Here is a 71,850-nt window from a genome sequence, read left to right as displayed (position 1 = left end):
GGGTTTGTTGTGTGGCAACCCAGTGCACCATTCAAACGGTTTAGGGGTTAATCATGCAGGTTAGAATAATCGTGGTTGAAGGTGAGGTAGCGCCTTTGCAGCTTTATGGTAGGAAACCATTTTTGTGACTTTACCATTGATAAGGACTTCCGTTGTATAGTTAACTCTGAGCGACATTTACGTTTTATTTTGTTGTTGACAATTTAATTCGTAAGCATTGTATTATATGACTCTGTGGAGCGATTCAATGTTGACATAGTGGGTTCAGGACATCAGTATGTACTTGGTTTAAAAAGGGAAAAAGTTTCCAGGTATTTTGTATTGATGACTGAACGATCGCGCATGTATAATTATGGGATTATATATCGATTTTTATTTTTGTTAAAAATCAGGGACATGACAAAATTGGCCCCAGACTCCCCTTCGCACCACCAATAGTGGCGGTGCGTGGGCCTTATGCATCACCAAATCCAACCCCCAAATTGGGTCACACCACCTATGCCTTTCGAATCATCACAACATGCTCAGCCATTTCTTAAACTACACTAAGCCTAGCAACAAAAAGATTTGCAGAAATTTACCTCGAAAGCTGGAGAAACCCTAGAAATCCCAAATTTCTTTCTAATCATCGATTCTTCCTTCTTAAAGCAAATTCAGGTTGGTAGCTACATGGGTTCAAATGACGAATAAGAAAGCTTCAAGATGTGGGTAGGGGCGTGGCTTGAGTTGGCTGGATTCCGGAGAACTAACTGGAAGAAGAAAACGGGTCGGCTGCAAATGTTTCAAGCTTTGATTCCTCTTCCTCCTGTTGAATTGAGATGCAAGGTGGGTACCAAGCAAACAAGCATCAAGAGAGCTCTAAGCCCTAGTTGATTTCACGTCCGAAAGTTGCGAGAAAATGGCTATTGAATTGGGTCGAGCATACTCATATCGAACACCTATTATTGCTTTGATTATATCTACTCCGGCCAAATTTTCACAAACCACCTCTAAGGATCTGAAGATGATGAGGAAGCAGTCATTTTTAGACCGGTGCGGTATCCTGGGGTGGCTAGAAGGCGGAGAACCTGTCGGGTTTCTGGTTTTGGGTCGGGTTCGAAATTCAGGTTTGGGAGAGAGAATCTTGGTAGAAATTTTTGGGTAAGTATCTGAAAAATGGAACTCACGAAGGTGAATTGCAATTTATAATAAAATTTATGAAACAGTAACTTTAGTTTTCTGACCATAACTTTCGCATACAAACTCTGATTTATACGTGCCACATGTCCATTAACTCGGTTTGATGTTCGTTACAACTTTCGTGAAGGAAATTTTCTCAAATATCAAACAAAACAGAAAGTCAACTTTTGGTCAACAAAAAATGTCGAAATGAACTCAAAAGTGAAAGTGATTGTCATTTACCGTCTGAATGACCAGTAAATGGGTAAACTAATGTATGGGACGTAACATAAATAGATTGAAAGAAAATCAAGTCATGTGAGTAAAGATGGCAAGGAAAGCAGTGACGACAACGTTGAGAACCTCCATCGAAGCTTGTTGCTACTGCACAGGCGAAGGGGCAAGAAAGATAAAGAGAAGAAAAGAAAGCCACAGTAGTAGCCAAAAAACTAAACAAAAAGCAGGTGGCAGTAAAAAGGGAAAAAAGTAAGGGAAAACAAATCTCAAATGAGGATACTAAGAGTGTGAAGAAGAAGATACGACTCACAATGAATCAGATTGTTCCAAAGATGAACATGAAGACATGACATTAAGAGATAGGGTAAGTACAAAGGAAAATTACATTTATAGGTGCTATGAGTACATTTGAACTAAAATCATCTTTATTTTGTTTTGTAGATGGATATGAATAGTATGAATTTTGCTAAAATGAATTACGAGAATAGAGGAGTGGAAAGGATGCAAATAGAGGGCACAAGTGAAGGAGTAAATATCGATGATATGGATTTGGGTGCAACTGAGGAAGAAGAGATAAATAAATTTATGTTTCTAGGGTTTCTATAGATTTCTTTTGGTTTGCTTCCCTTTTGGATCTTTACCTTGTTTTGATATAGTTTGATTGGTTTAGAATGTGATACTGCATTATTTTTTCATTTTTTAATAAAAAAATCTACTTTTTGAATTATAATTTTGGGTTTATTGTTGAATTGTAGATTTTATGATTATTGATTGGAATATTTTATGTCTATAATTTGATCATGTTTTGATGAATGTGCTCTATTGTTGGAGACACTAGAAGAGAGGAGATGGACTAGTGGTCTGGGTTGGTGGCACTAGAAGAAAGGGGATGTACTAATGGCCATTATTGATGATCTGGCACCAGAAGGGAGGGGATGTACTAGTGGCAGTGGACACCAAAGAGAAGGGATGAACTGTTCGTCATAGCCTAAGATGAGGCACCAGAAGAGAGGGGATGGACTGGTGGCTTACATTGTTGAGACAGCAGGAGAGAGGGGATATAATTGTTAAAATTGGCTTCTGATAGCCCTTAGAAAATGGTAACACATCATACTAAGTGTGGTAAATTTCTAGTACACAAAGAACTATGGATTTGAAGACTTGTAAACTTCGCGAATTCCTTCTGCAATTAGTGTCTTTATGTCTTCTAGACTTGTGATTGCAGAACCATATCATTATGTTTTCTTTTCACAATCATTATTTTCATCATTTTTATGATTACTTACGTTCTTTTTACGTTAATTCTTTTCATCATCTTAATGATGGCTTATGTTAGCCTTAGCGGATAATTGAGCAGTAAACGTTGTTATTTGAACATATTTTTCAACTATCATCCTCGTCATTTCTTCAAGCTGCTCCTTTATTGTTGATGGGTTTGTGACCATAACTGGCATGGTCTCAGGCTTTATGTTGTTATTTGTTCCGAACATTGTTCAAGTATTTTGACTATCAACAAGGACCATATATGGTCCTGATTCTGCTATAAAGCCGGCAATGCCCCCTGTGATGCATTTTCTTGAAATGGATTTGTCAACCAAGTGGTTATAAAGGGTACTTCAGTTGATCAAGTGGATCGAAGTAGAGACTATGACGAAGTTGGCTAAATTTTTTTACAAAAAGCATAGAATATTGCAATCCTCTTATCCAACAGTCAGTTTCTCCATTTTTTGTATGTCTCGATGGAATTTCTCTTTTAGAGATTTGATATATAAATATAGGATTATAAGGTATGGTTGACCTAGTGGATTGAAGTCAAAATTATGATGAAATTGGCTTGATTGGTTTTAAAATGGAATTAAGTACTGTTTCATATTTTGATGATTATTGCTAAGCTTATACTTTTTGATAAACTTGTGATCCTGGATCCTCTGTTTATTTACAATAAAAAGTTTGTATTATATTCTAACAAATGATATTGTGATGATGATCTGTTCCTTCTCCAAATTGGTATCTATTAAATTAGCTTCTCTTCCTTGATTGTGAATATCTGAAAGAGAGGACAAGTTGATTCTGATTATCAAATTGGTACAGGTTAATATCTCCTTGGTTGTAGCTAATCCCCGCCTTCGCAATACCATTTAAGGAAACAAATACCAAAATTTTTGCTTGCTTAATTGGAAACAAAGGTTTTGGTTATTCTAAATCTTATAAGCTAGTAATGTAATAGAAAGATGATATTTGAGTATGTACACCTCGAAAATAGTGATTTAGGCTTCATGCTGTTACTTTCTTAAGGCTTCTTTGCTTTTTTCATTTTTTTCTTTTTTGGGTCTCTTCTACTACAGTTGCAGATGTTATTGCTTATGTCAGCCAGTTGAGTTATAATGTTTAATTTAATTTTTCTTTTGTCTTGATTTTTTTTCAGATTGTGTTCATATCCAAACTTCAACCCAAAATTGCTTTAGTATTACTCAAAAAGTGTCCAGGTATATATGCTCTAAAGTTCCACATGGTCTATTATTTCTTCCTTTTTCTTTTCTCTGTTTGATGCATGAATTTAAGACTAGTACTGTCATAATACAGTGGTAATATATATGTATATAATAAGCTGATGGTAATATATCTTTTCCCCTGGTTGTGATATACATAGTGTTTTGACAGCTATGGTCAAACTCATGCACTGCAAGGTCCTTAATCATTAGATAAATAAGTCCTTTGATACATTGTTGGAGAACTTGAATCAGCTTTGTCCTAAACCTAATGACATTCCTGTATAATTCTATGAAGTGAATAGGATGCTAAAAAAATCAAGTTTGGGGTATGAAAAGATCCATGTGTGTAAGAATGACTATGCTCAATTTTACAAGGAGCATGAAAAGAAAGAAAACAGTCTAGTGTGTGGTGAGGACAGATAAAAACTAGTCTTGGTTCTGATGATGGTAAAAAGAAAAAGAAGGTTCATATAAAGTCTTGCGTTATTTTCCATTGAAGCTGAGATTGGAAAGGCTATTTATGTCTAGTCATACTGCTGCTAGAATGAGGTGGCATAAAGAGAGACGTGTTGGTCAGAATGACTCTATTGCCTGGAAAGAATTTGACAAAATGTATCCTGATTATGCAAAAGAGCCCTGAAATGTTAGACTAGGCCTTCCAACCAACAGATTTAATCCGTTTGAAAACATGAGTCTTTCTTATAGTATGTGGCCTGTAATGGTGTTCCCTTATAACTTGCCTCTTTGGATGTGCATGAAGATCACACATTTTTGACTTTATTAATTCCTTGGTCAACTAGACCAGGTAATGACCTTGATGTGTTTTTGCAGCCGTTGATTGATGAGCTTAAAGAGTTGTGGGAAACTGGTGTTTGAACGTATGATAAGTCGACTAATTAAGGTGTGAGTTGAGCGTTCTATCAACTTGTGATTTTGACATATCGATCGTAGAAGTATTCCGGAGACATTCGGTGGTTTCAAATGTGGTTTCGCCTCAATTGGAGTCACTTTGGGGATTTTAGTTCAAAACAGGGGTTTCGGACTTAAATCTTTTGTGAATCGTTACTAAGTTGAAACCGTATGTGATTAGGTACTTGACAAAGTATTCTTGGACGGTTATTTTGTGGTTTGGTTGCTTGTTCTGTATTGAAGACGCAGTGGGAATTTAGAGATGAGTAATCTTACAATGTTCATTTATGAACGGAATTACCTTTATCGTTTTGAGAGTTATTGATTTAACTACAAACTATAGTTGTTATTAGTAGACATTCATGAGCGGATGACTATTTATATATATATATATATATATATATATTTACGTGAAATATATATGTATTTGTGGATTTTGTTGATTTATGAAACAATATGCATGAATGATGCTTTTTATTGTTTTGGGTTGTGGCTTTTCGGAAAACAAATGGTTGTGAAATGATGATTTCTATTGTTTTCAAAAGCATTGAATTGGTGTAACATTTTGGGTCCAGTGCAACTCCTTTAAATGTTTTACTCCGAGGGATCGAGAGGCCCAAGGATTTAATGTCACAAGTTGACTTTTGGCAGTATATCTAGAAATCACGTCTTTGGCCGGATTAGTGGTTACAATTTCAGTTAGAGCTCTAGTCTGTCTGCCAGTGTAATTCATGGGGTAACGGTGCGAGGTTATATCTAACTCATGAATTTGTGTTTTAAGGAACAAGGTGTGAGTTGCTTCCTTATATACGATTTATAGGTTATATCTGACAGTGAGTTATAATATATGTTTTATGTTTAGTTTTTGTCTAATACACTAACTTCTTTATCACTTTAATTATAGACTAATTTCGAGTTTGATTGGACTGACCTAGAGTTTAGGATATTTGTTGAGAAGAAGATGGCCAAGGCATTTGGATTTTGGAGAAGTAAGTTGCATGGGCATTTTAAAAAGTATGCTCATGATCTAAAATATGCTCGAGCACACCCACATGAAGAAAAGCTCTTTGGTGAAAGATCAATAGATGAATGGAAGTGGCTATGTGACGAGTTGTTCATAGATGAAGCCTATGTGGTACATGAATTCATCTTTCTTGATATTTTTCAAAGTTCTATTATTGTATTAACTATACATTTAGTGTCTTATTATTGTACAAACAAAGTCAAATTAATGCTGCGAATCGAAATCAGAAAGAATATAATCACTGTGAAAATAGTTTCACTGTTTCAGTCTTTTTCTTTCTCTAGTCTTTTATAATTTCCTCTTATCTTAAGAAGTCAACTTCCAAAGAGAAGTAACGACTCTTATTTTCCTACTGAAGTTCTATCTCCCGGAAGTTTTGGATCACTTTGTATGTGGATGTTGATTTATTTTTTTGAGAATAATAGAACTAGGATAAGCACATTACATGTAGTAGACGTACCTATAAATATAGCTCCCCAGAAACATACAACCCATTAGCGTGTCAACATTCTATATAATAATTCTGAGATTTCAGAAATATCTAATGGTGTTGGGAATTTATTCAAAGGTAAGGCTACAGGAGGTATTGACATAATCATTTACATATGAATATTAATAAGATGGTAGGTTTCATAAGATAGAATCTTACTTCCGTAAGTAACTGAAATTGCCACAAATAAGTTAGAGCAAAAGCAAAGACGTAAATCATCGAGTAAGGGTACTGCTCTGTTTTGGGAACTTAAAGTTTCTGAAATGAAATGACATTAATTGAAATACAAATGACCTTTAGTTACTGACATGGATTGTATACTATATAAAACTACTCTTTCTAAAATATAGCTACTAAATAAATCAATATTTGCAGCTGCAATTCTTAGACTTGTTGAAGAATGAATGCATGAATGAGCTTCATTCAGGCTCTAGTGCTCAATCATACACATAGGCAACTCTGAATTCTGAATTAATTGATTGCAACTAAAAGAGTAGAATGTGCAATTTTTTCCTTCAATAGATTTTCTCTAGCAGCATATATAATTTCTGAGTAATGTTAAAGGTCCACTCAGTCATGTGTAATTAAAATTGTGAATCTGATTTATGAACTTGAGCTAGAATGAGAATGCTACTGTGTCTTGTGTTTCGCATAAGATAAATGGAACTCCATCTTTATAGACTTAGGCTTCTTCCTACGCTTCTCTTATGCATGTGCTCTTGCTTTTGCAATCTGTTTTGAGTATGTAGTGGTAATCTAGGAGAGCTTCGAAATGTGATATGTTTCAAGCCCAGCCGCTAACGAAATCGAAATTTCTGATCGGGGAGAATCAGTGTAAACCAAACTGACAGGGATGAAGGCAAGGCGATGGCGACCAAGTCTGGGTCGATGGCACGATCGGAAGTCACCTGTAACGTCCAGAACCTAAATTTACCAGTTCACGAGTCTTTCGATGGGTAAACGACATTTACATTTACTTTTTGGCTCCGTTTCGACATTTTGGGGGCCCTAAAAGTTGACTTTTTATTCGGATCAAAATTTGAGAAAATGTTCTTCATGAAAGTTGTAAAGGACGTTAAACCGAGCGCGTGCATATGTGGTACGTAAAAATCAGAGTTTGTATGCGAAAGTTATAAGCGAAAAAGGTAAAGTTACTGTTCATGGTAATTTTCTATAAATAGCCGAGTTACTGTGGTAAGTTTCAATTTTTGGAAACCTACTGGCTTTTCTCTCTCCTTCCCCCCCCTTCCCCCCCCCCCCCCCGACCCTTTCTTCCTCTTCGGTCTGGTATCTTCTTCCTCCGATTTCTCCCTTCTCCAGCCGGCCCATGACGGAATCCGGGCACCGGCAAGCTCGCCTCCTCCTCCTTGTCACGCCTGTGGTAGTGTTTTGCGGTGGCTTGCCGGAGGAGCTCGAAATTGAGCTGCAAAGATTACTGTAGCCGAACAGAGGTTTCGTTGATTTTCGGCGATTCCGGCCACCAAATCGGCGTCGAAGGTACGGTTTTTGCCAAGGATCATGTTGCCCCTAGCCTTGAGCCACGATTTGCAGTGTGGAGGTCGAATCGAAGATTTGAAATTCTGGGTTACTATTCACAATTCGGGTTCAAACTTCTCCTTAATTGTTGAGGTACTTCTAGTCGTTTTCTGGATTTGTTGTAGTTGTGAAAGATGCTTAGAATGTTGAGATGATGTTGTGGATGAAATTTGGTGGTCGTAGATAGCGCGTAGAGCAGGTTTTTAATTCTTGTTTTTAGCTAATTAAATCCTATAAATATTGTAAAGCTTGTTTATGTGATTTTGCTGGACATTGGAGAAGTTTTGTATCGATTGTGAATTTTTCCGAATTTTAGAATTTCGGTTAACGATTAACGAGAATCCGACAGCCGGATTTCTCTTGGTTCTGCCCTAGAACCTTTAAATTAATGAATTGGTGTTAATGGTGAAGTTTGGGTTAAATTGGAGAAGAAATGAAAATGTTGATTTATGAGAATAGGACTTTGGAATCGTATTTAAATTCCCGATTGTTATTCACGAATTATAATTGTATACAGGGCGGTATACCGAGCTATTGCTCGATGAAGGAACTCGTATGCGTGATCGCTTAAATAGTACAGTGAGTGGACATTTATTTTAAAATTAAATGTGCATGCAGTATATTGTTATTTTCCGATTGAGGTTTAATTTATTATTTGAATTATTGAGTATTATGATTTTATGAGCTTGATTTCTTGAGATTGCTCTATGAGTTACGGGATTTTTAGTGGATTTCCTTCCCAAGGGCTTTCAATAGATTTTCAAGCTAATTATTTATGAGTTATTGGGTTGGGAAATGATTTGCGGGAAGTGAGTGATTCAGAAAATATTATGAGAATCATTGATTTCGAATATCAGTTTTTATGATGATATACGAGTACGAAGGATTTAGCAAATATTTGAGCATGATTGAATTATCGAGATTCATTGAGCGTTGAGCTCCGCATTTATCAGCCTTGAGTTAGATTGAGATTTCTTTCCGAAAGCATTTATTGATTTACAGAGTATTTGATTTATGCTTTCAAGGATTTATTGAGATATTGAGATTTGAGTTAGCGAGATAATACTGAGTTATGATTTCGGTGAATTTTTGATGTTTTATTGAAGTAACAGCGAGTTTCTTTCCGAAAGCAAGTAATTGAAAGAGGTTGTTTCCAGTTTATTGAGAAGGCTATTCAGTTTATTAAGGAGGCTATCTTCGGCGCATGCGTATATTACCTAGTTGGCAGTCCCTTCTAGGTAATAGTCTGGTTGGCAGTCCCTTCCGATACGTCACCTAGTTGGCAGTCCCTTCCAGATGACATGAGGTAGTTAGTTGGCAGTCCCTTCTAACTACCTGTGGCTAGTTGGCAGTCCCTTCTACCCACCGCCTCCTATTCCAGTTGGCACTCCCTTCCGATGCGTCACCTGGTTGGCAGTCCCTTCCAGATGACATGAGGTAGTTAGTTGGCAGTCCCTTCTAACTACCTGTGGCTAGTTGGCAGTCCCTTCTACCCACCGCCTCCTATTCCGGTTGGCAGTTCCTTCTGATGCGTCATCTGGGTGGCAGTCACTCTAGATGACATGAGATGACTAGACAGCAGTCCTTCCTAGTCATCAAATGAGCCTCTTGAAAATGATGTTTTTATAAGGATTGAGGATGAGATTTTAAGAGATTGCAAGATGTTCTATTTTTTTACGTGATTAAGATTGCAGCAGAGGTGATGACTAAAAGTATTTCCAATATTGTTACTGCATGCAAGGTTTTAGAGAATAACTTGGGAAAGCTTTAAGTTTTACTTATTAATTCAAAATTATTTATTTTTCGTCCACTCACTCTAACGGATTTTAAATGTTTTTCCCTGGGCCCTTCGGTTTCAAATGCCCAATTTGCAGGCCAGTTTAGCTTGAGGTCGAGCGTACATGGGGTTGAGGCATAGCTGTCATAGCTTCCGCATTACAAAAGTATTGGTCCTTTATCTTATATTCTATTCTTTTTGTACGCTTGTACATTAGATTGCTCAGATAACTCATGAGATTAATAATTTAAGTTCAGAATTGGTTTGTGAAATGGGAGATGTTGTGATTTTATGGAGCGTGGGGGCTCCAAAAGTTAAAGGGTGGATTATTTTAGAAGTGTAAATGTCTTTCTACAGGTTTTTTGGGTAGTCCACTTTTAGAGGGAGTTCCGCCAAATTTTTGGTAGAATTTCTTCTAAGGTGGGCCCCGCAGGGCCACTTTGGATTTCAAGGTGAAATCCGGGGCGGGTCCTGTCATCACCGGACGGAGAAGAAAAATCCGAGTCAGAACGCCAGGTTCGGGTCGGGTCTAACTATTTTGAGGAGAGAGAACGGAGCTTTTCTGAATTTCTATTTTTGGAAGTTTCCAAAAATGTAAATAATGAATTTCCCAAAACAGAAATTTCTATTTATAAAATTTCCCAAAATAGCAGAAACTTCCGCTGATCATAACTTTTTCATATGAACTCCGATTTACACGTGCCACATGTCCATGAACTCGTATCGACTCGCTCTACGACTTTCGTGAAGGAAGTTTTTAGAGAAACCCAACGAATAAAAAGTCAACCTTTTAATCCCTCGAAAATAAAATGTTTCGAGTAATTATTTGTTCAAAATACTTCCACTCCATCCCCGAATCATGAAATTGTACTAGCGATCAAAACATTTTATTCGTTGACTTTTCTGTCAATTTCTTAATAACAAATTTCTGGAGTATTACACCTATTCTAACACCTCGATAATGAAATCAGACTAAGAAATTCTCCAGGAAATAACTCTCCAGCAGAAATTACCATATCAGTCAACATGATCATTTGTTATCAAAATTCTAATGACATCAGAGCTAAAGAGCAAGTAAGCCAATGATCGCAAAAAAGTGTAAATCCATAAGATGCTCAAACAAAGTAGAAACTTAATGAACATAATTTAGACCAATTCAACAAATAATAACCATATAGTACCATACTATTCCGAATAACTTGAAATACAACCATAGTACCGATTTAGGAAAATAGTAACCATAGTACCATAATATCCCTCAAAGCATAAATTGAAACATCAGTATCAACAAGTTATAATCGCCAACACTAGTAAAGCATCCACAAATGAAAATCCATTCATTGTAGGCCATGTGGCAAAAGGTGGATTATGTAATCTTTCTTTTCCTCATCAATCATGGTAAAGAAGACCCTCAACAAGCCATGCTCTTTAGCTAGTTTGTTAGTGATGTGAAATACCTGCAATGGAGATAGGAAATCTTAATCCATTTTCCTCAGCTCACCACCAAGTTTGCCTTGCATATCAGAAAGATGCTTATATGTTAATAGAACATTAATCAAGCCTTCAAATTTTGGAGCCATTCCAGCAATGGCTTCAGTGATCACTCCAAACTTTTTAGCCATATCATCCAAAGCTCTTGCCTTTCTACGAGTATTATTTGGAGCATTTGCTACATCTTGAGCTTACCCCTGCTGTTTGGCACGTTGCTTGGCACTTGGTAGTTAGGGAGGACTTGGTTATATACAAGATACATCTTCATCTTCCGTCTCATCAAGCCCCTCAAATTGTGATCCCCTATACTGAGATCCACCATCACTAGTCATGTTCATTTGTTCAAAAACGTCATCAACTTGTACACCCTCTTGATTTATACTTGCATCCCTTTCCCTAACTTCTTCTTCGTCATCTTTAGCATTTCCAACATTTGTTCCCATTGCACGATCTTTTCCATATATCTCTCCAAGGGCATAATAATGTTCAAATGGTTTACCATACAAACCGTTTGCATCCTTTTTGTTCTACAAAACAGAAAAAACATAAGACAATGTTATTCAATGTTATACAAAACAGAAAAAACACAAGACAAAATATAATAAGGAGAAAGTTTACCTTTGCCCACTCACAAATACACTTCTTTCACAATCCAACATCATTGCTTCTTCATTCTATCCAAAACCACTTTGAGATAATGCTTCGCTTAATGCAGCATATTTCCCTTTTACTGTCTTTATTCTTGATTCAATGTGTGGATTTGCCAATATCCCACAATTTGATAATCTAGCTTCTGTCATATCTTGTAATTTCTGCAAGTAAGCATTTTTAAAGCCAATATTCGCACACCACTTAGTAGCACGGTAGTGTTCCAATAAAGAATCTACCAATACTTCATCTTCCTTGGTTGTCCAGAAATGCTTGTTTTGGCTCATTCCAGGTTTTTTTTTATTAGCTTGAAGTAGCTCTAGAACTCATATTCAATCGACTACATATAAAAACAACACACATTATACAAAACAATAATGTGCAAGATTGCAGCAACTAATAAGGTGAAGTATCATTATAATCTAAAATTGCAGTAATTAATAAGGTGCAAGATTGCAGCAACTAATAAGGTGAAGTATCATTATAATATAAAATTGCAGTAATTAATAAGGTGCAAGATTGCAGCAACTAATGAGAACCTAATGTGCCCAAAATTTCATATCATACCAAACTTTGCAATTTTTTATTACATTCTAATATATGGGACTGTAAATACTTTAAACATAACAGACAAGATGACTAATCTTAAGTTTGGACCAGGAACTGCTCAACACATACAAAACATAAAAGCATCAAGTGATTAATTCACATACAAAACAGAATAATCTGGAATTAGGTAAAGCAACACCCTCCCTGCTATGAAAATCTTAAGGCAAACAAATCTATGTTGAAGAGTATACAACTTTTCTAATTAAACGAACAGTTATAGAACCAAAGCAAAAATGATTGAGAATTTAAGTAGAAAGGGCTGAGGCACGTTACTACGTCAGTGCCATATCTGAAAGTTCTTAATATAAAAAGGACATATCAAAATATAAGGCGAGTCAAATACTCTTCTGCATTGATACTACAGAAAGGGAACTACAAAGAAGCTAATGTCGTACGGTTCTCCAAAATCAGCTATAACTTTAGAAAGATTGAACTTATAACTTAGGAAGAAGAGTAACAAGAAAATACAAAATCAAAGAGTACAGCGAATGAAGTCAACTTATAATCATCAAACTTATATAACATTAAACAAACATTCAAATTTTGGCAGCAAAGCATAATAAAAAAGTAGCAGCTTTAGTACAGACCATTTATAGACAAAGACAATAGAGAGATGTATAGACCTTATGGCAATGGAATAAAACCAACAGAGAAAAGAGAAAAAGGCAAAATCATAATCTAAATTTTCTTGTTTCATTTGAAGGGTCAGAAAGATTGAAACAATTAAAGCAAATCCATTCAAACAAAAATGTACATGAAAACGATCCTAACCCAATATACAATCAGATTCATCATTCATACATAATTATAATAGGCTAGTAGCTGAAGCAAGCTGTTCTTTCTTTCTTCTATCATATATTTATGTCCTATTTCCATGCCATATATCCGACATTTCATTTTTGTCTCCACATCGTCCACTCATTTGAGATCTCAACTATATTAACATAGTCATTATCTTCCAACTTCTCAACTGCAGCTACTGGCTGATTATCGAATGCTTCTTCTATAGGATCTACAACCATCTCTCTTCTAATAAAACTATGGAGCATGCAACACACAAATATTATATGACGTTGTGTTGTAATATCATAAAATGATGGACTCCTAAGAATTGACCAACACATCTTTAGTAAACCAAAACTCCTCTCAATAGCATTCTGGGCACTTGAATGTTTCATGTTGAAAAATTCCTCTGATGTCTCAGGTTGGTATCCATCTCTCCAATCATTGAGATGATAACGTTGTCCTCTAAAAGGTGCAAGAAAGCCATTTCCATTTATGTAGCCAGCGTCTACTAAATAGTAACAACCGGATTTTGAAAAAAAAATTGGATGTTATATCTCTCTAGTAATATCTTAAGTAATAATGAAAAATGTAATAGTTAAAATTTTGGTTTCGAAGTTACCGTTAGGAAATTTTAATCCATTTCTCATACTCACAGCATATCTAAGAACATGAGCCTCATGTGCAGAACCCTCCCATCTTGGTAAAACATATATAAACATCAAGTCTTGAGAGTAAACTCCTAAAACATTGGTTGCTATCTCACATTTCCTTGTTCTTTATTATGGCTTCCTTCGTTCTGGTATTTTCACCATAATATGTGTCTCATCTAATGCTCCTAAGCAATTCTGCATTAACGTATAGATAAAAAAATAAAAATAAAAATAGTCTTTCAAAAACAATACACAGGTATTATTAAATAATTTTGTAAAATCTTATCTTGCGTACCTTAAACCACTTCCATCTATTGTCTGTTGAGTCCTCAAGTACAGATTCAGGAGTTTTCTAGAAGTTTTTTGGCATCGAATCATGACTTTCAAACACTCATGAAAGTATTTACTAACAGTTCGCCCTGACCTAATAAAATACAAGGCTATGCTACGATTCTTCTTGTGGTGTGCAACTATTAAAAAAAACACATTTCTACCATCTCCTCTATAGACACATTTTGGGTTGGTCTTAGTTGGCCTTTACTGATGAGAATTTGGCACAACTTATGAAATGATTGTCTAACCATTCGTAGTTGGTCGATACATATAGCATCACTCCAATAAACTAGTGTATACAAGTACTCTACTTGTTTATAGACTCTTATGGTTGAGGCTCAACTTGGTTGACGGTGTTTCTTTACTGCTAAGTTGACATAGGCATAACTAGTAGTGCATATCGCAAATAGTATTCGAAGGTAGGCAACAATGCATTTATGGTGACAAGTAGTTTACTCTTTGTGGACAAACTTAGACTAGCCATTTATCTACATTACATAAAATTTATTATTCAAGATATCAATGTGCATATGTGTAACATGAGAGCATATTTGAACTGCTCATAAGTATGAAAAAATACTATACATAAATGAGCGAAAATATGGCAAAACTAAAATCCCGCAATTCAATTCAAAAGGTCAAAGAATTAGAAAGAAAGAGGGGATCAAGAGCTAACTACACTATAACCAAACAAAATCACTACACAGCTTTATCTCCACCGCTTCTTAAACCAAAAAAAAGAGAAATAAAGCACACTCTTGATCTTGAAACATAGAAACTTGGAATGTAATTGTCTTAATCATTAACAACTAACCTTGGAACAAAACTAGTTATCAATTTATCATTACAAAACCAATTTTCTTGTGATCCAAGATTCACATTTCTAATCAATGTGGATTCTATTAGCTTCTGATGTAAACAAATCAATGGAATCCTCTATATTTTATTATTGTTATTATTTTTGGAATAGAAACAGAATATATTGAAAAAAAATGATACAAATGAGAAAGTGGATGAGGAATCCAAAAAGGAATAGAGCTACATAACAAAATGCGAAACAAACAACAGCAACAACAAGACTAAAGTAGAAACAAACAATTCCACTGATAACTTTAGACATAAAAGGTTCAAGTAAACTCACAATAATAGGTACAACTTTCACAAAAATAAGAGAAAAAAAAAACATCATATATATATGTAGAATGTTGATGTATGAGAAATGTTAACATATTGTAGAATTTGTAGAATGCATACTATTCCTCTCCCACTTTTGCTCTCCCCTGAGTTGCCCTAAATAAAAAGGGAGCATTACATATAGCAATTCCTTAATAGAGCAATGATACAAGAATTCTGATTCATTAAGTTGGTAAATAGAATTCACACCCTTATTCAACTTTTGAAATTTGAATCAGATAAGGACTCGAAGAAGGAAACCTATAAAAATTCTAGCTTCATTCTTTCTAAAGAAGCCTGCTTCTAAGTACTTCAACAACTATCATGCCGAATTAGTGAAATAAAGGGAAAAAAAAAAATGAGAAGACTAGAGAAGAGAGAACAAAGATCGGTCACTAACCAAAGAAGTCCAGTTGTTTCTTTTTTGTCGTCGTTGTTTTCTCATGCTGACAATAGTATATATATTTCTAGAATTGGGTAATTTGGTCTTATTGAAATTACATGAGGGTATTTTTGGTATAAAAACTTTAGTCTGGATGGTTTGATTCCTAACCCCATCTCCCCCCCCCCCCTTCATTATCAAATTCCTGAGTATTCAGAAATTGATTCCTGATAAGGATGTGGGACCCACATCCATTCTGATTCCCTTATATGTAAGTAAACGACAAAATCCTCTTATCCTGGAATCATTCCATCCATTCTCATTCTGATTCCAAGTTAGTAAACATGTCATTATTGTCCCCTAATAAAAGAGTCACAACTACTAAAATCACCTCACAAACATAAACAAATTACTGAACTTCAATAACAAGGGAAATAAAAAACAAAAGAAGAGATCTGTCAACAACTATTATTGTCTCCAAATAAATATTTATTGCTCCTAATAAAAGGACAAAATAGCTGACGCAGGTCAACCGTAGTGAAAGCCATCAAGTGCGCGGAATCTAATCGTCTCTGATAATTTGTGCGAAAGTGCATTGAGAAGAGAAAGAAAAAAGGAATGGAAAAAAGAAAGAAAAAGAAAAAGAGAGATTTAAAAAATAATAATAATTAATTACATCAACATGATATCATGGTGACGTCATACATTCTTTCTTTCCTCGCGTGCTAGGCACACAACCTTAATTCCTTATCAACATTTTTTTTCTTCTCACGCACGGCCATACAATTAACCCCTCTTTTTTCTCTTCACTCTACACACCACGACCAGCCACACATTAATTCCAAGGCCCATCTTCCTCTTTCATATAAATAGACTGAACAACCCTACTGCCACACTCCACCATTCCCTATCTTCTCATCTTTTTTTCTCCTCACCAAGAATCACACCACCTCACCAAAATTCCATCTTCTCTCTCATTCTCTCTCTTCCCAATTTATCATTCTCCACCATTTTCTAAAGAAAATCAAGGGGTTTTTACTACCCACACCATCAATTGCTCATCGACACAAAGATATTTTACTTTTGATAAAGAGTAGGGGCTTAATTTCAAGTTAGGTTCATATTTGCCTATAGCAAATTGTGAGCCTAACTAGTGTTCCATCTCTCCTATATCATTTCTCTTAATTTCATATGTATTTGATGATGTATTTGATAATGAGTTGTGAGTAGTTTAATTTTGAGAGTTAGGGTTGTGAAGCCCTAACTCATCTTGTATAAATATTTATGCTTTACTTTTAATAAATGCAATTTCCATTGTGTATGCTTTGAATCTGAATTTATTGGTCCTTAGAAGCATGTTTCTAGGCTTTGTGACACCTTTGAAATTATGTTGTGGGCAATTGTGATGAATAAATTGATGAATTGACAACTTATTATTAGCCTTGTGGCATCTAGGATTTAAGTGTGGTGACCATTAGCTAGCTTAATTGTAGCTAACCTTGCTTGGGTCTCTATTATCTTGCTCTCTAGACCTCTAATTTTGGATATTGTGGTCTTAATCGGCGTAATGCCCAAATTAGAGAGTTGATTGTGGCCTTAACCGGCATAATGCATACACCGAAAGGATAATTGGTTTAGTAGCCTTGACCGGTACTAGATACGGGACTTAACACATATAGGAGACTCATGCATTTGTGAAATTGGCATTGATATTTGCAAGATAGTTAGTGTGAATCACCCGATACTCCCATGTTCCCATTAATTTGAAATCCGAAATTTAATTTCTTGCTTGATAATTAGTTGTTTGCTTTTATTTTAGTTTGCATTTAATTTAGTTAATTCCCAATTCAAAACTCCTGAACAAAATTCTACCTTCCATTATGCATAACTCATTTGGGCTACAAGTTTGTGGCTTTGATTAGGCTTAGTGTGAGTTAAAACCAAGCATTGCCGAGGCTTGGTGCCTTGTGAATATTATTTTACTTTATTTTATTTTTATTTTTATTTTTCATTGTATGCTTTTAAGTTATTCTAGCGCCAATTACCTCGGTTAGGTCCAATACCTAATCTCCAAGGTACGATAACTAAGGTCCAAATACTTCCCTTACTTAACACGATTCGTACGCTTGTGAGAGTATATGCATCAAGTCAATGGCGCAATTGCTGGAGATTAGGGTCTTCAGATCTTAATCCCTTGGTAATTAGCATTTAGGGTCACTTATAGCATACTTTTATTTTCTTGTTTCTTTGTTTCTTTGTTTACTTTTTATTTTTATTTTTCACTTCTTGCTTGTTAGTTTACTCATTTTAATAGTATTTTTTATTTGTCATTCTCTTCCTACCCCTCTAGTTTATTGTCAATTTTATAGTAGATATGGCTGACGAGCGTCAAGTACCATAAGATGAGGAGGAGCTTCCATTGAGTCATTATTCATGTCCTAGCATTGTAAATGCTTCATCTTGCATTGTGCTTCCTCCGACAAATGCCAACTTTAAGATCAAGCCTAACATGTTGTCTATTCTACCTACTTTCCATGGAGTGGCTAGTGAGAGGCCCTATGATCATATAATTAATTTTGATGTCATATGTTCTACTATGCACTTGGAAGGATTAACTTTAGATGGTTTAAAGCTTCGATTGTTCCCATTTTCTTTGAAAGATCAAGCACGCACATGGTTTCATAAGCTTAAGCCAAGATCCATTCTCTCTTGGGCCGATATGCAAAGAGTCTTCTTGAATGCTTATTATCCACATCACATAAGTACTTATATGTGGGATAGCTTGACCAAGTTCTTTCAAGAGGATAATAAGACTTTTTATGATGCATGGGAACACTTCACGGATATTGTGTTTGGTTGCCCTCATCATGGACTCACCAAGTGGCTTCTTTGTGAATCTTTCTACAATGGGTTGATTATTGATGATAGAAGGAGATTGGACAATGCATCAGGTGGAAATTTTCTTAAGAAAGGTCCTAATGCTGCTTGGGATATTTGTGAGGAAGTGGCTACCCAATCCGGTCAATGGGATAATCATCAAAGGAGAAGAGGAGGTAGAGATGACAACACCACATCTAGAGGTCGAGATTCACAGGCATATGGTACTAGAGGTCGTGATGATCCTATGGAGTCTAGCGGCCGAGTTGATATAGAGCCTCGTGGTAGAGGTGTATATGATGTTTCCCATGTTTCTGGAGATGATGGAGTTATGAGTTCTAAGCTTGAAAGGCTTGTAGCAAAGATTGACAAGAAATTTGAGATGCTTCTTCAAGCAAAATAGGTAATGGTACTTCTTCTTCACAGGTCAAGAGTGTTAGTTCTTCACATCTTTGCTTGATTTGTGAGTCCCCTCATCATTCTACTCATGATTGTCACTTGGCTTCGCAATTTCTGGAATTTGTTGAGGAGCAAGTTAAAGCGGTCAGTTCTTATCAAAGGCCACTAAGAAATGATCCTTACTCTACTACATATAATTCGGGTTGGCGAAATCACCCAAGTTTCTCATGGAGAGATGGTGGAGGGTCCTCTAATGCACACCAAGGTGGTTCTCACTCATATGGAGGGAATCGATCAATGCCCTAATTCTTCATCTTTTAGTTCCCACGGCCATGGTAACATACAATTTGCTGCACAAAATTATTCTGGGCAGCAAGCATCTACTTACAATTCTCAAGACCAAAGGACATTTTTTGGTGCTACACATGCTTATGGAGGAGCTCCACATGACACTCAAAAGTTTGGTCAAAGTTCCAAATCATTTGGAGGTGTCAATCCTACACAAAATAGGCAAGCACCACAACTGGAACCAAAGAAGTCTCATATGGATGATATATTGGCCACCTTAACTCAAAGTCATACTTCTCTCACACAAGGCCAAGCAAAGACCGATCAAACTCTTAGTATTCTCGCTTAAGGTCAAAGTTCACTTGCACAATGTGTGGGAAAGTTAGAGGTTCAATTGGGTCAAATGAAAAAAGAGCTTGGAGCACGCCCACAAGGAGCCTTACCTTCACAACTGGAGCCAAACCCAAGAGGAAAAGTCTATGAATGCAATGCCGTCACCACTTTACATTCGGGAAAGGTATATGATAATCATGTTTACATGCCCTCATCTTCTAGTTTCCATTCAAATCCTTTATTTGTGCATGATGATTTATATTCATATGAGGCCAAGAGGGAAGAAAATATACCTCTTGGTCATGTTGTTGATAATCAATTGCATACACATCATGATTCTTTTTATTATGAAGATGGGACCGGAAGGGAAGAAAATGTACCTTCCGGTAAATATGGAGTGGGTGATATGACTTTGAATGCAAAAAAAAAAGAAATAAAGGGGTGGATAAGGTAGCCGGAAGGGAAAAAAATGTACCTTCCGGATGAGCTATTCTTAATAGTGGTTATGGTTTCTTGTCTTTTGAAAATGACGCTAGTAAGTATGGTTTGATTGAAAGAGGCAAGGAAAGAGCTTTGTTGAGAAATAACACTTCTAGGGATGAGGATGTTTCGGATCCTAGATTAGATGGTGAGGCCATGAAGGCTAGGGACCCATCTAAAGCCAATGACACCTTTAGAAAGGTTCTTAATGACATTAGACCCACTCCTAATGAGTTTGAGCTATCTACTTCTATCAGAAAAGAGGGGAGGAATAAGGAGGAAGACCTACATGTTCATGGTAGCTCTAGTGATAGGGGTGGTCCGGTCTATTCATCACTAGGCGAGGCTTGAAGGTTAAGAACCCTAGTGGGACCGTGACTACTCTTAGGGGCACCACCGTGAGTCTCACCTTTGATCCACCTCTTGATTTGAGCACACCTGAACCTCAACTTCCTTACCCTAATGTGCCAAGGAAAGAAAATGTGAAGAAGGGTGGGAAGAAGAAGAAAGTTGGTTTGATGTCTGAAGTGCATGATATTTTGAAGAAGATCAATGTCAATATAGCTTTGATTGGGCTCATTCGACAAATGCCGGTTTATGAAAAATATTTAAAGGACTTGTGCACCCACAAAAGGAAGATAAAGAATGATGAGCAATTCGAGATTTGTGAGAAGGTTAGTGCTATCTTTCAAAGACAGATTCCCCCAAAACTCAAGGATCCGGGGAGCTTCAATATCTCTCGCACTATTGGTGAGAAAGTCTTTGATAGAGCTTTGATGGATCTTGGTTCAAGTGTTAACATTATTTCTTTTGAGACTTTTCAAAAACTTGACCTTGGACCTATTAAAGCTACTCCTATATTCTTGCAACTTGCGGATCGGAGCATCATTAGAGCCATGGATGTTGTTGAAGATGTATTGATCAAAGTTGACAAGTTCTACTTACCGGCGGATTTGGTGGTATTGGATATGGAGGATGTACCTCCTAGTGACAAGGATATATCTATCATTCTTGGTAGACCATTTATGGGGGACCGCAAGATAAAAATTAATGTTCAAAAGGGCAATATCAAAATGAAGGTGTTGGGCGAAAAAGTATTACTCAAGAGGCTTGAACCCGTTTACTCTCCAGAGGTGATAAAAAGTGTGCTTTCTATTAACTTGGTCAAGGGCAATGAAGCAAAGAGAGATAAAAATTCTGGCCCATTGAACCAAGTCCCACACTACAACCAAGAGCCATTGGTTTCTATTGCTTCCTCGCCTTGCCAAGTGTTTGCAATTTCTACTCTTGATGAGATACATGTGAATGAGGATCTCACATTGAGTGAGGAGCAAAAGAATCAAATTAAGACAATAGAGGAGATTTGTGGGTTGAAAAAAAAAAACGGTATCTTGAGTGGAACACTCCGGTGAACATCAAATTTCTTGCACCTAGTGTGAGGTTACAAAAGAATAAGTGTGGGGGTGTGTGTGTTTAGAAAAGAAAGTTTCAAAAAAAAGAAAAAAGAAAAAGGAAAAGAAAAGAGAAAGTGTTGAAAAAAGAAAAGAAAAAAGTATTACATAATTTAGTTAGTAGGTTGTATATTGGGATTAGAGTGAGTGAGTTAGCATTCGAAAGCAAAAATCTTAAATCTCTACAAGAGAGAGTCGCTTCACCGATTTCTATGGACTTTGTATTTCCTTATCCTTCATTTCTATTATCCACTCACCCTTAGCCTCATTACAACCAAATAAAAGATCGCTTGATCTTGAATATTGTAAGCTACCTAGTGGAGATGAGATCGAAGAGCAAGCATATGGTGACGCGTGTTGTGAAAGTGCCCCTAAACACTTGAGTGGTAATATTTAGTGAACCTATGTGAGTTTAGTGGGTTATATCGGGCCTTCTATGTGCCTATTTGATTATGGTGGATTGATTTGATAAATGGATATTACATGCATATACTTGAACATCTATTACATGTGCATTTTAATTGCCTTACAAACTCAAAAATCTTATGTTGTGCTTACATCTACTTCATGGTCATACACATAATTAGTTATCCGACGGTTGTAGTTGGAAAGGCTAATACCACATTTTACTTATCTTTGTGAGTTAGTAGATTTTCAAATTAGATTTCATTTAGTTTACTTGAGGACAAGCAAAGTTCAAGTGTGGGGGTGCGATTACACGCATTCCGAAGCATGTAATTATATCTAAAACACGAGAATTAGGAAAATCTTCAAGTCAATTAATATGTAATTAATCTATTTTTATTTATTTTGTAGTAAATAAGCGGAGTTGTGAATTTCGGAAGAAGTTGTGCAAAAATTGATCAATTTAGAGTTTATGACAAAAAGACAAAATAGCCAACGAATGTCAATCGTAGTCAAAGCCATCAAGTGAGTGGAATCTAATCGCCTTTAATAATTTGTGCGGAAGTGCATTGAGAAGAGAAAGAAAAAAGGAAAGGAAGAAAGAAAGAAAAATAAAAAGAGAGATTTAAAAAAAAAATTATAATTAATTACATCAACATGATATCATGGTGACGTCATTCTTTCTTTCCTCACGAGCTAGGCACACAACCTTAATTCCTTATCATCATTTTTTTCTTCTCACGCACAGCCATACAAATAACCCATCTTCTTTCTCTTCACTCTACACACCACGACCAGCCACACATTAATTCCAAGGCCCATCTTCCTCTTTCATATATATAGACCAAACAACCCTACTGCCACACTCCACCATTCCCTATCTTCTCATCTTTTCTTCTCCTCACCAAGAATCACACCACCTCACCCAAATTCCATCTTCTCATCTTTTCTTCTCCTCACCAAGAATCACACCACCTCACCCAAATTCCATCTTCTCATCTTTTCTTCTCCTCACCAAGAATCACAACACCTCACCAAAAATTTAGGGCTGTCACTCGGTCGGTTCGAATCAGTTATAGGTATTACCAACTTCAAAATCAAAGCTTTTGGTTTCAAAACTGAGTTACCAATTACCAACCAAAATTTTCGGTGGTTAATTATATCTACCAAATTCGGTATTTCGGTTTTCGGTATTACCAACTTTAGAACAACTAATTCTTTATAATATAAATTAGAATGAACAAAACTAGGTTTTTGAACTTTATAGTCATAAACTTTGTATTCATCTACTAATTATAGCTTTCTTTTGTATATATGACATCAAGTTTTAGCAATTTTCAATAAAACTAGGTTATTTAACCATCGTTGACTAGGTTACTACTATTAATGTAGTATATGTAGTAATGTTCATGCTATTATAAAAGTTTTTATGTTTATTTCTTAATATACATGTATGTGTATTGAAAACTGTAGTATATAAATCTAATATTTAGATAATCGGTAGATTCGGTATTAACCAAAACCAAACCAACTTTTTCGGTAATTTTCGATTTCGGTTTTATCGGTCTCGGTTACCAAAAAGTCGGTTTACCAAACCTAAAACATCGGTTGGTATTCGGTCGGTTTGGTAATTACCAAACTAAGTGGCAGCCCTACAAAAATTCCATCTTCTCTCTCATTCTCTCTCTTCCCAATTTATCATTCTCCACCATTTTCCAAAGAAAATCAAGGGGCTTTTACTACCCACACCATCAATTGCTCATCAACACAAAGAGATTTTACTTTTGGTAAAAAGTGGGGGCTTAATTTCAAGTTGGGTTGATGTTTGCCTATAGCAAATTGTGAGCCTAGCTTGTGTTTCATCTCTCCTATATCATTTCTCTTAATTTCTTATGTATTTGATAATGGGTTGTGAGTAGTTTAATTTTGGGAGTTAGGGTTGTGAAGCCCTAACTCATCTTGTATAAATATTTATGCTTTACTTTTAATAAATGCAATTTCCATTGTGTATACTTTAAATCCGAATTTATTGGTCCTTAGAAGCATGTTTCTAGGCTTTGTCAACCTTTGAAATTATGTTGTGAGCAATTGTGATGAATAGATTGATAAATTGACAACTTATTTGTAATACCCCGAAAATTCATTATTAATTTCTCAGAATTTCCTGGAATTAATAAAGTGTTCGTTAGTATGATTTCGTGGTTCGAGATAGAGCGAAATGGTTTCGGACGATTTATTATTCGAAATACATGTTTTTAGGGGGGTTATGAAGTTTGACTTTTTATACGTTATGATTTTGTCAAAACTTCCTTCACGAAAGTTGTAGAGCGCGTCGATACAAGTTCGTGGACATACGGAACACAAAAATCAAAGTTTGTATGAAGAAGTTATGGCCTTCGGAAAAAGTTTCCATTTTGGGATATATAGGAAAAATCTGAAAATAATTTTAGAAAATCCGAATTTCCGAAAATAGAAAGCTGAGCTCTCTTCTCTCTCCTCCGATCGGAAATCGCCGATTTCCTTCCACCGGCCATATCTGCCTCCACAGACCACCAATCCACGCCAGACCACATCCATGCTCCCCTAGACCTTGCGCAGCTGCCAGTGGCAGCTTTGCACTGCGGCCCGGCATGTAGCGGCGGAAGGAAGCAAAATCCGATCTAAGTACGATTTGAGTTCAACACCGATATCTCGAGTTACCAACCACCAAAACTCGAGATTCTTGGCTCATTAGACTTGCCTCAACTTGCTGAACAATCACCAAGAAGGATCGCACCTGAAGTGGAAGTTTTCACTTTCGTCGGAGCTGTCACCGGTTTCTGGAAATTTTCCGACTACCTCGACTGGTTCTAGGTAATTTCGATCTCTTCCCGTCATTTCCAACTTACATGTTAGTTAGGAAAGGTGTTCAACTCGATGAAACGAAGAGGAGCATCCTGGCCCCGACGCCATTGGCAGTGGTCGGCGGCGGCTCTGCCTCTAACTCCGGCCACCTCCAAGGATCTCAAGGGCAGTTTCTGCCCATTTTTATGTTCTACATGTTGATACGATCATGTCAATGTACAATGCATAATTTTTGGAGATCGTTTGATTTAGTTATGAATTTTACGATTTCGATCGTTCGGTTTGTGATCCATGAGGATCGGACCATTCGATCGACTTGTAGTTTTGATATAATGATCGTAGGACTATCCCGATGACTTTGTGTGGTCATGGGTGAAGATCCAACCACTGGATCTTTGTATAAGTGTGTTTTATGAATTATGCGCTCAGTTAAATATCGTATTTGGTTAGGTGATTGATGGTTTGAGTTGGCGGACGATTGTGAATTATATTTTGAGCTGTTAAGAAAATGCAGCGGGAATTTGGAGGTGAGTAAATCTCACGTGGTTCATTTACGAACCGAGTTATTTAATTGTCGGAATTGATTAATAATTGTAAATCGTTTTCGAAAATAAAGATTTGTTTGAAATAATATGAACTCGATCGACTACAGTTCATAGGGCTACGGCTCATAGGTAAAAAAATGAATTTAAGTATAAAATGAATTTCTTGGTTTTAATACGTATGAACTATAGTTGGTACTAGTAGTCATTCCTGCGTGAATGACTACGTGTGTGTGTGTGAGTGTGTGTGTATTTACGTGGAATATATATATTTGGATGATGTGGCATTGTGATATGTAGACTTTTAATGGTTTATATTGTTGAAAGAGTGATTTGGAGTTGTGGTGTGACATTTGTGAGTCATGTGGGATTTGTTGAAAATGTTTTCTGATCTACGGATCTGGTTTCACGGTGGTGACAGTTTCTGATCTACGGATCTGGTGTCACAGTAGTGACAGAGACAAGTATTATCGTAGGTTTGAACCTCGGCCGAGGTGACAGACTACGATTCAGTTAGAGCTCTAGTCTGTCTGTCATTGTATGTCATGGGGGTAAGATGGGGTTACTTATGACTCATGAATACGTATTTTTAAAGAGAGTTCGTGTGGGTTCTTTCTTTTATTGTCCAAGAGGGACTTGATTTTCATGTTATGGGTGAATTGTGTTAATATGATTTTTATCACTTTTGTGATGTATGTTACCTTAAGGGGTAACGATGTCGAGTTTTGAAAATAAGTCATATTGTGAGATGATTTATTTGGAGTTGATGGGTGATCATCGACTCTAGTGTGAGTTGTTTGACTCCTTATTGATTTTCCTCTTCATTCTAATGGTTGATTTTAAGTGTAATCTCCTGAACTAAAATTCTACGCAGGGATTACTGTGGTTTTGAGTTTATACTTTTGGTGATTCCTGAACTAAAATTCTATGCAGGGATTACCGGTTTTCATTTAGAATTATTTAATTTGTCACGGTTGTGACATGTGTGTTCCCTAAAAGGAAAAAGAAAAAGATTTTGTTGTTGGAATTAATCATTGTGTTGATTTATTGTTCTTGAGTTGAAAAGACGTTTTTGTGGTTATTTAAGTTTACTCACACGAGCTTGCAAAAGCTTATCGGGTTTGTCGTTTCAACCCAGTGTACTATTCCACGGTGTAGGGGTTTTTGTGCAGGTTAGAATATCGAATGATCGTCATCAAGCTGAGGGTTGGTTGTTGTTGTAGCTTGGATGTTGAAGTGTACGTTAGTTTTATTCTTCCGCTGTGTAGTGAGTGTGTTTACTTATTGAATTGTCATTTCAGTTTAATTCGTAAACTCTTGTAATTAATATGTGACTCTAAAGAACGAGTCTAGACGTATTGATGTTGGTGAGCTCGGTTTGCTTTAGCGCTTAATTTTAATGAAGAAATTTCTATGTGTTTTCTTGTGCTTGTTAGGTTATCGTGTTTTGGATTCGAATTTCTTTATTCGAAATTCAGGGCGTGACATTATTAGTCTTATGACATCTAGGATTTAAGTGTGGTGACCATTATCTAGCTTAATTGTAGCTAAGCTTGCTTGGGTCTCTATTATCTTGCTCTCTAGGCCTCTAATTTTGGATATTGATGCCTTAACCGGCATAATGCCCAAATTAGAGAGTTGATTGTGGTCTTAACAGGCATAATCCATACACCGAAAGGATAATTGGTTTAGTAGCCTTGACCGGTACTAGATACGGGACTTAACACATATAGGAAATGCATGCATTTGTGAAATTGGCATCAATATTTGCAAGATAGTGTGAATCACCCGACACTCCCATGTTTCTATTAATTTGAAATCCAAATTTAATTTCTTGCTTGATAATTAGTTGTTTGCATTTAATTTTGTTAATTCCCAATTCAAAATTTTATTTTACTTGTGAATATTATCAAAAAAAGGTTAAAAATGAAATGGTTGTGTATATTATTTTTACACAACCATTTCATTTCATTTTATTTTATTTTATTTTTATTTTTATTTTTCATTGTATGATTTTAAGTTATTCTAGCGCCAATTACCTCAGTTAGGTCCAACACCTAATCCCCGAGATACGATAACTAAGGTCTAAATACTTCCCTTACTTAACACGATTCGTACGCTTGTGAGAGTATATGCATCAAGTCACTTCTCCCTTGAAATTTTGAATCTGTCTCAATATGAAAGAGAAATGGGCTGGGCAGTTAAGAAAAGGGCATAAAGGTCAACAAAATTATCAAAAAAAGGTTAAAAATGAAATGGTTGTGCATTAAGAAACAGACATTAACAATGTTTGGATAAGGGGGAAAATAAATAAAAAAACCTAATGGAAAGGGGGATCAAGGACCCTAGAATTAGGATAAAAGGACAAAACCCCTAATGATTTTGTTTAATTGATAGGGAAGCAATTTCCAACTCATTATAAGAATGAGTTGACAAAAGTTGCTTACGTTTTTTTTTTCTCTGTATCCTTATTTGTCTTTCATATGAGTTGACAAATTTAATAGCAAATGAAAAAATATGGAGGTCCAAATATTAAATTTGGAGATCCAACTAAAACCATCATTTTAACCCTTAACACTTTGACAAAAAAGATATCAACCCTAAAATTAAGAATGATGCTCACTCTCACCCAAACCACAATTGTTTTGCAAAAAGACAAAAATGCCCCTCACATGTTAACTAAGTTAATGGGAAAATTTGGATAGAAAGTCTAAAAGTTAAAGTTGGTTATGAATTGGCAACAATTACAAAAGTGAGGGTGTAAATAATCAAAATTAAAATGTGATGAGGTAAATTGGCATCCATAGAAAACTTGGGGGATAATTTAGCTATTTTTCCTTAAAATAACTTCATTTGTTACAAAAATTTAAGAAAACTCCATCCAGCTCGCTAAACACTAATTCCTACTAACAAAAGAGTTTCTAGTACAAGTTCAATTGGTGAGCCGTAGCTTGTTGGTTAGCTAGCCTAACTAACACTGTGAAAATCACAAGTTCAAATCTCACTGACATCAGGAATGGAGTGGGGTGGGGAGTTACATTGTCGTCCATATATTTTTTTTTTTAAAGGTTCATTTTATAACAAATAAATATTTTTTAAATGAACAAATAAATATTTATGTTTAGCATATTATATATTTTTATCTCGATCTCCGTTTCTAGTTGTTCTGCACTTTTAAACTCACACAATCTAGAACCATGCATTTCCTCGTTGATTTACCTTAAATGTAAATCTAACGGTGAAAAACAAAACAATTAAATTTAAAAATAATTCTTTTAAGCTTGAATTTATATCCAATATAATTTTCTTAATTAGTTATTCATCAGGTGAACATTATCGCATTCAGTGTCATATACCAATTTCCACAGTTAATATTCATAATCTTAATGTAAAAAGAAGCAAGGAAAGAGAGAGAAAAAAAAAAAAAAAACTTCCTTGCTCAGTAAGAAATTCTTTCAATTTATCCGACTTCCAGTTTCTGGGCAAATGGATCAAACATTCACTAAGAGCAAGATCTTACCTGAACCCCATCTCCGCCGTCCCCCTCTCATCATCATCCAATCACGTCATCAAGCCTAAGCCTAACAGGAAAATACGCGCGCTGTTAATAGGAAAATATAGAAACGCGGGCGGGCGGGTAGGTGGGTAGGTGAGCCTGAGACTAGAGTGGTAGGTAAAACCGCCAATAGGATATTAGGAAGGAGAAGAGAGAGAGAGACAGAGAGAGAGAGAGAAGGAGAGGGAGATCAGAATTGATTGATGGGGATATACGAGGTGGTGATGGAGGAGATAACGGTGTACACGGGGCTATCACCGGCGGCGTTTTTCACAATCGCTGGGATGATGGTCGTCGTTTACAGATATGTTACCGGAATGTTTGTGGCTCCCGAAGATTACAACAAGCCTCCGGTGGTGAGTAGTGCTAATTCGGAATTGGCGAACAAGTATTTCAATCCCACGACCGCCACGACACCAAGCTCAATCCAAGTCGGGGATATGACGGAGCAAGAGCTTAGAGGATATGATGGGTCTGACCCCAATAAGCCCCTTCTCATGGCCATCAAAGCTCAGATCTACGACGTCTCCTCCTCCAGGTACTACTTGCTTTGATTATCTCTCTATTAGTCTGTTTCTTTCTTTATACCCAGATCGAAATATAATTTGATTGCTTGGTTGGAATTGAAGCAGGAACTTCTATGGTCCAGGTGGACCGTATGCAATGTTTGCTGGAAGGGATGCTAGCAGAGCCTTGGCTCTTCTGTCTTTCAAACCCCAAGACATACACGGAAACATCGATGGCCTCGGTCCCGACGAGCTTCAGATTTTACAGGACTGGGAAGATAAATTCGTTGAAAAATATCTCACGGTTGGACGGCTGCTTAACCGTGATCCTGTGCCACAACCAACACAAGAGACTAAGCAAACTTGAGATCAAAATCTGGACCATGATATGAAATATAACTCACTATTCTTTGGGTGTATGTTTCAATTTTGTGTCTATTCTCCTTGCTGCTGCTTGTCAACATACATACAGCTTGTCTTGAATCACCAGAGTCCGCTCATATTATGTATCAATTGTAGTTGCAGGCTCAAAACTAGTATTCCACTTATTGTCTTCAATCTCCACTGCTGAACCTAACGACTCTATTCCATAGTTTTCCCTCCCGACTCCCAACGTTTCGACCCAAGTTAAAAGCATGCACTCACAACAGCATTTTAACCTGTAAGAGTTGATCGAGGATCTTTAACGCTTTTAAACTTCCGGCCCATTCAGTAATCACAATGCTATTCCAATGGGTCCTGTCATTGGAGTTTCCAGTTCCATTCTGGGTAATGAAAGCAAGAAAATGGAGAATGAGATAGAGAATTTTTAAATTTTTACATTTGTGTTTCCACTTCCATTCTGTGTAATGAAAACAAGAATTTTAGGAATTTCCGAAAGTGGAGAATTTTTAAATTTTTTAACTTAAAACATGACAGTGACGAGGAAATAAATTAAGAGTTGTCCTGCAGTAAGGAATGCCCTGGGGACAATATCTTTGCGGTTCCCGAGCATTCCTGAATTGATCTCGAATGGAGATTGCAATTAAGATGAGGTATCTTAATCGCTTAGAATACTCTTCATCTGTGAATAAGGAGAGTATCTGAATCATATATAGCTCAGACTCGGCAGTAGTCCCCCTTTTTCATTATCATGGAAATCAATGTCGACAGACTAGATAAATGAGAGGAAGAAGAGTACCCTGCAACATATTTATTCCAAACGAACACATCGTCCGAGATATAGTGAAGCACATTCTCAGATCTAGATGCTGCTGATGCCGAGGCAGAGGCATTGGCAGCTCTGGTATATATAATATATCGACCTCCTTTAAAAAATATATATATATATATATATATATATCGACCTCCATGACTATTATACGCATAGAAATACCCATACTGGTAACTTACATAAATTAGTATTGTTCGCGTTGTGGATCGAGTCATCGAGAGCTTTAACATGTTTGATCACCACAATTTGGATAGTTAATGAAGACCTGATAAGCCTAAACTAAAGCTAGAAATATAGTTCTAGCTACTGTAAATATGCATCAGCATATTGTTTTTGGCATCTAAACAAGGCACTGTTTCATTCCAACAAGGATGACCCGTAGTAGAAATGATGGATTATTAAGGTTTCCTCCTATCCAAGATGTGTCAGTTGAGAAAGAGGAGTTGACTGATCCGTGGATTGCAAGTGACTGATAATATTCCACTGAAATCATCCAAGCGCAGAACATGGGAGGGGCATTGTGCAATGAGCTTCTAACTAAACATCAGGCACCCGAGAAGTGAGGTGCATCGTGCTCATGGGCGTGCAAATAAGGGGAGATGTAGAGGGTGATGAAGTCTTAACAATAAGAGCATAGACGTGAGCTTATTCTCCTGGCCAGGATGCCAAGTTGAATCTTTCAGGCTAACTTTTCTTACTACACCTTCAATGCCATATTTTGCTTTCAAATCTACCAAAACCACAGAGATATTGTCCCCAGGGCATTCCTTGCTGCTGTTAACACTGCCTATCAAATCATCTTGCGATAAATAACCATCCTCCCTCTTTTTCTATTTTGGTTGCAGTACATCCCAACTCAGGAAGGCCATCTGCAGTAAAATTGGCTTCATAAAAAATGTGGCATACCTGGAAATGCTACTGAAGGCAAAAAATGAGATTAAAAATGAAATTACCCATGCCACAGAAGTTTTCTCCTTGGAATTTTGTGCTCTTGATTCTTAAAGAAGTAAAAAAAAAAAACAAACAAAAACAAACAAAAACAAAAAAACAAAATTGGGTTCTTTTTACCAAGTGATATAACTTTTCTTCTACCAATTGACATAATTTCTGTTTCTGCACCAACTCCAAACTCAGCCAAAGCCAAATGGATGAATTCACAGCAAATGTTAGCAGCGTGCAAGACAAATCCTGATGCGGAATTCTAGAATTCACCATTAACAAATAAAAAAATAAAAAAATAAAAAAATAAAGAAGATTAAGATAAAAAATAAAATAAAAGGTAAAGCAGATTAAGATAAAAGGCACATTAATTTTCAGATCCCTAGTGTTTCAACCGAAAATATGAGCAGTATGAACTAGCTAAATTGTTATAAATTGGACAATCAGCATATATTGCCATCACAATGTTGTTTAGTATTGGCTCATCTTTAATCAGTAACAATGAGATTCATTAATCACTTGGAACCTTTAAACTGTAATACACAATTATTAGGGGAAACCGGGAAACTGTAATACAATGAGATTCATTAATCACATGGAAATTTTTGTTTGCTAACCAATATGAAGAAAATAAAGATATGGGGAAGGGCATATACCTGAGAGCCCTCATTGCCCATAAAAAGGAGCCAGAGAAAATGGCGGGCTCATTCCAGTAATCCAATAATTATTTCAATTGGAATACTAAACACTGAAAACAGAGGTCACAGCATCTTCCATTTCTGGTCTTCTTTAACAAACTGATAGAAAACCTCGAAGGGGAATACCAGTCTAGCTAAAAGCACTCTGGCTAACTGCTTTTATTCTCCCCATTGATGTATCAAATATATTCCAAAGGCACCACCATAGTGGAATCCACAGACAAATTCTCTAGCTGAGCAGTAAACTCAACAATGGCTCCAATACCAGAAATATCACTTACAAAATACTTACACTACTCACCACTGCAAATTCAGGAGACATGACCGATCAATTCTTTTGAATTTTGTATATGTTTATGACATTTGATCTCCACCCAATTAAATAATTTTTTTCTTTTCCACCCTCCAACACCTTGGTCATTGAAGTTGGGTAAACTTAAATCAGTGATCATCAATCCTATCACAATTTTAATAACATTACACACAATTTGCACCACTACAACATATATGGGTATGAGCTAGACATCAGGAGAATGAAATGGAGATCTGGTAAGCAAAAATGGAACCAACCTCCAATGCTAAAAATTTCAAGACTTTGAAGGTAACTCTAATTTCTTATCTAGAGCTTAACAAATTCTATTCGTTCTGGAAACCAATCAAGCACATATTTTCCAAGATGTTATCCTCACCAATAACTATTAAATACACCCAAAGCATACAAAAATGACTACAATGAACTTTACATATTCAAGAGAAACAAATTCTAATGAACAAAAAACCGAGAGTAATATTTAATAAATACTACATCAGATAATTCACCTTCATGATTCAATGTTGTAAAAACTACAATTAGTTGACTTTTTATTATTATTATTATTATTCATAAAGTTTATTGTTTCAATTTTGTCACCAAGTTTACTGTACTTGCTTTACTTGTGTGGATATGTGGGTAATGTATATATTGATTGATGAAGAAGAATTACTGCCATACATAACTTAATAAGCTGAAAAGTGAAGTCTTTAAGTATTGTAATCTTTCATCATGAACAAGATACATTATTCATTATAAGAAAAGAAACAAAAAATATTTACAAACTGGGAAAAAAAAAAACAATAATGAATCAAATGATAGTAAGGTATACAAGTGATTTATCAGTGACATACTCTATCTTCATAAACTAATAAGAACTCTATGTTTCTATGTGCACATATATGTGTTGATCTGACCTAGAGGCATTCAGATATGATTAGCAGAGGGCAAACACAGTGACCACCTCCTACAGCTTCTCTTTATGTGCTTTGGCCTTTTCAACAGATTCCATCGCTTCTTCAAATGATTTCTGAATGCAAATGAAAAGCTTGTCAGTGACACAATGTTGAATAACATCAATCCGATGAATAGCCCTGGCTTGAATCAAAATATGATCAAAGTAGGACATTCCTCAACGAAGTAAAACACTTTAATAAAGGCAATTGGACATAACAAAAAAGAGAAACTTCTAGAAGGCATCTCCAGTTCTCCAAACTAACTGGAAGAGAAACCAGTCTAAAGAAGTTCATGTATATGCTGGCCAGAATTAAAATCAAATAAACTTATTTGTATATCTGTACTTTAACTTTTGGTTAATCTATTTTAGATTCCAGAATCAACTTTTATGAACAGCATACTACATGACAGTTTTGAAACTTGATGCCATTGGTAGGGAAATAGGAAGAAATCATGTATCACCCATTCTGAATGATACCTTCCTTGTTTTGTGCATTTGCAATTATTCCCAATGATAACAGCAGAAAGGCAAGAATATAATGTAGAGCATGCAAGAAACAGTACGAGCATAAGCATCCACAAAAAATGGCAAAAGTAGCAATGATATACATAACTAGTCTAGTTATTGTCCATTAAGGATTAAGAAGGGTTCTGGGTTCAGCTTTATATGTTCTGTGCATGTCACAGGTCCAGAGGATTGTTAGTTAAAAGTATGCAGTGCAAAAAACAAAAAACCCTGGAGACAAGAAAAGAGCAAGTAAGGTACCCCAGAATTACGTATCTTCCATAAGGCATCCCATCCCATATTAACGACGCCCACGCCACCTAATAGAGCCCTGCATAAAATCCATCTACCAATAAGACATGAAAAGGAAGCATAAACCTAGTCATAATCTTGTTACATTTCTTAGCAAGAAGCTGAATTAAAGTAACAGAATGTTCACATGATAAGGTAACACAGATACAAAACAAGTAGGTAATATCAGTAAGATTGTAAATAGCAATATGAGGTTTATGTATGATCAGATTCATAGAAATTAAGTTGGGAATGGCAGAATAGATAAGAGAGAGAGGAGAGGATAGGCACCCTGCAACGGAGACGTTGAGAAGGAAGGCACGCGTGGTGACATAGCGAAGCAGACTGTCAAAGCTGGAGGGTCTAGAAGCAGAAGCATAATTGCGGTTATTTCTACTATAACCGTAACCGTAACCGGAGGAGGAGGAGGAGGTTCGGGAATAGGATGCGGATGAGGTTCGGAAATTGTAGTCGGCGCGCTTGCGATCGTCGATGAGGACCTGATAGGCTTCGGAGGCCTGCTTGAATCGGAGGGTGGCGGTATCCCTCACCGCCTTAGAAGAATGGGAATGCTTGTCTGGGTGCAGCTTCACCGCCAGCTTCCTGAACGCCTCTTTAATTTCTTCTTTGCTCGCATTCCTTGTCAGACCCAATATCGAGTAGTGATCACCCATCTCTCTCTGTCTCGCTCTTCAATTCCCAATTTCCGATTGATTCAAGACCCACAAATCCATTCTTTCATCGTGCCAACAAATGTTTCTTCAACTTCGTGGCGCTCTCATAGCCGGTTCCTTTCATTTTCATTTGCTCTTCGTTTTTTTTTTTTTCTTTTTTTGAGGAGGAAAATAAATTACAACTTAAATATCCTACTATAACCAGAATTAAACTGATCAAAATTAAAAGCAGACAAAGTTGAGAACGATAACTTTTTGGACCAAGTGATAGGAGTAGATGATCTATGACCCATATTTGTAACAGCATCAGCAACGAAGTTGGCTTCCATGGGAACATAAGAGAAGGAAACAGCTTCGAAATTGCTAGCCAGACTCGGGATGTCTTTTACAAGAGTACGAAGACGCCAAGGAGGAGCACATTTTTTGTTGATAGAGTCTATAATTAACTTGGAGTCACTTTCGACATAAAGCTTTCGACAGTTAAGGAGGAGGGCATGATAAAGACCATCACGAACAGCACTTCCTTTAGCAATGGGGACTGAAGCATGACCAATAGCTTGCGCACTAGCAAAAGGGGAGAACCATCATGATCCCTGATAACAAAACCAGCAGCTGCTTTCTTATTGTTGACAACAGAACCATTGAAATTGAGCTTGGCGAAGCCAGCAGGAGGAGGAAGCCAGCAAATAACTTGAGAGGTAGAAGCAGGACCCTTGAAAAGGCAAGGGTTATTCCTTCTGTAATTCTCACCAATGGATGCCGCAGCATGAACCACCATGTTAGGAAGAGAGGGAGAATGTCTGAAGATGAGGTTATTCCTCGCATCCCAAATTTTCCTGCAAAGAAGGAGAAGATTTTCAATAGTAGACTTTTGGTAATCCTTCCTGAACCAGGAAAGAAACCATTCTTCAAAGTTTTGGAAATCTGTATTGGTAATGCCAGCAGAGCACCAAACATTTGCAGCAAAGGGGCAGAAGAAGAAAAGGTGGTTTAAGTCCTCATCCCTGAGCTACAAAGGGCACACAAAGAATCATAATTAGTAGAATAACGAGCAGGTCTTGCCCTAGTTTTCAATCTTCCCCTATCTAAGAGCCAAGAGAAAATCTTGACCTTAAGAGGAATGTTAAGTCTCCATATTTCATTCAAAATTTTAACCCTCGAATAGGGAGCAACCGAATCACATTGAAGCCAAGTGGCAGATTTAGCAGAAAAAATACCGCTGGAGGTCGGCCCCCAAACAAATTCATCCCTAGAGTCCAAAGCAGGAAGAGGAATACTTAAAATAGAGTTAACTGTATCATGATCAAGGAAAACAGAAAGTTTATTCACATTCCAACAACCATTAACAATATAATCACTAACATTCTCATCAATATCAATAGAAATTCTATTAGTAGTCGAAATAAGATTGATAAAAGGAAAAGAAAAGGCCCAGTTGAAAGTCCAGGATTTGATGTCAGTACCATCACCAACAATCCAGCGCATACCTTGGTGTCTTTTCTCGACCATCTTGTTTTATCCTCCCCTTTCCTTATTTGTGGACTTTCACCCCCGTTCAGGTTGGTGGGCGCCCAAGGTGTTGGAAGTGCACTACTTTGGGAGATGAGACCAAGCGTCTTCAAGGCGAGAATCTTTCTCTCTCTCTATTATCAAGAATACCTTTCCAGGCCATAGAATGGTTGGCCTGCTTATTTTGCATGAAAAAAGCATGTTTTCTTAAGTATTTCCTATGAACAATATCCACCCACCAGTTATCATGATTAGAGATCACTTTCTAGCCTAATTTTTCCAAAGCAGCCTTATTGAAGGAAGCTACTGGCCGAATTCCAAGACCACCTAAGGATTTAGGCAGACAACTTTGGTTCCAAGCAACTGGGGGGGGCCGGATTTAGGCAAACAAATTTGGTTCCAAGCAACTGGGGGACTTCCTTTCCTTTACAGCTCCGAATTTACGTTTTCATTAAATAAAAAGGAAATTGGTCCGTACAATATTTGAACTTTTCCTCCTTATAACTTTTGGTATCTGAACTTCAAAAAATATCAATACATACGGTACATGAAGTTCTTTGCCCGACCGAGGATTGGTACATATGGTCGTTAGCTCCGTTACAGAGGTTGTCAGCTGGCAATTTTAAACTTAAAATGACCATTTTGCCCATTACTCTTTTTTTTTTCTTAGTTCTTTTTTTTCATATAATAATAATTATTATTATTTATATATATATATATATATATATATATATTTTACAGGAATGAAGAAGAATTTTCATCGTCACTTCCCCCTTGCTTATCAATTCTTCTTCATTTCAATTATCCTTGAGTGTCTACAGCAACAACAAGGATTGAACCATCTTCTTCAAGCTTCAGTCAAGATAGAGAGAATCCATACACACCTTATAAAGGCCAACCCAAATCATCAAATTTCAAACCTCTTTCTTATCTTTCTGGGTTTCTTTCCCCCTTCGCTTTTCTGGGTTTTCTTCCCCAATTCGGGAAACACAATTGAGAGACATCATAATGGATAGTTGTAGACATAAGCAAATCAATCAACAAGTATTACCCTGCCAATGAACTAAGTCACCAATGAACAAACAATTATAGAAAACATAGATCGAGATCTATGTTTCTTTTAGGAGCCATACACTTTCATTACTAGCACGCTCCCTTCAAGCTGCCAACTAAACCCAGAATGGAGCCGTTCACCCAGTTCCCAGCTAAATTTAAGATCACTAAGCTCATAGAGTTTAAGATCGGTATCTCACCATGAATCTTTTTAAACCCAAGATTCAGAACCCTCAAATTATGGCAAAGACCCAGTTATAGAATTTCCTTCGACAACCTCTGAAATTTCCTTCGGCGTTGCTGGGCTAGACCGGAAAGTGTCCATAGCATCAAAATCCTAGTCGGATCCAGGTTGTGGGTGGGAGAAAACAGGCGACAACGGCGTGCTTACAGCAGTCAATGTTCATCGCCCACGAGCTGCAGTTTCTCATCAGCACCACCTTCTTCATCACCACCCCCATGTTCGACCATTATTCAAATTAATTGATATTGTAATAGATTCAAGACCCTTGCCATCGCCTTCTCCATCTCCACCTCCACCTCCACCGCCTTTGGTTCCATCGCCACCTCCGCCATCTCCACCACCACCACTAGAATTCTATCACTTTCTGTTGTCCATAGACTACTTTTCTTCTTCATGTTCTTGTAGTTCAAGCTAGGGGCTTTCGGGTTCAAGGCAACAGGACAAGAGAGAGATACTTAGGGGAAAAAAAAATTAAGGCATGAAAGGACCAAAATACCCTTCAAAAATTGACATCTGGCAATCTTTGTAACGGAGCTAACAGCCATATGTACCAATCTTTTGTCAAGTAAAGAATCTCAGGTACCGTATTGCCATTTTTTTGAAGTTCAGGTACCAAAAGTTATAAGGAGAAAAAGTTTGGGTATTGTACGAACCATTTTCCCTAAATAAAAAGGAAATTGGTTCAAACCATACTCGAATTATGGCTCCCTATAAATTTCAGTACCTCAAGTTTTGATATTTCATAAGGATATCTAAGATTTTTTGATATTTCATAAGGATATCTAAGATTCTAACCCCGATCGAAAATTGGTACCCAGAGTCGTTAGCTCCGTTTTCGGAAGTTGCTATTTGACAATTTTTATGGGTATTTTCGTCTTTTCATATTTTAAACTTTTCTTTTTTCTCCAAGCATTTTTTTCTCTCTCTCGATCAAAGCCTCTTTATTTTCCTGTCAAAGTTAAAACACTTCTCCTTTACAAAATAATCCTGCTAAAACAAGGAACATGCCAAACTTTTTCAAATCATTCGACTCATAGATACTAGCTCCCTCCACCCAAACATGCCCTTTCAGAACCACAAAATCTCAAACCTATCATTGTTCTTAGGGCCAACAATGTAAGTAACAGACATCAATCATTTGGTCACAATCTTCTTAGGAACCTCAAGCGATCGTAGCAGAACCATATCACCAATGCCTAATTTTTCAAACTAGGCCAAGATGCGTTCGGGTTTTGCCAAAAGAATGAAACATAGAATTGGGCAAAATCGTTAACAAAGAATTGAAAAATTGGATTCTGTTAAAAAGTGTAAGGGGGATGTCTATGGGTTTAAGAAGTTGAAGAAGTTCCAACATTGTGGGAAGGTAAAGCAATATTATGATGATCTTTGTTGCAGTAATCAAACCCGATTGTGCAAAGAAGAAAGAAGTGTATAAGCCACCGCACTTTGCTTTGGGTGATATTGTTACGTCTCGTACCTGAATTTACCCATTTACAGGTCATTTGGACGGTAAACGAATAAAATTTTTACTTTCACCTTCATTTTGATCATTTAGTGGCTCTAAAAATTAACTTTATGTTTGGCTAAGTTTTTGAGGAAGTTTCCTTCATAAAAGTTGTAGATGACGTTAAACCGAGTTCATGGACACATGGCACGCTAAAATCGGAGTTGTAACGAAGAAGTTTTGTAATTATGCTGAAATCGTGCTCTATAAACAGCAAGCTGACTTTCCATTTCCGGGAGGCCCCCAAAATTTTCAGATTTTTCCTCTCGCTGGCGTAGCTTCCTGGAGTCGCTGCAACTTCCTTTGGCCACCTACGGCCATGAAATTAGTACCATTTTCTTCGTCTTGAAATAAGCTTTTCATCCCTATATGTCTTGCATCCTATCATTCACCATAGACGACGAATCGAAGCAAAGAAATCAAACCCCTTTTCGACGTTTTCTTCAAATTCAGCCAACTCGGGCCAAATTAGGAGGGGAGATCAACTGGGGTTTGTTCGTATGGAGATCCTCTACTAACCTTCCAAGTTTCACATCTCAATTCAACCCGAGGAAGACAAATTGCATATTTGACCGATTTCGGACTCTTCCTTCTCGAGGTAAATTTCGGTCTCTAAACTTGAAATTAGACTTTGCTATAGTTATGAAAGTTGTTGTGTGCTTGTTGAGATGAAGATTTTGGCATAGGTATTGTGACCTGGGTTGAGGGGTTGGTCAGCAGCGGGTGGGCCCCACGTGCCCCTGCTGTTGGGGGCGCGCGCCACCGCTTTTAACCTTCCACATTATTCCACTGTGCAGAGCACGATGTTACGATCGTGTGGACATAGTTTGATAGGAATACGTCGAATTTCAAGATCGACTGGAATTTATGATGTTTCAGAAATTCAGGTATGAATTCGTAACGATTCGATTGTTGGATCGTTAAGATTATTGATAAGCATGTTAGAAATATCGAGTTTATGAAATCCTTGAAGTTTGAGACGATTCCGATGTGAGTTCGGATTTTCGGGATTTAGCAATGAACTATTAGTTAGCTATTTCGTTTGAATTCGAAATTAGTTAATAGTAATTCATTTCTGACGAAAATCTCAGATTTGAGTGTTAATCATGACTTGCGACTTCCTGAACGCAATTTCGCAGGCGGTTTATGATTTTTTTAAATATTTGGATTATGTTACTTAAGATTGATGATTAGAAGTGTTAGGTTGTTTTTTGCAGGGTTGGGTAGTCCATTTTTAAGGAAAGTGCTGCTGAATTTTTAGTAAGATTTCTCCTAAGGTGGGCTCCGCAGGACTACTTCTGATTTCAAGGTGAATTCCAAGGCGGGTCTTGTCAATTTGGTATTAGAGCTCTAGGTTATCCGATCTCGTAGACTTTGTAGCGTGTGATTGATATGATAGATATCTTCATTGTCTCATCCGACACGTGTGAAATTTCGGGGATGAAATTTTATAAGGTGGGGAGGTTGTTAAGTCTCGTACCTTAATTTACCCGTTTAATGGTCATTAGGACGGTAAACGAATAAAATCTTTACTTTTCACTGTCATTTTGATCATTTAGTGGCTCAAAAAGTTGACTTTTTGTTGGCTAAGTCTTTTAGGAAGCTTCCTTCATGAATGTTGTAGAAGACGTTAAACCGAGTTCATTGACATGTGGCGCAATAAAATCGGAGTGGTAACGAAGAAGTTATAAGGGTTTCAAGTCAGTAAAAGTTTTGTAATTATGCTGAAATCGTGTTCTGTAAATAGCAAGCTGACTTTTCATTTCAGGGAGGCCCCCAAAATTTCCTGATTTTTCCTCTCTCGCCAGTGTAGATTTCTGGCATTGCTGCCGCTTCCTCGGGCCACCTATGGCCATCAAATTGGTATCATTCTCTTTTGTCTTGAAATAAGCTTTCCATCCATATACATTTTGCATCCTATCATTCACCATAGACAACGAATCGAAGCAAAGAAAGTCAGACCCCTTTTTCGGTGTTTTATTCAAATTTCGGCCAAGTCCGGCCAAATTAGGAGGGGAAACCAACTGGGCTTTGTTCGTATGGAGATCCTCTACTAACCTTCCAAGTTTCACATCTCAATTCAACCCGAGGAAGACAAATTTGGGATTTGAGTGATTTCGACCTCTTCTTTCTCAAGGTAAATTATGGTCTCTAAACTTGAAATTGGACTTTGTTGCAGTTATGATAGGAGCATTTTAATGCAATGTTTTAATAGTTATTTCCTCATATTTTATTTAGTTACTTCCTTAAATAAATCAATTTTAATAAAGTTTAATGCGATGTTTTAATAGTTATTTCCTTAAATAAATCCATTTTAATAAAGTTTCTATTTTTAGGTGCACTAGAGCAAATGGAGAAGAAATGAGCTTAAAGGCACATGAGAAGCAAGGGAACATTGGAAATGATAGAGGAAAGACACGAGAGCTGCAGAAATGAGCTGAAACGAAGAAATGAAGTTTTCCTGGTCCAATCAGGAAATCCTGTTCAAAATAGGAAACTTTGTCAAAGCAAGACTCCTAAGTCAACCAGGAAGCATGGTCGGAAAAATGAAGAGAAATGGAAAAAAATGAGGAGTCCTGATGACAATAGGATACCTGGGTGGACTAGGACAGCCCAAGAACAAGCTAAAAACGTCCTCTACAAAGGTGATATGTATTGAGAGACATTTTTGGCTAGAAAAGATGGTTGAAAATCAGATTTTGAGTCCGTATTAGACACAAATTGATTTTGGCGGAATTTCAAGAATATATATGGATAATGACATCTCAATTAAATCCTAAATGCATCTAGGCGTGATTATGGCCAAAGGGAGACTTCAACAGATAAGGAAGGAGAATTTCAAGAGATTGCAACAAGCAGAAAGGTTGAAAACAAGTCAAGACACATTCCTTGATGTCCACATTCATTCTTGGCTGAAATTGAGGAGATAAATCAGAAAATAATCATGTAATTAATGCAAAAATAATCTCCCTTAAATCAAGGTGTTATTTTGGAGGTTTCTCATTGGTTGGATGACACAAGAATGCTGACGTGGATTGATCTGATTGGTTGGAGCTATGTGGCGCAAGCAGATAATTCCTAGAAATTAAAAGAAGAATCTAGAAGGCTTGGATGTCCTCCTATAAATAGGAGCATCATAGACACCACTTCACACACCTCTCTCCCTCAGAAAATCAATACCAAAAATTCTCTCCATTCTCTAGTCTTCAGAAGCTCTGCGTCTCAACCAAGGAGGAGAAGAAGTCATACAATACATCAAAATCGTAGCCGCCATCCACCCTTATGTCATCCCTAGAAGATTGCTTGCTTTCAAGGATCTTCAAGTTCTTCGTCTCAAGGCTTCGTCATTCATCTTTCACGGTGTATTTCATACTTTCTTTTGTTTCCTTTGTTTGATTCGTAGAGTTATGAATTCTAGTTAACATGAAGTTAAGGGCAAAGTTTAAAGCCCATTTATATGTTTTGAAATAAAGTTGTGATTTCTATGTTGCTTATGTGAGATTGCTTGATTGATTTTGGATTACAGAAAACTTTTATATGTATGTGTTCTTTGGTGGCCAACTTAGGATATATGCATGTAATTGGAGCTAGATTTAGGTAAACAATTCACCTAATAGTTTTGTGGACCTAAATCATAAGTAGTAAAGGCTTTGGACAAAAGTAAATCAATTAAGGAGGATTGCAAATAGATGAAATTTTTCATACTAGGTTGTGCACTTTAGTTGACATCCTTTCTTTGTTCTTTATGCATTGAATGTGTTCTTGAGTAGCTAGCTTTCTAGACTATGATCGCATGTTCAATAAGATTAATTTAGGTGCTTTCACTTAGATTAATTACTCAAGGAAAGTAAAAAATTGGAAATCGTTTGCTTCTAACGTTTCACATGGTCAACTTCTTTCTCAAGACATAGAAAATAAACTATTTGAATTGTGATTGGATTTCTTGCATATGATTGTGGTTTTGATCTTTGTTCCTTGCGTTCCACCCTTGTATGTATATTTTTACATTTTCGTTATTTTATTTATTTTAACTTTTGATTTTATAATCCTAAAACCCCCTTATTTGTGTTTACTTGTATATATTTCTATTCTTTGTTTTATTTTTGTAAATAATATTTTATACTTTTATTAATTCTTTATTTGTTTTTACAATTACAGGTGCACCCTCAATCCCCGACTAAAACGATCCCTACTTATTCTATACTGACAACTACATTTTGCAGGGTTAAATTGTGCGCTTCCTTATAGCGTGTCAAGTTATAAAAGTTGTTGTGCTTGTTGAGATGAAGATTTTGGCATAAGTATTGTGACCTGGGTCGGGGATTGGTCAGCGGCGCGTGGACCTCATGTGCGGGGGCGCGTGCCGCCACTTCTGGCCTTCCATGTTATTCCACTGTGCTAAGTAAGATGTTACAATCGTGTGGACATAACATTCCTAAAATAATTGTTCAATATATTAACACTTCATCATTTGTAGATATTTATCTCTATCCTGGATCCAGATACTACCCCAAACCACTGGTTCTTCATTGTGATTAAATTAGCGAGAACGGATGTAGAGATATGGGACACTTACCCGAACCCTACACGTACTATGGCTCGAAATGATCTTGTTTATTATGTGGTAATAAATATTAAAGAGTGAAATCATTCTCTTGATTATAATTGTATTGCACATCACACTTAGCTTCTTGTTGTTTGAAATACAGCTTTTGGCATTGGACACAATATTTGACATTGAAATCCAAAGCTGTTTCAAGAAAGGATGGCCGTTTTGTTCATTCACAGTTTTCAATGTAGATGACATTCACATTCAACAAAACAACTTCGATTGTGGCATTTTCATGCTCAGATACATAATAAATTATGATAATCTGTTCAAAGATGAGGTAAGATGATTCAACTTTAATTGCAATATATGATGGTTTTTTTTTTTCTCTATTGTATAACTTTGTTGTTTACTGAATGCAGTTAGATTCTGTAAATTGTCATGTGCAACTTGCTCTTTGGATGTTGAAGCACCTAAAGAACCAAGCATGGATGAAAGTTAATGAGGCTTTAGATAATGAAAACAAAAATGATGGTGCCAAGAACAAGATCAAGACAATAGAAGAAATTGATGAATCTACTGAAAATAGTGTTGATCAACATCATGGCAAGAGCTGTTCAATAGTCATGCAGAGAAAAACCTCAACACTACACGCAAGGGGTCGTGGTTGCCCTCGTGGTGCAAAGAATAAAAACTCTCGAAAATAAATATAAACATGAACATATATGATTTACTTCAAATTTAAATACTCTGTTGGACATATATGACTTCAGTGCCAATAGTCTTTGATTTACATACTCTGTGCCAATACTTAATTCTGTTGCAATATAAATACCCTGTACCAAACTATATTTCAATGAAAAGCAGAGACTGTCAAATGTACTCAGGGAATGCAATCTGAATGTTTTAGATCAGCAGACACTACGGCATGTTCAGGTCTAGCACGAAGGCTTGATACACTTTGTTTAGAGTCTTGCAAATCATCTGGAATTGCAGGGCTACAACATGAGCAAATAAAAGTGCATAAATAAGATGCAAACTAATATCTCTTTGTAAATTGAAAATTCTCTTCCCTAGTCTCTACTGACTTTAAATTCGACACAAGTTAATCAAGGAGAATAACTGAGACTTTCATAGGCCTGTAAAAGCATATTCCATTAACATCAAACACACTATCAAGCTAACAACAGAGATCCTAGAGGATGTAATGAGAATGGAGCAAACAACTTTAGGTTAATTCCAACAGTGACCAATACCTATATTTTTACTTTCCTAACTACCACTACAGGTAAACAAGAGAGGATAAATGTCACAGAGAAATGATACCAGGAACAAACAAGAGAATCTGTATGAGATTATCAAATGTTTTGTTTCTTTTCACAATCGACTTTAGGATAAAACCCAAATCGGAACAGTCAACCCTAAATCATGAGTGCAAATCTCTATTTCATTTCGTCATTCCTCCCACAACTTCATCTAAAATGTTTCTTCCTAAGTTGCGCGCTGCAAATTCAGCAGCTTTTGCACCTCCATGGCCATCAAATACATAAAAAAAAGCCTGCAAATATGAATCTAGAGCATATCAAATTCCAATTCTCCAGCCACTCATTTCAGCTGCAATAAGCAAGGCCTAATCTCAAACACTATTTATTCTATAATAATTTCACTATGTATGTATCTAAACTCCCTAATATGTTAGACCTAAACTCATTCATCAGGGAACCTTGAAATTCAAGCTTTCATTTTCCCAAATTACACCTCAATTTTACCACGAGTTTTCAAATTTCCCTAATTAAGCTCACTACTAGAAATATGGGCTACTAGGACACCCTATAAGGACACAGTTTTACTGAGGTGTCCTAATAACCTTAAGAGAACAAGTTAAAGAAAACAGGAGCAGGCCCGCCCATTTTTTTCGCCCAATGATAAAATTTCAATCTCCATTTTGTTTTCCCACGCATATTTTAGTTGACAGCTCTCTCACTCTTTCTTGTCTGCGACTCGGCGTCTCTTCGTCATCGAATAAACCAAACCAAATTGGAATATGAGGAAAACAAATTCACTCACCTTGGATGGGTGATTCTCTCTCCTTCTCAATTTGTCTCCCACTTTGTCTTCTGGCACATCTATGTGCTTTGGTTCATGATTAGAAATGCCCTATTTCTCTCAAACTCTCGTTTTCTCCCACGGTCCCTCTTTCCCTTTCTCACCGATATCAATGTCACCCACCAAATTGAGTTTTGATGAACTTGGTGGCCACTGGGTTGACCTGGATTTAGGATTGTTCTCTTTGGGTATCTCAATTCACTCTCGTCTTTTGTCAATCCTGATTCAACTTGTTGTTTCAAATTCAACAGCTGGGTTTCTCGTGTCGGACTCATGATTCGGTGCCTATACTAGCGCCTCACGCTTAATACAACACGGTCATCAAGTTTAGGGCAAATAAATTAAACTCCAAGTATCGTACCCAAGGGAATAGGGAACCCCCACTTGGTTACGGACAACTAAGCACAAATACAAATTATCCTAGCAACAAGTATCCGAAACTGTGATTTTTGATTGTGAAGACTTAAACTAAATATGAGATCCGAAAACATAAAATTGCTAAAAATAAAAATGCAATGCTAAAGTAATTTGCGAAAAATTCAAGACAAGAGAGTGTTGGGTGCTAGAGAGGCTCCTTCACCCAAATCCTATGTGTCAGAAGCTAATCTAATGTAGATGAAAAATTCTTGATTAGGCGGTAGTCGTATCCAAGACGGTTCAAGGCTCAAGGACCATATATTCTCAATTACGGTATTAATGCGCCGTTTCAAGGGTCACACAAACTCAATTAGAGAGAGCTAGAGCCGGTTCAAGGGTCTCTAAGTCGCTATAATTGGCATAAAGCTGAAGAATTAGACCACTAAATGATTCACTCTCGCAATCACACGGCAGGTGTAAATCACCATGCTTATAACTCCTACAATATCAAATTGAGGGTTCTAGCTTAGGAAGAAAAGCAGGTCAAGCCTCTAATTCCGTCCTAGACATGCTCAAAATACATACCCTAGAGTTGACTAGGCTCCTAGACATGCATTTCAACCCAATAAAAATTGATATAAGCATCCAATAAAATAAATTGCATCAATCCATTAAAATAGACATCCTTTACATAAAATTAGGGCTAGGGCACACAACCCTAACCCCCAACAACAAATCTACTCACTACCCATCATTAAACAAACATCAATATACATAATTTAAAGATGAACAAAGTGAAGAGAAGTAGGAGTAACAAGAACAAGCCACAAATTGCTATAAAGCAATTATGGCTAGCCTTGATTTATGGCTCCCCACTTTTACCCAAATTTAATGGTGATGAAGTTCTTGATGCTTGGGCTTCCCGTTTGAAATTTGTGGAATTGATGAGAAGATGAAATCCTAGTGAGGTAGATCTTGGTGAGGTGAAGTGGATCTTGGTGAGGAAGTGTGAATCTTGGTGAGGAAGAGATCTTGGTGAGGAGGGAAGAAAAGATGAGAAGGAAGGAATTGTGGTGAGGTGAGGTTTCGGTGAAGAGGAAGAGAAAATGGAATTAAGAGAGTGGTGTGATCTGGGTTGGTGTGGCTGAAAAGAAAAAAATGGGAATTGGAATGGGATCTGGGCGTCAGAGACGAAGAACAAAGGAAAATGGGGTGATTGATATATATTGTGTGGTTTGGCCGTGAGGGGAAGAAGAAAGAGAGAGATAGGGGCACGTGGCCACATGTGAGAGGAAGAAAGGGAAAAAGAAAAGAAAGGAAAGGCTGCACGGGTGAGGAAGAAGGGAAAAGGAAAAAGGAAATGGTGTGCTGCACGGGTGAGGAAGAAGGGAAAAGGAAAAAGGAAATGGTGTGCATGACGTCAGCATAGTGCATATATATATTTTTTTTCTTTTCCTTTTCTCTTTTATTTTGTTTTGCTTTCTCTTTTTTTTTTTTTTTTCTTCTTCTCACTACACCAAAAACTGCATCACACAACGGAGAACAAATCCTCTGTTGTCTGTTGACAACAATTGAATCATACAACACATTTAATAAATCTTCGTTGTATAAAGATGCTCAAATTCTAAAACTTCTAGTTAGGAGCTGATGACACAATGGAAAGAAAGATTATCTGTTGTCTGAATGAAAAAAAAAGACCGGCATATTTCCCTCCTACCATTGAGTCAAATTTGGCTTCAAATTGTACCCTAGATGCCATTAGATTGGACAACAGTTTAGTTACTTCCGTTGTAGGAGTATACCTGCAAATCATCATACAATGATTTTTAATGTTCTGTTGTGTAAGTGAGTAATAAAATTTGGAAATGGCTCCAAAATGACATTCATTCCCCCCAAAACAAGAAAATTCGGCTGCAATTATTTGTTATGCTTGCAAGTTCCAACAACAGAATGAACGATTTCTGTTGTGTGAATGAGAAATGACTAGCCTAACGTGAAACCTAATATTTTGATTGCAGAGGCAGGAAATTTCCATCTTTCATTCCCTTAGCTATGTAACAAATCAGACAACGTAAACGTATCTATACGTTGTCTGTCTGACTTAAAAAAAAAAAAAAAAAATTAATGCCTATTGCCTTAGGCAACTCGAGGGCACACTTAATGCCTTGGCCATTTTTCATGTCTGAGAGAGAAACCCCGAGCTTTTCTTCACTTCGAGCAAAATCTGGAGCTTTTCTTCATCATCTTCTCAAAACACTTAGCCATCACAAATCACCATCTTTCAAAGTTTGGATTTAGATTCTATTCGATTTAGGTTCTACTCGATTAGGGTTCGAGTTGGGTTCAATTTGGGGCTTTTTCATTCTGCTGAAATGAGAGATTTGGGTTCTGACCAATCGAGTTGGGTTCTACTCGATTAGGGTATTTCTTCTGCCCCAGAAAGAAGATAAATCTCATTCTTTGCAAGCTCCAGATGGGGTATTTCTTCTCTTCTTCTCTTATTCTCTTCTCTCCCAGAAGCCTCAACTCCTCTTCAAGGCTTCAACATCGTGCCTTGGCTCCGACACCTTCTTCCACCAAATCCAATCACAGACTAGGCCGCCAAAGAAAAAAAACTCTCTCTCTCTCGATAGAAAATCCCAGCAACTCTTCAAATTCGATCATCTCTTCCCCAGGTAGCCCTTCTCCATTCTCTTCTATATTTATTCCCCCTTCTCTCACATCATATACTTCATTTTGGTAATGTGATATAATTCTAGGGCTTGCTGGATGAATCAGAGTTTCAGAAATCGATTTGGGGCTATTTCTAATCTCTGCAATTTCGTGTCTCCATTTTGGTGACAGGAGGTGTAGTGAATGGGTTGGGCAACAGCGTCACAGCTAGCACCATAGGCGTCATTCTCAATTGTGTGTCGACCTTCCCGTCACCTGCATCAAAATCGGTTCTCCCTATATATCCCTTTTCTTCTTTCTATTTCAATCTTTGATGACTCAAAAGTGAAAAAGATGTATTTCTCTCCCACGAAATTTTATTAAATTTGGTTCAAAAAAATGAAATCAAAGATTAGATTACATGAACTTGGATCTGGGTTTTCCGTAATGGTTCTAAGATTAATGCTTTTAGTTAATTACTTGTTTTACTTGACAACAATCTGCAGATCTGTATGATGGTAATACATCTATCCTTAGATATGGTATGGTTTTTGTTCTTGAAGATGGTGTAGCGGTACTAATTCACTCACTTTCGCCTTTTCCTTTCATTATATATAGTTGCCCATATTAATAATTGACCATTGCTTCTGAATATGACTCACACTGTGTTATAGCAATACTATTATGAAGCTTTTGAGCTGAAACTTTATTCCTAACAAGTTCATTTAGACTTGGATAACAAAGTAGCTACCTTGTCAGAACAGAGGTAATATTCAACTAAAAATCTGCAGTTTTACTTTTCTCCTATGGCAGTGGCTGACCAATTCGCAACTTTCCATCATACATACACAAGTCATTGTTCATGTATTGTTGGTGAACATATGCTTCAAATTCTATAGTAGAAATACTTTATACTGCATCCCAAACTTTTTTGCTGAGAGCCTTGGTATTTGTATAATATATAGATCAAATATATAATTGAAGGCCAGGAAACAATGGTGGAATATTTTCACATTTTTTCATATAAAAAAATATCTCATACTTGCTTTAACACTGATGGGCATTAAAATTGAGCAAAACTAATGCTAGCTTATGAGATCATTTTTGTCTTTCTTTTAGTTGGCATCTACGGAATTGCATTCAACAAACAAGAACAACGGAATAGCATAACCTTTCACAGGTTGGGTAATCTTGGTTTTGTCCTATGGAACTATTTTCATTGTAGCTCTTATTTTATCTATCTGCTGATCCGTATATTTTTTTCTATTAGCTCCTTATGGTTGAAGTTCATTCCCCTGTAGTATTAGTTTCTTTGTGTATATATATAATTGCTCCAGATACAAACCAACTATGTTCCTCTACTATAATTGGTAAAGCCCAAGTTGAACTTTTTGATTTATAATGTCTTATTCATTTTAAACATGCATTTCAATGCAGGTATTGATCCCAAAATGGGTCGAGACCTAGTAGCCCCTCAGGTTATCAAGCAGTCAGGTCAAAGTTTTTAAACTAGTTCTTTTATTCAATATACTATGGAGTTCACAGTTTCGTTTGAAGCTTTTCAATTATAGTGCTTTATGACCAGGAAGGAAATGGTATTCTTGAAACTTTGTTGAATGAGTTTAAGTACCTAAGCAGATATTGGAATGTGTGTTCACACAATTGTGATACCTTTTAAGTTGGATATAATTCTTTGATTTTTGTTATGTTTTATTTGTTGTAATTAAAAAGTAGAAAGTGGAGAAAATAAGAGATGCAGTAGAGAAATAAGCCTTTGGTAATTATTAGCTTATATTGTCATGTATTTATATATGTATGTGTATGTATATTTGTAGGGAAGGCATAGAGAAAATGAAATTGGAATCAGTTCTGAAATTTCAAAGGTTGCTTTCAGTTCCTTTCCTAATAGATCACGTCTAATCAATGCTGTGACTTCTGACTAAGGGTGCCAGTTGTGTATTGCAGAATTTAGCTTGTTGTATGCCTCCAAGATCTTATAGTGACGATGAGTTCAAGGTTATTTAACAGACTTTGAGCAAGCTCAAGGTTTGAAATGGTGGGGGAGTTGAGGTAATGAAATTTGTTGTTCATGTATATATTTGTTTCTTGTTCGGTTTTTGTTTCTATATTTGCTTAGAAACTTTGAAGCTTCAGCAAAGCATCTTTAGCTTTGGCTATGTTTAGGATTTGCTTGCTTAGTAACTGTGGATTGTGTTTTGTTCTCATTCAGCAATTACTCAAGTACTGTATGGTGTTTCGTCAATGTACAAGATATACTTACTGCATTGCTGGTTCACTCCCAGATAAGTGGCGAAGTGACTCAACCCTGGATCTATTATAGCTGGGCAGTTTGAGTGGGTTCACAAGGTAATCCACTTATCAGCCAATTCATTTCAGTATATTGGTTTCATATCTTTATCATAAGAAAATATTGAAAGATACCTAACTTGATAGTCAATTGTTTGCAATTTTCTCTGGGATATATGGTGCAGCTGCTACAACATTTAAATATGCTTTTGATTACAAACCATCCGGCATCAACTGGTACCCTTCACAACTAGAGGCTTATTATTAATTTGTTAATTTGACTTTTTCAGGTTAAACTGCATACCAGAGATCAATGGAAACTTTGATTGATTGGATTGATAGTGAAGTCAGCATGAGCAATACTTATGTACTTTTTCGAACTTATGCTCCTGTGCATTTCAGGTTTGCTCTATCATTTAAGCTGCTTAGTCTCATTGGTAGATTACGATTTGCTTATTTGTCTCATTAATTACATGTGTATAATGTTCAAATGTACCTCTATCTCCACCAGTCTGACTTATCTATCGACATCGAATTATTATGACATGTATTGGTAATTTAGTATTTGATAAGTGATGGGAAACCTTGTGCAGGATTTTGAATGGTGAAGATGTAGATATAGAGGAAACAGTTCTTCGCACTCCAATATCCAAATCCTAGAAGAACCATTCACATTTGTTCTACTCAACACCACAAATAAATAGGAACATTCCTTCTGGTGCTGCAATATGTGCTAACTTGTGAAGCTTCACAACAAGCTTGGAGGTGATGCAAATAAGAATATAGTGCACAAGATGCTTGGTAAAGTGACACATGAAGGTTTTGTTAAAGTGAAAAGATATTATATCAGTTTTTGATTCATGTGTAGCTAGTTAGGATTGCTTTTCTTCTTTTATTGTTGGCTTGAAATTTGGACATGCAATTTTGTTTGGGAAATACTGCCTTTTGCAGTTTTATGTACAGAATGTTAGATATTATGATGGATTGCTTGATAGATATATTCACTGTTCATTGGGTAAAATGGACCAAATTAATGCACAAATCAATTCAGAGAATGGATGTTTGCAGTAATCATACAACAGATTTCAGAAATGTCAACCAACGTTGTTTGAACAAAAAAATTCTGGGTATTCACACAACGCATTGATAGCTATCACACAATGGATTTCAATAAGTAACGTCGTCTAATTTAACTCATTCATAGCTATCACACAACGGATTTCAATAAGTAACGTCGTCTAGTTTTAAGCTCATACAACAGAAAATACTAGAACACAGTTGTCTTACTTTTAATCACACAACAGCTATACTACAAAACCGTTGTATGAAAATTCAACCCACAACGGCATAAAAACAAATTCTGTTGTGTGAACTGCTGCGCACAAGTGCTGCGCATGGGTGCGTCCGGCATCTATCGAGTTCTTGGACAACGGTGTTAAGAAATATACGTCGACTGACTTTGTATCATACAATGGTGAATTCACCGTCGTCTGATTTTTCATCAGACAACATCGAGATAGACGACGGTGAGTCTTCAAATCAGACGACGTTTTTTCACCGTCGTGTGATGCAGTTTTTGGTGTAGTGTCTTCTCTCTTCTCAATGCACTTCCACAACATATTATCGAAGGTGGTTGGATTCCGCTCCCCTAATGGTGTTGACAACGGTTGACCCACATTGACTATTTCGTCATTTTGTCGGAAACTCCAATTTGCTTCAATTTCACACAATTTTCTCTCGTTTCCGCTACTCTGCTTATTTTCTACAAAATAAACAAAAGTAAATTAATCACATATTAATTGAAATGAGGATTGGTTTATTTCTAGTGCTTTAGATATAATTACAAGCATATAAATGCGTATAATCAACTCATATGAGTGGCGTGTGGAAGCACTTGATCGAAGCAGCAATAGCAACGTGTTCCTCTGCACCTTTGTTGCCAATTTGGTGAATATGGTATGTAACGTCTTCTAGTCTTGAGAATCTTTTCCTTATAGAAACTTGCAATGTTGCATGTGGTTGTTGAAATTTGAGGATGGAGGTTGTGTGACTACGCTAAGAGATTGGGAAACTGCAGACCACAGATTATAATCAGGCATGATTTGAACTTTTCGTGCAAATCTAGTCTGTAAATAGTGTGTTTGATTCCTGTGATGATGATAATGATTGTATTCAAAATGATGAAGTGAGCCTAGGAGCAGATTCAATGCAAATGGATGGGTCTTCTGAATCTGACAATTAGGTAAAAGTCATCAATTTATATTATTCTTCGGCTTTGGAGCTTTAACTGAGCTTAATGGTCAAATGATTTTAATATCTAGTTCAGAATATGATTTTGATACTAAACCTGACATGTTTTGTTATGTTTCCCAGGTTCACTAATCATTAAAGGATCGGTACATAGTTGCTTCTATAGGTAAGACTTGTAAATCGTAGTTGTATTGTATAAGCTTTGTGGTAGAACTCCCACTTGCTGGAAAGTTCTTTTCGAGTTGTTGGTGGGAATAACATGGTTCTCGATAGATAAGAAACAACCAGAATAAGATAGCAGCACAATTGAGGAAGGTAATGATGTAGGACGAGATTTTAGCCAATTTCAACAAAGAATCTCGAAAAGAAAGAAGCGTCTTCACATCAAGAAGAATAATTTGAATATTGAAAACTGGTATACAAATAGACTTCTTAATGATGGAATTAATCATAAATTACTATTTTGGATATATCGTGATTCTCGAACAAAATCTTGGTTGGGACTCCAATTATATATTTGCGTAATATTCTTTAGTATCTAGGATTTTATTTCTGATTTTTATTTAATGAGGTTTTCTAGTTTTAGTCTATAATAAATTATTCTTTTTATTTTCTAGTTGTATTAGGTTTATGCTATGTGCCCTATATATAAGGCACCTCTTAGATTGTAATTTTGATTCAAGTTATCAATAAAAAAACCACATATTAGAGACGTTTCTCTATATTTCTTACGGCTGTGCCCGTAATTGCTAGTGGATTCTAGCTCATCTCATATGGCTTTCGACGCTTGACGAAGCCTCTTACTATCTTGTTCACGCTTCCCGCATCATTTGGTATCAGAGCGGGTATCGCCCGCTTCTTAGCAGACGACGATCCAAGGGAGAAGTTCACTACCACCAACCTCAACGACGCTAGTCGTAGAGTATCTATCAAAGAAAGTTTCGTTGAAGAGGAACATGCCAAGGGATTTGCCCTAGGACAACCTCATCAATCCAAAAAAAAAAATAACATGGAACGTTGGATATTCACAACGCCGGATTACAACGACTTCCGAACTACATGTATCATCAACGACAAGGTATGCTCGGTAATAATTGACAGTGGTCTACGAGAGAACTTTGTAGCAAACAAAGTTGTGGATTATTTTCAATTACCGACAGTGAAGCTAAGAGATCCATACTGGATTTCATTTGGAGAGAATGAATATGCACAAGTAACAGAGATTTGTAAAGTTCCTGTCTCTATGGGAAAATTTTATAAAGAAGAGATTACTTGTCATGTGATTGACATGGACGACACTAATGTGATTTTTGGAAGACCATGGCATGAAAGCGTCAAAGGTGGGAGTCGCACAAAATTAAAATCAAGCCTAGAAGGAAGAACGTCAAGAATGACCATCCTGAGGTGTGTGAAATGGAACATGAAGAAGCAACTTTGAAGATTGAAGAGAAACTCATTAAGGATAAGGAAGCTGATTCATTCATCACATCGATATCCATGTCATGCATGCCTAATTGTGTTCAAGATCAACCTAAGGAGAAGTCATTACCCATTCCTTTTCAAGTGGAGGAGTTCAAGTTTCAAGATGCTTATTCTAAACTTGTCTACGGTATTGGATTCATGGTGATACCTTTTAATTTCGAGAATATTGAAGTTGATGGCTTATCATGTTTTATTCCTAGTAATGATCGAGCTGCATTCAAGAGAAACTCGAGGTCGAGTTCTTTTCAAGTGGAGGAGGCTGATGTAGGACGAGATTTTAGCCAATTTCAACAAAGAATCTCGAAAAGAAAGAAGCGTCTTCATATCAAGAAGAATAATTTGAATATTGAAAACTGGTATTCAAATAGACTTCTTAATGATGGAATTAATCATAAATTACTATTTTGGATATATCAGGATTCTCAAACAAAATCTTGGTTGGGACTCCAATTATATATTTGCGTAATATTCTTTGGTATCTAGGATTTTATTTCTGATTTTTATTTAATGAGGTTTTCTAGTTTTAGTCTATAATAAATTATTCTTTTTATTTTCTAGTTGTATTAGGTTTATGCTATGTGCCCAATATATAAGGCACCTCTTATATTGTAATTTTGATTCAAGTTATCAATAAAAAAACCACATATTAGAGAAGTTTCTCTATATTTCTTACGGCTGTGCCCGTAATTGCTAGCGGATTCTAGCTCATCTCATATAGCTTTCGACGCTTGATGAAGCCTCTTACTATCGTGTTCACGCTTCCCTCATCAGGTAATCAAACAATTACACATGACAAAGTAACCAGACCACTCTTCAAGCGAGTAGAGTGAAACAGAAATTTGAAAATTGCACTGACCAATGAGCTATTTCTTGGCTTAAGGTTCTAAACCCTTAATTTTCCTATTTTTTAATCAGTCTGCTGCTTATCTATGTTAGGCTAATGAGCTATACGCTATGCATGTACAAATGATCGAGCTTAGGCATTCAACAACATTGTTTGTTATGGCAGCGTTTATGTGTTCATTGTTATATTTGTGAAAGTAAGCTATATATTATTCAGATTGTTGGTTTTAGCATAGCTAGCAGTATCTTATATTCATGTGTTGAACTTGGGTTTCCAAGCTATTGGCAAATGCCTTGATTTTGTGTACCTTGCAGAATTTGATCCAAAACTTCTAGGAGATAGAACTTTTAGTAGGAATAAAGAGTCGTTACTTCTCTTTGGAAGTTGACTTCTTAATATGAGAGGAAATTATAAAAGACTGGAGAAAGAAAAAGACTGAAACAATGAAACTGCTTTCAATTGCTTCCCTTCCTTCATTCATCTTCTCTGGTTTATATACAAACATAATCTCCTAAAATAGAAATTAAAAATATAGTAATCAGTTTTAAACCATTAACAATCAATGGTTTATAAAATCTCTTCACTAATTATAGTTAAGTTTAATTATAACTACATCCGTAGTTATAACTTAATTGATTATGGTTAATCTGCTGTTTAACCATAATGGTATAATTGTTAAGCTTAATTATAAACTTAAACAAATACAAGTATACAAAATCCTCCTGGATCATGGCTCCCCCATTTAGGAACCTTGAGCTCCTGTTCAAGGTATCTTGAGATGAGGAAACTCTATAGTTGCCTTGGCTCGGATGTACCACTTAGATTTGCTAGGAAGTTGACCTTTTCCGCCTATGCGGAAATATTCATACTTTCCATGTCGGGTTTCACGAACCTTTTGCTCCAATATACAGTCCTCCTCTAAAGGATCTTCTTGCTCCATTTTCAAGTCATCGACTGATGGAAGACGAGTGTCTTGGTCAGGATCATCATCCAATAGAGATGGTTCAAAGAGCTTCAAATTCTCGACATTAATGACCGAGTACATATGCATGTATGGTGGTAGATCGAGCTGAAAGGCATTATCACCAATTTGTTTGATGATCTTGAACGGTCCATATCGGATAGGCTTGAGCTTCTTGCCTTCTCCAGTTAATCGTTCTTTCCCAAGGTGTAACCATACTAAGTCACCTTTTGTAAAGTTACATGGTACACGGTGCTTGTCATGACGAGCTTTATATTTTTGCTAAGACTGTTACAGTTGTGCTTCCACTTCTGAATGAATCTTTGAAACTCGTTCGAGAAACTTTTGTGCTCGAACATGTTCTTCTTCTTCCTTTCCACTTAATGGCTTGTCACTTGTAGTGAATGCCATATCAAAAGGACTTTGGGGTAAATAACCCAAACAAACTTCGAATGGAGACTTCAGTGTGGAGCCATGAATTGCTCGATTAAACGCAAATTGCAAGTATGGGAGACTTTCATCCCAAGTGTTTGGATGCTTGGAATTGTAACCCCTTAATAAATGCACCATAGTTCGGTTAACGACCTCTGTTTGTCCATCAGTCTGTGGATGAAAAGTAGTGCTTCTTTTTAACCTCGTATCCATCATTTCCCATAAAGACCTCCAAAAGTGCCCTAAAAATCGACTATCTCTATCAGATATGATCGATGTTGGAAGGCCAAAGTATTTCCAAACATGTTGGAAAAACAACTTAGCTGCTCTTTCCCCTGTAATAGTCTTCTTGCATGGAATAAGGATCACCATTTTGCTGAAACGATCCACGACTACGAACAAGTAATCATTCCCGGACTTGGTTTTAGGCAATCCCCCAAGAAAGTCTATAGAAATGCTCTCCCAAGGCTGGATAGGTACTGGTAAGGGAAGATACAGTCCTAACTTCCTATTGGAAGGCTTCGAGGTGTTACATAGAACACAACCTCGTATGTACCGCGAGACATCTAGGTGCATCTTTGGCCAAAAGACATAACGACGAAGATTCAGTAGAGTTTTCTCCACTCCAAAATGTCCTGCTACTTTGGAAGTATGAGCTTCACGAATCCACTGCAATCTATCGCCATCTTCTGGTATGCACAATTGTGTTCCTTTGTACAGCAGTCCATCCTTCAGTTGAAACTCACTAGTCATTCCTTGTTGCAGCTTTGCGTGAGCTGAACTAAAATCAGTGTCTGTGTCATATCCTTTTGCGTATTCAGAAGGAACTATAGGTTGGATCCGCATAGCCACCAATAATGCGGAACTTATTGGTGAAGGGGGTTGAGATAACATATCTGCCAACTTATTAGTCATTCCCTTCTTGTACTTAATTACAATATTGAATTGTTGTAGGTACGACATCCACTTCATATGTCGAGCTTGCTGTAACTTAGACTGAGTAGTCAGATACTGAAGAGGCTTATGATCTGAGTGAACCACGACTTCCTTCCCCAACAAGTAAGCTCTCCAATGTTTTATTGCTTGATGCAGTGCATAAAGCTCCTTGTCATAAGTTGGATAGTTCAAAACTGGTCCACTAAACATCTCAAAATGGTATGCAACTGGTTTACCATCCTGAAATAATACGGCTCTCATTGCGTAGTTAGATGCGTCTGCTTCAACTTCAAATGCTTTCTGCAGATTTGGCAATGCTAACACTGGGGCCTCGGTGATCTTCCGTTTCAACAACTGAAAAGATTCTTCATGTTTCTTTGACCATTCAAACTTTTGATTGGCCTTTGTAAGAGAATGTAGTGGTGCCGCAAATTGAGAGAAATGTCGAATAAACTTTCTCAAATATTGGAATGCACCTATGAAGCTTCGAACTTCGGTCACTGAACGGGGTGTGGGCCATTGAGTGATAACTTGTACTTTCTCTGGATCCACTTTGAGCTCTCCGGCACCAACAATGAACCCTAAGTATACAAGCTGTTGCTTCCCAAATTCACACTTCTTTCCATTCAACTGTAACTTGTTTGTTCGTAGAACATCCAGAACTTGAGCAATATGCTGAAGATGGTCCTCCCATGTGACACTGAATATCAATATGTCATCCAAATAGACAATGACAAAATTGTCAATGAAAGGGCGGAGCACTTCATTCATCAATCGCATGAAAGTAGCTGGAGCGTTGCATAATCCGAATGGCATAACCAACCACTCAAAGAGTCCCTGCTTCATCTTGAATGCAGTCTTCCAAGTGTCTTCTTCATGGATACGTACTTGGTGATAACCAGATTTGAGATCTAGTTTGGTGAAGTAACGAGCACCATGCAATTGATCTAAAAGATCATCAATCCTCGGTAGCGGATACCGATTCTTAATAGTAATCTTATTAAGCGCTCTATAATCAATGCACATATGCCACCCTCCATCTTTCTTGGGCACAAGTTACACTGGTGAACCACATGGTGAGCAACTAGGCTTTATAACTCCTTGTTCAATAAGCTCTTGTATTTGGTTTTTGATCTCTTCACTCTCCGTCAAAGATGTACGATACAAACCCAAGTTTGGCAGAGGTGAATCTCCAACCAAATGGATTTCATGCTCTACAGCTCTTCGCGGTGGCAACCCCTGCGCATCATGAAAAAGATCCTTGAATTCCTTCTGCAATTTTCCAATATCGGAACATTGTGAAGGTGTTAGAGTCATTACTGACAAAGTGACAGCATCAGCACATTGATCTTATGGTCGAATCATCAATAAAACGAATCGTGCACAAGAGTTAACCAATCGCTTGGCTTGGTTAGCTGTCAATAGATTGTCCGTAGATTAAGGCTTACAAGCGTTGATGTGGAACTCCTTCCCATCCTTCACCAAACGGTACTTTCGAAGCCTCCTGTAGTGAATGGCATCACGATCCCATAGATATGGACTACCCAATATAACTTGGCATACGTCCAATGGAACCACCTCGCATGTCACTTCATCGATATAACGATTAGTGATTGCAAATTTGAAGGTACATTGCTTCGTTATCTGCATGTCAATGTCCTTCTGAATCCAGCCTAATGGGAAAGGCTTAGGGTGAGGCATTGTTTCTAAGCCTACTTTCTTTACTAAAGCCTCTGAAATCAGATTCTTCTGACTTCCAGGATCGACAATTGCTTGTACAACAGTCTGCTTCACTTGAATGTTCAAATGAAACAATTCTTCTCGGTTGTAAGCATCTGCAACGTTTGTTGGTGTTGTCATTAAGGCAAGTGTAGTGTCAGGTTGCTTCAACTCTGGAAGCTCTTCCACTTGTTGCACCGTCAAAGTGGCCTTTCTATCATTTCTTCCCAGGTTGTTCCTCTAGTTCTTGGGTTTCAACTCAGGATGAAGTATCCAGCACTTGTCTTTAACATGTCCGCTGGTACAACAGTGATCACAATAATTCTTCTGTTTTGGGTCATCCCTTATCTGCATGCCTTTACTCCTCCAATCAGATTTACTTGCAGTTGTTCGTTTGCCATCCGTCTTGTCAATTCTTTTATATTTGGCCTCGATGGCGATGGCTTTGATAGTGGCTTCTTCAATTGATTCCACAGTGAACAATTTCATTTCTTTCCGTACGTAGTCGGCAAGACCTCCGATGTATTTCATGAAGACATCGTAATCGTCTACATCTATATCCAATACCAAAGCTTGGTTGTGGAATTTAGATGTATAATCTTGTACTGATTGACCGAGTCTTTGATTGAAATGCTGCCATCTATACCATCGTTCTTCCTCATAACCAACAGGATAGAATTGTTTTCTTAACAATTTCTTGAATTTACTCCAAGTCAATTCCGAAATAGTGTACCTTTTTCGGTATGACTTCCACCATGTAACAGCATGGCTTGAGAGTTTCAAGCTTGCAAATTGGATCTTTTCGGCATTAGAATACTTATGTATAGTGAAATAAGTTTCTAATGTGTCTATCCAATTATCTAATTTGTCAGCATCTATAACACCGTTATAAGTAGGAATTTCAACCTTAAAATCAATTTTTAAGGTACTTACGGGATTTTTATGTTTACTCGCTTCCTCGGTGGTCTCTCCTATGATGGTTTCTTCCTCGTCTTCACTGTCATCATCAACCTTCCTCTTTGAAGGGGATGCATGCGAAAGTTTCGAGGCTTTTACACTTTCCACCAATTCAGAAATAGATGATGATAATAATTGGACCTCTTGTTGTAGCTTGGTGCTAGGTTCACCGTCACTATTTGGTTGTGGAGCTTCTCCTGTCATTGTTCCTCTCTTTATCCTTGGCTTTCGATGAACGAGCAAAGGACCTACAAGTTCTTCTTTAGAAGTTCTGCGTCGGCCGCGAGTTAGGACCATAAACCACCTTTACCCTTTTCGGATCTGGTCCTCTGATACCACTTGATCCAAAACTTCTAGGAGATAGAACTTTTAGTAGGAATAAAGAGTCGTTACTTCTCTTTGGAAGTTAACTTCTTAATATGAGAGGAAATTATAAAAGACTGGAGAAAGAAAAAGACTGAAACAATGAAACTGCTTTCAATTGCTTCCCTTCCTTCATTCATCTTCTCTGCTTTATATACAAACATAATCTCCTAAAATAGAAATTAAAAATATAGTAATCAGTTTTAAACCATTAACAATCAATGGTTTATAAAATCTCTTCACTAATTATAGTTAAGTTTAATTATAACTACATCCGTAGTTATAACTTAATTGATTATGGTTAATCTGCTGTTTAACCATAATGGTATAATTGTTAAGCTTAATTATAAACTTAAACAAATACAAGTATACAAAATCCTCTTGGATCAGAATTGGTTTTTGAATTGGTTTTGTGGTCGTGGCTCTTTTGTTTACTATGTGTATGGATGATTAGTTGGGTGGAGTTCAATAAGACCACCCATGCTTAGATACTTAAAGCCTTGAAAGTCTGGTGCCATCTCTTTAAGTTTTTAATTTAGAAATTTGTTTCGCTTCTTAAATCTGCAACTAATTTAGAAGATATATATAAGTTGATGCTTATGTTGCTTGATATGTATTCACTGTCCTAAATATTACTTGTTTTCTTAAAAAATGGGATTTGAGCTTTGGTCTGAGCTTTGAATATCAATTTTTCAAGTTGGGAAGCGTCTTAAGAATCTCACAGAACATTAATCATTTTGTATTGTTGAAAGGAAACATAGACCCGTACGCAATGGTATTGTCCATTGTGCTGCTCTGCACTTCCTTCTTCTTCTTCTTCTTCTTCTTCTTCTTTATTTATTTATTTATTTTTTTAATGAGTTTGGTTTCCTTTCAATAATAATAGATTACGATGACTATTTATATTTGTTTTACTATTTAACAGATGTGTAATAATGGAACTAGCTTCTTCCCTAGTTGAAGGAGCCCAGGAAGATATTATTGATCTAACTATACCTCTATCACACACACTTTTCAGGTATATTTGACATTTCTATTCTATGGTTTTCTATTTCTATGGTCTTACAAGTAACCTATTTTTCTTTCTTTGCTTATGGAAAGTTTTTGGTGTATGTCCTACTCCCCCTTGTATTTTCTTTCTTTTTCTTAATAACATTACGTAGTTAAAAAAAGTAATGAAGTATCATTTGGATTTTCAATTTCTTTTCTGTAACGAGGTATGAGTTTATGACACAAGAAGCTTATAGCAGAAAAAACGTATTCAAGCATTCTGAGTGCCCAAGTAATTACTAGGTGTGGATTCCTTTGATGCTTTTGAGACGTGTATGATGATGGATTATGTATGTCATGCACCAAGTTATGGTACAACATATATAGCTTTGTTTAGATGTATATCTTGTACATTATGTTGTCAATCTTGTACATATTGTCAATCTTTGCTATAACATATTTACCATTCCATTTGCATTGCCCTACTTCCTCACTTATAAGAGGGCTGCTCTGTATATTTTTGGCAGTGTTTTATATAGCTGCTTTTCCTATGAGACAAATTGTAGTTGTCAAATCTGATTAGAAGCTTGACTTCAGCTGCCAAATGATTGGTAGGCCTCGTCAACAGGCCGGGCCTTATTATATTTTTAAATAATGGCGGGCCGGGCCGGGGTTTATTGTAAACCGAAGGATCCAAACCCGTCCATATAAAGCGGGCCTTGCGGGCTTTGCGGGCTTTTCGGGACGGGCCTTGTGGGCTTTATTTATAATAAATATTTAAAGACACTAATTTTTTTATAAATCTATATTTATATATCATACATTCCAAAGAGCAACCTCTATCAATTCAAAGAAAATGGGAAAACCGACCGTTGGATGTGATTATTACAATAAATTATGTATGTGGTTAAAAACTTAGTCAATTTCACCATGGTTTCAAACCCGCTCAGATTGGTCAACCGTAGTTATTTGTATATTTTCTTGGTTGACTGATGGCATAACGACCGCGAAACGTGCTTATTTTTTTCTATCACGTTTGTAAATATTTCATCGATGGATGTGCGTGGACATAAGATAAAAATTTCAATTTTAATTACAAATACATTGATCTATACCAATTTGCCTCCTAAAGTTGTATAACTTATACATTGCATTTAAATTGTTGAAGTTCATTCTAAAGCAAACATGAAGTGAAAAATGAATTTGGAGAAACCAACCGCTTAATGGAGAGATTGCAATGTTTTATAGTGGTTGTAAAAATTTCAGCAAATTTGGTTCTCGTTTCGAATTCGATCAACTAGGTCAAACTTAGTTACTCTTATAAACTTATATTTATATATCATACACTCTAAAGAGCAGCCTCTATCAATTCAAAGAAAATGGAAAAACCAACCGTTGGATATGATTATTACAATAAATTATGAGTGTGGTAAAAATTTAGCCAATTTCACCATATTTTCGAATCTGATCGAATTGGTCAACCGTCGTCACTTGTATGTTTTCTTAGTTGACCGATGACACAATAACCGCGAAGCGTGCTTATTTTTTCATATCACGTCTGTAAATATTCCATAGATGGATGTGAGTGAACATAAAATAAAAACTTCAATTTTAATTACAAAGACATTGGCCGATACCGATTTGCCTCCTAAAGTAGTATAACTTATACATTGCATTTAAATTGTTGAGGTTCATTCTAAAGCAAACATGAAGTGAAAAATGAATTTGGAGAAACCAACCGCTTGATGGAGAGATTGTAATGTTTTATGGTGGTTGTAAAAATTTCAGCCAATTTAGTTCTCGTTTCGAATTCGATCAACTAGGTCAAACTTAGTTACTCTTATAAACCTATATTTATATATCATACACTCCAAAGGGTAACCTCTATCAATTAAAACAAAATGGAAAAACCGGCCGTTGGATGAGATTATTATAATAAATTATAAGTGTGGTAAAAAAATTAGCTAATTTCACCATATTTTCTAATCCGATCGAATCGGTCAACCGTAGTCATGACTTGTAAAATATATATGCACATATTCTATATAGAAGTATGAGAACGTCCAATTTCACAATAAGCCAAATTACAACAAATTCACACTCACACAAAGAGACGCACACACACATATAATGATGATGTGGCACACTGAATATTTCCAAATATATGTGCTGGGCCTTCTAGATTCCCGTCAAAGCTGAACTGCCTTCACTTAAATTGTCATAACTCCTTCTAGAAAAGTTGGAATCGCAAACCGTACATTTTTTTAGAAACTAAACACATGGGGCTTTCAGTACATATAGGGTACAACTCCTAATTATATCCGAGCAGCTCCCAGTTATTCAGCGAAGTTCGGTTCTAGACATGAACTTGTAAAAGATGTTGCAGATTCCCATCGAAGTAGAACTGCCTTCACTTAAATTGCCATAACTCCTTCTAAAAAAGTCGGAATCTCTCAGAAACTAGAAATATGGGGCTTTCTGTGCATATAGGTACAACTCTTAATTCCATCCGAGCAGTTCCCAGTAAGTCAGAGAAGTTAGGTGTTCTACACAACAGTTTCTGTGTTGCAGATTCTCGTTCAAGCTGAATTTCCTTCACTTAAATTGCCACAACTCCTTCTAGAAAAGCGAGAATTGCAAACCATAAAATTCCTCAGAAACTAGACTCATGGGGCTTTCCGTGCATATAGGGTACAGCTCCTAATTCCGTTTGAGCAGTTCGCAGTAATTTAGTGAAGTTAGGTATTCTGCACAACAATTTTTGTGTTGCTTATATAATATTTTTTGTTTGCGGGCTTTTACGGGCCAGGCCGGGTTTTTGCGGCCCTCATCCCTATGGGCAGGGCCTTTTGCTGGCTTTTGACGGGCCGACCCACTACCCACCAAGGTGGGCTTTTGCAGGCTTTTTGACGGGTCGGGCCGGGCTTTTGGTCCTCAAGGCCAGCGGCCCTCCATCGGCCCACTTGATCCGCGGGCTTTTTGATGAGGCCTATTGATTGGCATATAGCAATGACATCATGTATTTCTTACCTTGCAGAATGATATTAATTTAGTGCTTTTAGATTACCTTGAAGCATGATATAATGTTTTAGTTAGTAGGTTAAGAGTTGAATATGTTATAACTTTGTTTATGAGATTGTCTTCCTGACTATGTATTATATGATTGCTTATTCACCATGTGAGCCTTTTGTTATATGTAAACTTTCTTCTTGGAACATATATATATAATTATATATATATATATATATATTTATATATCCTATCTAGAGCGGAGCTCCGCTTTGAAATTAACTTGTAAAGTTCGAGTTTTGGGTCACTTTTCGGTCACATATCCACATCTCGACCGTTCAGTTTTTAGGTACTAGTGTATAGATCGTCTCTGCAAATTTTCAAGCAAAATGATGATCATTAAGGTATTTAACTCGCTTAAACCAATGGACGGACTGAATCTGTCAACCTGAACCGTACTAGCTTTAAGGTAGTTATCAATGCCTTAACGATCATCATTTTGGCTGAAAATTTGCAGAGACGATCTATACACTAGTACCTAAAAACTGCACGGTCAAGATGTGGATATGCGACAGAAAAGTGACCCAAAACTCGAACTTCACACATTAATATTCAAAGCGAAGCTCCGTTCTAGATATGATCTGTATATATAAATATAAATATATATATATATATATATATATATATATATATATATAAGTGACTGTTCTGTTTTTGCCTCACAACACAGGACCTTCAAAAGGTTTGAAGATTTGATTGTTCATTATCAATGTGGAATTGTACAACCAGTTGTCCTTAAAGTGGCCTTATCCAAAGCCATTAACAAAATATTGCAAGTAACACACGTCATGTGCTTTTGATTTTTGTTATGGATGATCTATATTTGATGGCTATAACTTACTATGGTTTAAGATTACGAATGTCATTTGTAGGTTCAAGGATACTTTGCCATTACATTAGATTTGTCTTCTGAGACTGATAGCTTAACTTTGTTCTTTCGTATTACAGCCCCATACAAAATCTCTTCGAGGATAATGATACAGCTAAACAGCTCTTACAAAGTGTAGTCATTAAGTTATTTTTTCTAGTTTATTTTGTAGTCACTTCAAATTGTTTTTGTATGTATATTAATGTATTTTAGTGAGTAATATAGTCCTTTCAGTGGTTTTCAGATGCTTTGGATATTTTTTGTTTTGGATAGTTTTCAACTTTTAAGGACACAAATTATGAGTCCTTACAAGCAAAGGATGACACTTTCATTTTGTTTTGAGGACACAAGAAATGTGTCCTAGTAGAGAAAAGAGGACACATTTCTATTGATATGAGAACGCGTTTAGTTGTCCTCTAATGGATACAATGACACTTATTTAGACCTTTGAGGATAGTTTATGTGTCATAGTAGGGAAAAGAGGACACATTGCTATTGATGTGAGAACACATTATATGTGTCCTCTATTGGATACGAGGACACATTACTTTGGTCTTTAAGGACACAGTTTAAGTGTCCTTGTAGGGAAAAGAGGACACTTTTCTAGTGTCCTTGTATGTGAGTTATAATGACTCCCGGATAGAGGACACATTTTTTGGGTGTCCTTAAATTTAATAGAGGACTCATTTCCAATGTCCTTAAATCATGTTTTTGTAGTAGTGGCTATTGAAAAACTTAATTACTAATAGAAACAGTAAGAAAAAAGGGAAAAAATTTACCTGTTTGGGATCACCTTGAAGATTAAGAGTGGCTGAATACCGATCCTCCAAAGCCTCTCTCCTCCCTTTGTTACAATATACGGAGAAGTAACCTTCTCAATCTTCCTCCACTAGCTCTCTCCATGCCATTGTAGACGGCGTCCCCAGAGCAGCCCAAAATCCTGTCGACACAATCAGAAAAGCTTCGCCGGCTGCTTACACTTCAATTGCGTCACCAGAGACGACGATCTGGGAGCAGCACCAGATAGCATGCTCAGAGATTTGGGAATCCAGAGCCGGAAGGGCAATGACCCAAATCAGAACCCGAAACAAGCAAATCAGAATTGTCAACCCTAAAACCCAAATCAAAACTCTTAACTCTAAATCAAAATCAAATCATCATGAAAAATTGGTGAAGTTTGAATCATTGAGATGAGCCCATGTCACAAAAATGGTTTTTATGAAAATGCAGATGCAAACTGATATGAACTTGAAACCCCAAACTATGAACCCAGAAAAATGCAACCCAAAAACCCAAATTTCAATCAGACATTGAACTAGGCCTAAGTTTTGAAACGTTACCCAATCTTTGGTGAAGCGACCAAGAGAGTGCGTGGATGAGACTATGAGAGAGAGGGGGAGACTCTGAGAGAGCGAGAGAGGCCGAGAGGAGCTGAAAATGAGAAGAGAGAAAATGATGAAAAATGTTGTAAAAAAGGTCCTCTTTGTGGTAATTACAAAGTCTAGGACCAAATTTACTGGTTTATGAACCATTTTACAAAATTGAAGACGAATATGTTGTTCGGGTGGTAATCTTCATATTTTAGACTAAATAGAGCATGTGTCCTAACTCACGTAATAGAGATCTTGATTGTGTAATTGGGTGCTACCTTGTGTAATGTTCGACATTGAGAAAATAATTATATCTCTGACAACTACTTATTACGATATAGAGGACAAATGATGAAAAATGTTGTAAAAAATGTCTTCTTTGTGGTAATTACAAGGTCTACGACCACATTTACAGGTTTATGAACCATTTTACAAAATTGAACACGAATGTGTTATCCGGGTGGTAAATCTTCATATTTCATACTAAATAGAGCATGCATCCTGATAGGAGCATAAGTGCGACAAATATAATGTGCAACATTTATACTTTTCTTAGCTATTTCCATTAAAAAGTTAGTTTTAACTTTGTTTTCTTTTTAGGTAGTTCGTGGAGTGATTCAAGAGAAATAGGATCTGAAAGGGAGCAACGAAGCCATGTATCATGAAGTACTAATGCAGAGGACTAAGTTTGATCAACCATTTGACCAGAAATTACAAGGGAAGTCCACATAAATCATTGTGCAAAACAGTTTCTGCTTGCAGCAGAAAACTGCAGTTTCAGAATCAGCTTTCTGGGAACGGTTTTGAGGAGCAATTCTTGCATTCTTCCAGATGCATCTTTGAATAAAGGACTAGTGAACCTTAAATAGATGATGTTATACTTCAACAAGAACCAAATAACTGGTCAGAAGTGTCAACGAATCGGTAGGAAACCAAGCGCAAAGTAGGCTTCCCGTTAAGGCAGAAACTGTCAGCTTTTCACGCAGCTTTTTGGGAGATCTTTTTGGGAGACTTTCTTGGAGTTTTTCCAGAAGGTTATTGATCAATATAGAAGATATGATGTCATAGAGCATGTGGGAGTCAAGAACCATCCAGAAAATTGGCAAAAAGAAGTGGCCGAGACTCTTGGATGGATTTCTTGGGCATTTTTGGAAGGTTATTGATGCTGAAAATATCAAGGAGAGTCCTAGAATGATTCCTCAAGATTTTGGGAAGATTACTAAGGCTTGAAAATCATTTAATTGTGCACCAATTAGAAGAAATCCTCAAGCAACTAGGGAAGGTTTTTAAAAGCAGAATTGGCGAAGGAAACTGGGGCGGTGTTCCTCAAACATATAGAGCATCAGCAAAACGTAAAAAAGGACCCATCTACAGCGCCATCTTCCATCTAAAAACCCTAGTTCACAAAGTCTAAACTTCCTCAACTTCAGGAAGCGAAAACCGTGCATACCATCATCCATCTTCATCAAGCTTTGCCGTGTACCATATTGAAGGGAGTTCTTGCATCCAAGGCTGCTTAAAAGTGAATTTGTGGCTTTGATCTTCTCTCCTTTACGGTTTTTACTTTCTTGTAATTCAAACTCATATGTTTTTAGTTGAGAATTTTAAGACAATGTGTGGCTAATTCACTTTTGTTAGGGGCGAGGTTTGAAGCCCTAAGATATGTTTTTGACAATATTTTGATTCCTAGTTTCGTGATTGCTTTGTTGTGAATCTGTTTATTTGGTTTTGGTTTACAGATAACTCTTGCATGTTTATGTTTTATGAATGAGCACATAAAATATTATGATCATGTGAGTGAGGCTAGAAATAGGTATTTTAATCTCCTAAATGGTTAATAATGCTTGTTTCAATTGTAGTAGAACCTATAGGACAATAGGTGAAACCAAATAAAATGGATTGCATGCTATGTAGGTGTTCCACACTAGTTTTGCATACTTGTTTCGATCAAACTTCCACATATGATTAATGCTTAGAATAAATTGTTGATAGGATAGCATTCTATACCTTGTTTGTTTATTCTAAAGGCTTAGTAATGGTGCGTTCATCTTGCTTAAGTAATCTAGGGAAGTAATAAGAACTTATGCATGCTTTCATGGTTTGTTCTTGATTGAAACTTTTTTCACGACTTAGTAATTGAAACTAGGATGATAAATTTGTCTCAAACATGTTTTGGTGGTGGATTTTCCAATTCCTAACATCTTCATCCATATCTTTCAAACCTTAAACTCAAAATCGTTTTTCTTTACTTTATTTTTTATTTATTTTTGTTAAAAACCACAACCCCCAGTTCAGTTCATTTTTAGGATTGCAGTGCCCTCTTCTATCCCCTCTCTGACCCTCCATCTTTCTTTCTTCTTTTCTAGTGTTTGACGTACGTTTTCTTTAGTTTAGTTCAGATTTTGTTATTCTTTTTTAATGTGTTAGTTTAGTTTAGTTTTCTTTTGTGTGATTAATATAGTTACCCTCAATCTCTGGCATCGAACGATCCTTGCTTATTCTTTACTACTGATGACTACATCATTGCAGGGTTAAATTGAGCGTCTATTTTAGGCGTATCACGTCCTCATTCACGTAATAGAGTTCTCGATTGTGTAATTGGGTGGTAACTTATGTGATGTTCCTCATTGAGAAAATAATTACATCACTAACAACGACTATTACTAATATAAGGACAAATGATGAAAAATGTTGTAAAAAAGGTTCTGTTTGTAGTAATTACAAGTTCTAAGACAACATCTACCAGTTTATGAACCATTTTACAAAATTAAATACGAATGTGTTGTCCAGGTGGTAAATTTTCATATTTCATACTAAATAGAGCATGCGTCCTCATTCACGTAATATGATTGTGTAATTGGGTGGTAACTTGTGTAATGTTCCCTATTGAGAAAATAATTACATCACTAATTACTAATATAAGGACAAATGATGAAAAATGTTGTAAAAAATGTTATGTTTTTAGTAATTACAAGTTCTAAGACAACATCTACCAGTTTATGAACCATTTTACAAAAATGACCACAAATGTGTTGTGTAAGTGATCAATCTTCATATTTCATACTAAATAGAGCATGCGTCCTCATTCACGTAATAGAGTTTTCGATTGTGTAATTGGGTGGTAACTTGTGTAATGTTCCTCATTGAGAAAATAATTACATCACTAACAACGATTATTACTAATATAGGGACAAATGATGAAAAATGTTGTAAAAAATGTTCTATTCATAGTAATTACAAGTTCTAAGACAACATCTACCAGTTTATGAACCATTTTACAAAATTGACGACAAATGTGTTGTACAAGTGGTAAATCTTCATATTTATACCAAATAAAGCATGTGTTCTCATTTACGTAATATAGTTCTCGATTATGTAATTAGGGTAAACCTTTTGGTAATTACTCCATTTAGGACAATATTACAAATTGATACAAATGTGTGCTTAAAAAGGTAATTTTAATTTTTTTTAAATTGCCATGCGTCAAAAATTGAATGGGTAATTCATCAGGTTACCAGCATATTAACTTGTTAGATATTTAAAAAAATAAAAATAAAAATAAAAATAAAAAGGTATGGCACCGGGGGGGGGGGGTGTTGTTTGGGTTTAGTACTCAAATCGCAGATGCGATGTTTCTGGGTTCGTCTAGCACTCTCGCTCGTTTGGGTTCGTCTCGCACTCTCGCTCGTCTGGATTCGTCTCGCTCGTCTGGGTTCGTCTCGCTCGTCTGGGTTCGTCTCACACTCTCGCTCGTGTGGGTTTGTCGCGCTCATCTTGGTTCGTCTCGCACTCTCGCTCGTCTAGATCGGACCGGCTTAGAGAGTGAGAGAGTCAGAGTCGGATCTGATCTAGGATGGAGACTGAGAGAGTGAGAGTTTGAGGGAAGAGATAAATTTTTAGGGTTTTGATCGAATGGATAGGAGATTATGAGATAAGATGGAAGGTTCTTATCGCATACAAGTAGTGCCTGATCACATGAGAAAGGGTCTATTTTACATAAATAAGCTCGGCCTTATTATCCAATTATACACTGACATCTATATTTCGGTTCCAATGAGGTTTTAAAAACAAGCACCGGAACCGAACCGTGTAAACAATGCTAAGAACCGAACCGAGAAAATTGCAAACACATATCGTAGAACCAAACCGAACCGAGACTTTCGGTGCGGTTTGGTGCGGTTCCTCCGGTTTTACGGTTCCAAATCCCAGCCCTATGATAAAGTATTTCTCAAATCACTAGGAGTCTCAACCACAATTGTACTCACAATTTAAACTAAGGATGAATTCAAATTACTACCCTGTGGTTTAGGTCCAAAATCAATTCAGTCCCTGAACTTCTAATTTCATCAAAAACACCCCTCCACT

At 36.7% G+C, this 71,850-nt stretch overlaps 4 protein-coding genes, 1 long non-coding RNA gene and 1 other non-coding gene across 17 annotated transcripts; 3 read left to right on the top strand and 3 right to left on the bottom strand.

The window, feature by feature from the left end:
- Positions 1-18,457: 18,457 nt before the first annotated feature.
- LOC112195583 lies at positions 18,458-18,569 on the bottom strand. The gene has a single exon (XR_002934636.1). It is a non-coding gene; the product is annotated as a small nucleolar RNA R71 (small nucleolar RNA).
- Positions 18,570-28,970: 10,401 nt separating this feature from the next.
- Positions 28,971-30,193, top strand: LOC112192854 (membrane steroid-binding protein 2). Of its 2 annotated transcripts, none has more exons than XM_024332755.2 (2): positions 28,971-29,408; positions 29,500-30,193. In XM_024332755.2, exons 1-2 carry the CDS (start codon positions 29,074-29,076, stop codon positions 29,741-29,743), a joined length of 579 nt encoding a protein of 192 aa, XP_024188523.1. In that variant the 5' UTR covers positions 28,971-29,073; the 3' UTR covers positions 29,744-30,193. The 2 variants fall into 2 exon arrangements, with proteins under 2 accessions (XP_024188523.1, XP_024188524.1); XM_024332756.2 differs by having other exon boundaries at positions 28,991-29,408; positions 29,503-30,193.
- A 3,045-nt stretch (positions 30,194-33,238) lies between these two features.
- LOC112192855 (chaperone protein dnaJ 72) lies at positions 33,239-35,131 on the bottom strand. Of its 2 annotated transcripts, none has more exons than XM_040515904.1 (3): positions 34,581-35,131; positions 34,260-34,344; positions 33,239-33,566 (listed from the first exon to the last, which is right to left on the bottom strand). In XM_040515904.1, the coding sequence occupies exons 1-3, from the start codon at positions 34,961-34,963 to the stop codon at positions 33,504-33,506; spliced, it is 531 nt and encodes a 176-aa protein (XP_040371838.1). In that variant the 5' UTR covers positions 34,964-35,131; the 3' UTR covers positions 33,239-33,503. The 2 variants fall into 2 exon arrangements, with proteins under 2 accessions (XP_040371838.1, XP_024188525.1); XM_024332757.2 differs by having other exon boundaries at positions 34,260-34,329; positions 34,581-35,127.
- A 274-nt stretch (positions 35,132-35,405) lies between these two features.
- On the bottom strand, positions 35,406-37,986 carry LOC112194635. Its single transcript, XM_024334849.1, has 3 exons — positions 37,917-37,986; positions 36,074-36,255; positions 35,406-35,972 (listed from the first exon to the last, which is right to left on the bottom strand). Exons 1-3 carry the CDS (start codon positions 37,984-37,986, stop codon positions 35,406-35,408), a joined length of 819 nt encoding a protein of 272 aa, XP_024190617.1.
- Positions 37,987-42,439: 4,453 nt separating this feature from the next.
- LOC121052369 lies at positions 42,440-44,766 on the top strand. Of its 3 annotated transcripts, none has more exons than XM_040517211.1 (5): positions 42,440-42,635; positions 43,432-43,675; positions 43,776-43,897; positions 43,983-44,162; positions 44,245-44,766. In XM_040517211.1, exons 3-5 carry the CDS (start codon positions 43,868-43,870, stop codon positions 44,527-44,529), a joined length of 495 nt encoding a protein of 164 aa, XP_040373145.1. In that variant the 5' UTR covers positions 42,440-42,635; positions 43,432-43,675; positions 43,776-43,867; the 3' UTR covers positions 44,530-44,766. The 3 variants fall into 3 exon arrangements, with proteins under 3 accessions (XP_040373145.1, XP_040373144.1, XP_040373143.1); XM_040517210.1 differs by having other exon boundaries at positions 43,751-43,897; XM_040517209.1 differs by having other exon boundaries at positions 43,497-43,897.
- A 3,619-nt stretch (positions 44,767-48,385) lies between these two features.
- LOC112192493 lies at positions 48,386-52,255 on the top strand. 8 transcript variants are annotated; one of them, XR_002933525.2, is made up of 8 exons: positions 48,388-48,960; positions 49,130-50,117; positions 50,375-50,431; positions 50,773-50,820; positions 50,903-51,007; positions 51,168-51,304; positions 51,535-51,646; positions 51,838-52,255. It is a non-coding gene; the product is annotated as an uncharacterized LOC112192493 (long non-coding RNA). The 8 variants fall into 8 exon arrangements; XR_005808319.1 differs by having other exon boundaries at positions 50,375-50,532; XR_002933521.2 differs by having other exon boundaries at positions 48,389-48,960; positions 49,130-49,227; positions 49,444-50,117; positions 50,375-50,820.
- The last annotated feature ends 19,595 nt before the right edge of the window (positions 52,256-71,850 follow it).

Source organism: Rosa chinensis, chromosome 3, assembly GCF_002994745.2.
Source record: "Rosa chinensis cultivar Old Blush chromosome 3, RchiOBHm-V2, whole genome shotgun sequence".
NCBI classification, from domain to species: Eukaryota; Viridiplantae; Streptophyta; class Magnoliopsida; order Rosales; family Rosaceae; genus Rosa; species Rosa chinensis.
The sequence above is the reverse complement of the archived record's forward strand: the minus strand, read 5'-3'. Positions and strand labels throughout refer to the sequence as shown.

Excerpts from the sequence above, each read along its gene's own strand:
- LOC112192854 (XM_024332755.2), top strand. The coding sequence starts at position 29,074 with ATGGGGATATACGAGGTGGTGATGGAGGAGATAACGGTGTACACGGGG. Across the intron at positions 29,409-29,499 it reads TACGACGTCTCCTCCTCCAG|CAGGAACTTCTATGGTCCAG; the intron begins GTACTACTTGCT and ends TTGGAATTGAAG.
- LOC112192855 (XM_040515904.1), bottom strand. The coding sequence starts at position 34,963 with ATGGGTGATCACTACTCGATATTGGGTCTGACAAGGAATGCGAGCAAA. Across the intron at positions 34,345-34,580 it reads CTCAACGTCTCCGTTGCAGG|ATGGATTTTATGCAGGGCTC; the intron begins GTGCCTATCCTC and ends TCTTATTGGTAG. Across the intron at positions 33,567-34,259 it reads GGAAGATACGTAATTCTGGG|AAATCATTTGAAGAAGCGAT; the intron begins GTACCTTACTTG and ends ATTTGCATTCAG.
- LOC121052369 (XM_040517209.1), top strand. The coding sequence starts at position 43,868 with ATGGCTCGAAATGATCTTGTTTATTATGTG. Across the intron at positions 43,898-43,982 it reads ATGATCTTGTTTATTATGTG|CTTTTGGCATTGGACACAAT; the intron begins GTAATAAATATT and ends TTTGAAATACAG. Across the intron at positions 44,163-44,244 it reads ATAATCTGTTCAAAGATGAG|TTAGATTCTGTAAATTGTCA; the intron begins GTAAGATGATTC and ends TACTGAATGCAG.
- LOC112194635 (XM_024334849.1), bottom strand. The coding sequence starts at position 37,986 with ATGGGGGTGGTGATGAAGAAGGTGGTGCTGATGAGAAACTGCAGCTCG. Across the intron at positions 36,256-37,916 it reads GGCGATGAACATTGACTGCT|TTAACTCTATTTTAAGTATT; the intron begins GTAAGCACGCCG and ends ATCATGATACAG. Across the intron at positions 35,973-36,073 it reads GACTTAACATTCCTCTTAAG|CTCAGGGATGAGGACTTAAA; the intron begins GTCAAGATTTTC and ends TGCCCTTTGTAG.